General features: G+C 43.5%; 3 protein-coding genes across 6 annotated transcripts; 1 reads left to right on the forward strand and 2 right to left on the reverse strand.

Moving 5' to 3' along the window:
* Window positions 1-17,054: 17,054 nt before the first annotated feature.
* kcnk1b (potassium channel, subfamily K, member 1b) lies at window positions 17,055-24,292 on the reverse strand. The gene is made up of 3 exons (XM_030106166.1): window positions 23,720-24,292; window positions 21,563-21,958; window positions 17,055-19,634 (listed from the first exon to the last, which is right to left on the reverse strand). Exons 1-3 carry the CDS (start codon window positions 24,072-24,074, stop codon window positions 19,378-19,380), a joined length of 1,008 nt encoding a protein of 335 aa, XP_029962026.1. The 5' UTR covers window positions 24,075-24,292; the 3' UTR covers window positions 17,055-19,377.
* An 8,278-nt stretch (window positions 24,293-32,570) lies between these two features.
* map3k4 (mitogen-activated protein kinase kinase kinase 4) lies at window positions 32,571-52,530 on the forward strand. Of its 4 annotated transcripts, none has more exons than XM_030106451.1 (27): window positions 32,571-32,778; window positions 38,779-38,969; window positions 39,876-41,278; window positions 42,635-42,895; window positions 43,183-43,335; window positions 43,428-43,585; window positions 43,703-43,819; window positions 43,977-44,076; window positions 44,209-44,292; window positions 44,375-44,644; window positions 44,766-44,915; window positions 45,295-45,456; window positions 45,630-45,763; window positions 46,188-46,266; window positions 46,358-46,436; window positions 46,942-47,035; window positions 47,336-47,458; window positions 49,264-49,358; window positions 49,438-49,518; window positions 49,603-49,794; window positions 49,887-49,957; window positions 50,053-50,169; window positions 50,262-50,421; window positions 50,515-50,637; window positions 50,915-51,021; window positions 51,186-51,365; window positions 51,764-52,530. In XM_030106451.1, exons 1-27 carry the CDS (start codon window positions 32,747-32,749, stop codon window positions 51,782-51,784), a joined length of 4,737 nt encoding a protein of 1,578 aa, XP_029962311.1. In that variant the 5' UTR covers window positions 32,571-32,746; the 3' UTR covers window positions 51,785-52,530. The 4 variants fall into 4 exon arrangements, with proteins under 4 accessions (XP_029962311.1, XP_029962313.1, XP_029962315.1 ...); XM_030106453.1 differs by having other exon boundaries at window positions 39,879-41,278; XM_030106454.1 differs by lacking the exon at window positions 32,571-32,778 and adding an exon at window positions 32,905-33,047.
* A 2,594-nt stretch (window positions 52,531-55,124) lies between these two features.
* Window positions 55,125-60,525, reverse strand: agpat4 (1-acylglycerol-3-phosphate O-acyltransferase 4 (lysophosphatidic acid acyltransferase, delta)). The gene is made up of 9 exons (XM_030107363.1): window positions 60,285-60,525; window positions 58,979-59,160; window positions 58,654-58,823; window positions 58,365-58,526; window positions 58,098-58,251; window positions 57,902-58,004; window positions 57,701-57,776; window positions 57,055-57,253; window positions 55,125-56,666 (listed from the first exon to the last, which is right to left on the reverse strand). The coding sequence occupies exons 2-9, from the start codon at window positions 59,154-59,156 to the stop codon at window positions 56,575-56,577; spliced, it is 1,134 nt and encodes a 377-aa protein (XP_029963223.1). The 5' UTR covers window positions 59,157-59,160; window positions 60,285-60,525; the 3' UTR covers window positions 55,125-56,574.
* Window positions 60,526-60,948: the final 423 nt, after the last annotated feature.

Genomic DNA, 60,948 nt, shown 5'->3' on the forward strand with positions numbered 1-60,948 from the left:
AAACAAAATCTACTTGCTCGGGGAATAGACAGAGATAGATTTTGTTTCTTGTTTTCAATTTTCTTTACTTTCCCGCTTGATACTAGCATGCGGTGACAGAAATAGACCGTCTTTTTTGAAATATAATTACAATTAATGCCTTATGCAACATTCGAATTAATTAGCAGAGATGGATGTGACTTGCGAATCAGTGGAACAAGCTGTCATCAATGCCCATCTTCCTCCATGAGGTTGCCCAAGTCGGCCTCCTAATGACTTGCACAACCTCATTTACACTTTGCTCCCCCTGCTTCCAAGCGCTGCTCTTCTGCGGCCCGCAAAGACAATGATGTGTTGTGCACGGCCGCAGCAGACAGACCCTGACTTAATTACGACGAGGTTGGAGTCATCGCTTCACATCTTCTAATTAACGGCAGATAAAAGGAGCGAGGAGCCGAGCGGGATGACAGCCGGACAGGATTCGGCATTAACCTGGCAGGATTTCCATTACAAGGCAGACCGAGCACTGGGAAGGCAGCGCTACAGCTGAAATTCAGTTAGAGCTGCTGTGTTCGCTCTCAATCCAGAAAAACGCACGCAATAACAACACTCGCCTGAGCCAAGCGGATCTGCCATTTCTTATATAAACTGAATGGATGTTATAGTAAGAAATGTCCTTTTTTTTGCAAGAAAACAAAATCATTTTTAAAAGAAACACCTGAGCCTGGAGGTAAACTAACTCTTCTCCAGAATACTATTTCAAGTGCTCTCAGCCGGCGGCCTCATTTACTCCTCTGCATTCGCCACTTACTCCACAGTAACGGGCACTTTGGGTGTCGCCGAGCCACTGCGAGAGAGAGAGAGAGAGAGAGAGACGGCTGGAGGTTTTCTTCTTCAAAGTGGCGAAGCTGATCAGCAGCTCCTGCAGTCCGACGAGAGGCTTCAGGAGCAGGTGTGTGATCTCTGCATCCTCCTCAATTATACATGTGGCATTACATAACGGAGACAGCTTTTACTATACCGGAGAGGGCAAAAACCGAAAATACACCTGTTCAAAGGAACCCTGTTGAACAGAAGATGAAAATAAATGGCTGAAATCAAAGACAGAGTGGGTAAATTACTGTGTCTTGCTGTTTTGGGGGCACAAATTGCTGCCACTGCAGTGCCACAACACAGAAACACATTCTGACAGCAATTCTGAAGATATGAAAAGCCTCCAAGCTTATAAAGGTTTAACAATGTGCTCCAACACACGGATGACTCTGTTTTGCTTAAAACGTGTTGAACCGTGCTAAAAATGTTCTTCCAGTAAATTCCCCTCAAACTGGGCCAAGTCGCTTTGCTAAAACTTGCTTTGCATTAAACGAAGAGAAGCTCAAAAGGCTCGTGCGATGAATCGAGCACTTGTTCTCTCCCTTGTTGATTTTCCAGGTCCTTTGGCTGACTGAGAGCTGGAGCAGGATTATTTGCTCCTCGGTGCTTGTGCTCGTGCGAAGGCGATGCCTCGGCTTCTCTGGGGATTGCTGAGACTCCACGTTTATTGATACATAAATACCCACAAGTGGGAAAACAGTGTATAACTGAATAATCTCTCTGTGGAAACGCGTCAGATGTTGTATAGACTTCGTATCCAGCAAAAAAAACTCATAAATATATGTCCCTCTGCCACATAAGCCATTTACATAAAATATTCAATATATCATGATGTCCAAGTCCTTTGGGTTTCTGACTTTTTCAGCACATCTTATGTTATGCATATCACTAAAACATGTAGCAGCGTTTTAAAAATGCATGCTTAAAGAAAGAAGAATGGCCTGGAGACGGAGCTCTGCAAGGTAATGAATTGTTTACCTAAATACCGTGCAGCTGCAGTCTTCACTTGTTTTTTTTTCCCTGTTTTTCACCGTTTCTTGGTGGATGACTGTGCAAATGATCACCTGGATGTTCATGTTCATCACCAATGATCCTTCAGTTGAACAGCAAAACACTTTGATGGTGCTTTTTCACAGGAAACGAACGAAGAAGAAAGATTGAAGCTTGATTATGAGAAGTTAATACCCGACAAGGCAGTAATAACATGAGATGATCGAACCGTTTTCTATCCTGTTTTCTCCACGTCATGAGAGCCAGAACCAAACAAAGAGTGACCGACTGTCACACACACCTGAACAATTTCATCATTTCAACAGCCTCAAAAGTGTGTTTTTCAAGAACAGCCTGACTAGAACTGGGTATACCGTCACAGTGAGGTTAGGGTGCCACACAGTGGTTGCCCTACTATACACTCAGTGCACATATAATCAGATTGTTTCCTCAGATAAAGAGTTTGAACCACCTCGCTCACCTGTGAATGATAGTTTTATGGAAGTTGATGAGATGTTAAACATTGTTGTGAACTGTAAGTCTCTCCTCTGTCTTTAAAGAAAGTTCATGCAGGCCAGGTCTGAGCTGAGCAAGCAAGAGTGTGCATCATAGTAATTATCCTCATCTTTCTCCTCAGCTCCAGCTGAGCTATTCTCACGGTGGGTTCATACCTTGCCCATCCCTTCCAGCTGTCCCCTTCCTGTCAGCGTTGAATATATACACATAGGCCAACCTGCTCCGCTGTTGTGTCTCGCCATGCCTAAACCCTGAGCTCAAAATAGAAGTCCAACCTCATTTCATGCCTCGTGAAGCTCTAAATTTGCACCAGAGGGGATGCTACAAATGTGATAGATAGTACGAGTAAATTAGGGAAAAGACCAGAGTCCGTCAGTCTGACGAATGGGCCGCTTTTCAGTGGAACTTGACGAAACTGAAGAAACAATTTCATGGATGTGAGAAAAAAGTTAAAGAACACCTCTTCAGTGTATGGGGACAAAGCAAAAACAAAAGCCTTTCAATCAACCGTAAAGGAAGCACGTGCTTTCAGAGTATCAAAATAAGCTGCTCTGATTGACAATTCACAAGTTATGGCTGTCAGATATATATCAAGTTTATTCCATCACATTGCGGTTTGTTTTAATTGTAGGCTACATAGAGTGAATACCCAAAAACCTTTTGTCCTAAAAGGTTCTAAGTGGTATCATCTTTGCTAAAACGTTTCCCGTGTTTAATGGACTCCTCCGGCGAAAAGACAAAGTGATGACACTCCCTTTCCATTTTTCTGCATGTTAAAAGAGTTTCTCCGTATCTTTGAGAGTGAACCTGCAGCACTGATATCCGACTCATTTTCTCCTCACTCCTCAGTCCTAATCTGAGAGAACACTCGCTGATGCTTTATTAATCAGGATGTCGATAAGTTTCAGAGGATGAGTTCTTTCTGGAATTCAGCAGAAGTAATTCCCTCCAGTGGAATGAGACAGATATGTCTGAATTTCCTATAGCATAATTATTCCATTTTACTTCAAACCTGATTGAAGTCACAGACCGTCTTTAATCCAAATTGTCAGCAAGCCGCTGCAGTAATTGAAGCTTTAACTGTCTGAAGTTTCTATGCAGGAATAAAACAACAAATGAAAAAATAACAAAATAATGGACTATCAGTTAAGGATATTGTCTCATTATATTTACATTAGCTTTATTAATTTAAATTAGATATTAGCAATACTCACATTATTCTAAATAAGTAGTGTTTTGATTACTTCTAAGTTATATTTTCTGAGTATTTTCAATGAGGTTTCACTCATAGTATGTGTGTAGCTCACACCATGTAGTTTTCATGTCAAATCAAATCTTTATTTCTGCATTATCAAAACCAATAAATAATAAAAGTTTAACAGAGAAAAAGAAAGACTTATATGTACTTATATCTATTGTGGGATTTGTATTTACGTGATTGTTTTTGAAGAAATGTTATTGAAATCTAACGATTTTAAGGAGCTAAATTGAATCTGTCTTTTATTAACAGATTATGAAACTTAGTGTAACTAACACTGTTATATGAAGCTATTTTGTAATTGTTTTACTTTTCCTTGTATTTCCATTCAGTCTTTCATATTTCTTTCTCTGAAATACCACCGAATGTTTTCTATATACTTCAAAGATAGTGTATAACATTTACATATATTAAAACATGTTTTCCAAGCAAAATCTGAGTGTGAAATAATAGAATACAAGAAATAAAACATCATGACTATAAATGGGCGACGTTGCACTGTATAGTAAGCTGAATGCATGCTGGGGCCACTTGTGCTACACAGCCTGGATGCAGAGCCACGTCCTCTTGGGAAAAAAAAACATGCAAGATTAATCATGAATATCTAGCACATCAAAAGTGAGGCTCTGGGACTGATTGATTAATTCTTCTTTGACACTGCATGCTGATCACCAAGAGGAAAGTGACTCCCAGGTAGGCTGGGATAAAGTTGACATGCTGAAATGTCATGTCAGTGGGAGTCGTTTCATCACCCTACATGTGTGTGATCCCTGTGTTCATAAGTTATGCAGGCTATAAAGGAGATCAGCACACAGCCACCTTCCATCCCGACTCACGAGCCGCACTCAGCCCAGCTCTGTTTACTCCTGTGCAAAGAGGCAAATGTACCAGTTTGGAAAAGGGTTAATGGCAAACGAAGCAAACAGGCAGCATTTTGCAGTCCGCTGAGAACTACTCAGCCTCCCACCTCTCTTGAAATTGGCCGCCCAGCCACTTTTTAGCCATTAGCCGTTGTTTTGTAGTTACCGACGAGTCCATAACGCTTTGTGTGTGTGTGTGTGTGTGTGTGTGTGTGTGTGTGTGTGTGTGTGTGTGTGTGTGTGTGTGGCCGTGGGCTCATTCTATTCAACACACGGCATGCAACTGTGTGCAACGTGTGACTAGCGGGACTTCTGTCTCCACGAAACACAGCTGCAACGAGGTGAACCAGACAGCAGCGAAGGCCAGCTCTGTTCTATCTAGACCTTGGCATACATTTGTTTTACTTGAGGTCTGATTTGTTAGAAAACAAGTGAAAGATGAGTGAACACAACACTTCTTGAAATGTTCAATTCATAGACAGTAGTCCCCAAATGGCTTGGCACACCAAAAGATGTGTGACGCAACAACGTAGCAGATCGTGAAACACTTTATATACAGTATTCAATAAAAGGGAGAAAGAAAAAAGAATACAATACAGCTTTCTTTCTCACAGTAGTGTTGGGAAATAAAACCCTGAAGTGTTTTATAAAGTGAAAAGTGTGTCTTAGTTTCATTGACTGCAATAAAAATGCAACAGCTCAAACAACAGAAGTTACGTCTTTTCAGAAACAACTATTATATGTACATTACCATTAACATTAACATTTATATAGATGGCATTGACTTGCTTGGATTATTAAACCATAAAATCCTAAAATTACTTGACTGATTCCACACAGAGGTTCAATTTGTTTTACCCTGAACACACGAGATGGAAAGATTCTTTATTCTTTTACAGAGTATGTGCATTGAATTATCTATTCATACTGTATTTGCATGTCTGCCTCTTTATGTCATTATGTGTTTTCTTTTATTTTACTCATTAAAATTTCAGTGTTTCTTCAAATTGTTTCTTTAAACACCATGTTCAAGTTTAATGAGGCACTACAAGAAACCATTAAATACTAGAAATATTAAGTTATTCTTGGTTGCTCAGGGCTGAGCAGAAAGTTTGGGATTGTTTACAACAGAGATAGGGATATTATGGATCTTTCTCTTAATAAAAGCTGAACAGCCAAACAGACCGGTGTGATTTTCCAGCGGTTGCGAAAAAGGGAAATCTGATTTTCACAGCAGCCGTCCTGTTTATCCTGCAGAGCTCACATGTTCGGTATAGACTTATGAATTTTGAAGAAGCCCCAAAGCTGTTTAATATTGCAGCCTCATATGAAATTTACAAAATTTGCCACCAGTTACCAGCCGGATGGTGTCAGTCAGCAAACTCCCCCCCCTTACTGAATACATTCTGTGTCAGAGCTCTAAAACCAAATGAACATCAGACTGTCACTTGGTTTGTCGTGGCTCCGCCACGGCAGCATCCCGGGTGAAGCATCGGAGCAGGTGAAGCAGCAAGCCTTTAGCTCGATGCATCATGAAGGCAGGATCAGCAGCTCAGGCGTTGCAGGCATGCCCCACACAAAAACACGATGTAAATCGACTCAAGTGATGCAGAGAAGCACAACCGTGAGTGGGAAATAGGAGATGTGTTGACAGCATTTTTTCTTCTTCAAAGAATCGATTGCTCAAAGCAGCGTTCTCACTGACTCCGAGCTCAGCCAGCTCAAGTGAAGCAAGAATTAGCTCCACACTCTCTGCTGCAACTCGCAGCAACACAGCCACTTTGGCAACTAATCGACAGGGTTGGAAATTTGATTCAAGGTGAAAACAACAATAGAGATTATGACTGATATCTTGTCTTCTGATTAGCAGGACTTGTTCCTTTTGTGCGTGAAACTGTACGAAACTTTCATACAGCACATATCTTATGAGCCTGACACTTGCAAACACATCTGCACTGCTGTGATTCAACACGAAATTCCCAGCAGCTTTTGAAAATCAAACAATCAAACGCTGTATCATCCAGAAAGCTGTGTGACTGCTATGAGAGTGTTGCATATTGTTTGAAATGGATTCAGAGCCCTCTGCCTCCACCCACCCACATACAAGGACAATATCATCCAACCATGTCAGCTGGAAAACAAGCACCCATGTTTTATTAAATCATTTATTACCCCTCCTATGTAATCTAATGAACAGCTGCTTCCAGCAATAACTTCCAGCCTGGTTCTTATCACACTGAGATCACCTGGCCTCTCGTGGGCCTCAGCATGAAACCCAGCATGCCCCGCAGTCACAAACAGCAGTGTGTGTCAGTGTGTGTCAGCACACTCACTCTTGTAGCTGGCACTCCATGGCTGGTATCCATAATAGCCGGTGATCCGCAGTATTCGCTCCTCTATGGACGCGCTGTTGATGTCCTCGACCGAGCGGGAGGACTTGAGGTCCTCTTTGATGGCCTCGTCCACCACCAGGTACTTGAGCTGTCTGAGCTGCGGGCTGATGTCCGAAAGCCTTCTGGGGCTCACGTCGGGCGACTTGCGCATCCCGCTGGGGAAAGAGAGGACAAGAGGTGGCGGAGTTACAAGACCCAGCGAGGCCGCTCGGCAAAGGCAAAGAGAGCCTGTGAACCCTGTTTGCCGCTCTGCCTCCTTTGGGAAAGTTGGTGTTGTGTGTGCGTCAGGGGCCCCTGCAGCGCATCTCTCTGCACAGCACAGAAATCCTCATCCCTCAGTGGCCGTGCGTCCGCGCAGCGCCGCGGGGAAAGACACTAAGCTGAAGTGACTGGTCCTGCAATAGTTGTATATACGATGCACTGTGCGACCTCCATTATAGTCTTATAGAAAATCCGAAACTAATGAATCGATCATGAGTGATTTGAAGGGATGGGGGGACAAAACACTTGTGACAGCTCTGAGCGCGCAAAACAGCGCATCAGATCCTCGGTCATTTTCATCATGTGGAGAAGACACACTCAGCAGTGTGTGCAGCAGGTGAAAGGCATTGAAAGGAATGAAAATCGCCCCGGTGGAGCCCTGTTGAGCTGTTTACACCTGGAAAAGTAGCGCAGCGGTGACTTGATCGCCTTTGTAGATGCTGTTTAAAACCACACCGGACAGCATGTGACAGAAAACAGGATTTACCGACCCAAAACAACTGTGTAATATGGGTTTTCTACAATTCTAACTCGAAACTTCTACAATAACTGCAGAAATAAAATCAAATCTTGAGATTAAAACATAAAAAATTCAATTTGTATTATGTTGATAATTAGAATTGATGACAAATCTGCCTGATAAAGACTATCAAAATATTTGTGAAATCAAAAGCTCAACAGGCTGTCCAGTCTCCTGTCGATAGGATATTTGTAAAAGTTTAAATGTCTTACATTGGCATCAAAGTGGTCGGAGGTCCAAGGTAGCACATACAGTCCCGGTGTGGCCGCCCGACACGGTCCCACACCGTGCCCTCCCCATCCCCGTACATCTTCAGTCTGGGCGGCGACAGTCACTCTAGATCCTCATCCAGACGCACTGGAACCACCACCATGGTCCTGCTGCTGCTGCTCCCTCCAAACTCACATATGCTGCCTGCCAGCCACCGGCCACCACAGCTCAGACTGCCTCTCCACTCTCACCGGTGCGCTCCGCTCCGGATGCGCCCGCATCCACCGCAACAGCGCCACCCACCGGATTCACACGCAGAGTCATTATCTGAAGAAACTGTGCCAGATGGGATGTTTTTCATAACTCAGGTCTCATATCACAAAGGCCACAATAATTTATTTTTTTTTTAAATCCACATGCGCATTTCCAGAGGCGGCAACACACCGTTATGCGCTCACCTCTGCAGTGACCCGGGGGCCGCAGGGCAATAGGCAGCTGTGCAAATGAGCTCACTTTCCTGTCAAACTGACACATTCAGACACACAGCAACTCCAGCTCAGCCCCAGACGAACAAAACACCTTTCTCTGAAGTCTGAGGTATTTGATTTATTTATTTTTATATCCTTGTTACAGTTCTTATTATCTGTGCCGAAGAACAGTGTCACCTGCTTTCCAGGGTGTATTTCATCTAAAAATACTATCAATCAAAAAAAGTGACGAGATAGTCTCCACGGGCACCTTGAATCATCTCAGTATTTTGATCATTTGTCAAACAGCAAAACATGTGGGTCATTCTTCTCTTTTGTTTTGGAAGACGTATTTCTGTCAATCACATTTCTGGAACATTTTTGAACATTGAAACAGAGTGCTGAAACAACAACCTGTCTTTTCATGATGTTTTCATTTATGATTTTGGGTGCCAGAGGGGACAGAAGTAACAAATGGAGGATTGGGGATACATTTTCCAAGTGTAATGCACCCCTGCCATGTACACAGTTAAGAACTAAATTATTCTTGTCAGGTGATATCTGTTTTTTGTTTTGTTTTGTTTTGTTTTGCTGCCTTGTTCTTGTTCCTGTCAGTTTGAGAAGAAATCTTGATAAAAAAGAAAAAAAAACTAGCTTTTTTTTTATTGTAAGTGAATTTCAAATGAATTCAAGTATTGCAGTCAGTTTTGTGGAAAATCATAAATGCTGTATGTTATAGATGCCTTGTTCATCACTTATGAAAAAACGCTGCTTCATTCTGTATCAGCTAAGATGACTGTATGATTGGAAAAGAGTACATTTTTTGCCATTTGTTATTGCAACTATCCCAAAAACTGACTGCCCAAATCCAGACAGAAGGGTTCTTCTTTTTTTCCCATAGCAGTGATGAATCATGCTGGAACTTTTACCAGACAACTTTTACCAGCTATTTCTGCTGTGTTTGAGGAGCCTCCGGGGTCCCCTTTGTTCAATTATTCATAGTCTTTCCCTTTTTTTTTAAGCTAAGTTCAGCTGTATTCCAAAGCAAAAGCAAGGTCTGCGTTCAAAGCGTCTCAGTGAACTGCTGTATGAACCGAAGCAGCAGAACTCCAGCTTATTATCAATACAATCACAAACAATTAGAGGGCGGTTGTTGATTACATCCTCTCAGAACTGTCACTTCCAGTAGCCTGACGGGGTAATTATGTTCATGGGTGGTGAGCTGTGCACAGTTGGACACACTTGCAGTAAACTTCAGGATTCAAGGCTTTCATTGGCCACTCAGTTAGAAATACATTTTATTATCACCTGTTGCATCAAAACTCCCAGTTTGCAGGAACAAAAGGTCCAGTTCCACTTTTGTGGCAGGTGAGCTCCTCCACACGGTCAACACTTCTACCGACACGGTCAAAAAAACTTTTGCCTTCCCGCTCTTACACACCTGTAGCTCATCACCTGCATGCTGCCTTTCTGTATTCTGCATCTCATTTCCCTCTTAGTGGTCAAACATAGAACATATGGCTCCAACAATATCTATATCTGTATCTATATCTATATCTATATGTATATTAACTAACATATGCTGTACATACATGCAAATAGATACATTACATAAATCAGCAATGATAGGAATAGAATTTGAAATACGTGCAATTAATAGAAAACACTATTTTGGTGATAAAATTGTCCGATGACGCTTTTAAAACATTTGCAAGAAACATGCATTTGTGGGATGAGCTACAGAGCTGACTGGAAGAGTTGCACACATGACCAATCTGCTAAATCACATTTTCCTCTTTTTTTTCAATGTTTGCATTTTATACTCAGAGATAGGATTTTTTTTTTTACTTTTTTGCTGAACATATACAATAAAGCACAAGCAGTTCGAAGCAAAGAGGAACAGTTCATCTGTACCTTGTATGAATGGTGCCGTGTCGTCCATACATCTCAGGTCTGAGCTCCACTCTCTGCATTGCGTCGGCATGGTGTGAGCCCCTGACTGCAGAGCGTTGTTGGCTATTTTTTGAGGTTTGCATGGATCAATGACCAGCCACACCTCGCACTGCCACAGGAGTTGGAGTAGGTGTTTGTGGAGTGAGGTGGGTGGGGGTGGGGGTGGGGGACCGCTGCTTACTCAAGCAAAAAAAAAAGTAGAGTCCAGTCATCAATAAGAGGGTCAACACCTCGCATTGACAATCTCAGGGAGGAGAGGATCAAGTTCATCTTGCATAATGCACCCTCCAACTTCACAGCTCAGCTTCAGCTCCAGATCAATTCTCAATGCACGACTTTCTTCTTTGCCAAAACTTTTGCGGATGGCTTTCTTTCAGAGGCAGCTCATAAATATCAAAACGGTCGATCTGAAGAGTTTTAAAATATTCAAGTCACCCACTGCTACCCCAGTGAACCATCTTTCAGGTCAGTCGGCTGTTAGGGATCTGATTGTCGTCCCAATCTGCATTGCACTGCACTACTTTAGAAACACACATCTGAGATGAAGCCTTGCAAACACTTATGGCCAAAAAGCAATAAATGTTCACATCTGTACTCACAAACAATGGAACACACTAAATATATAATTATGAGACTATATGCACACATCTACATCTAAATCTATAATCACCATATCCTCGCTTATTTTGAAACTTCAAGGAAAGTACGGAGTTATTAACAGCATTATCAGTGGCTCAGTTCCATGAATCATCCATGTGTCAAGAGAGGGAGCCAACATTCACAGTGTCAAGGCCCCAGTCTCTCTTCACTGGAGGGGAGCCATTTGTAATGTCACATGGCATCTGTTGTTAAAGCCACATGACATGTCAGATTATAGCTAAAGGTGCCAAGAGGGTTTTCTTTTATTTCACAACAAACACACTGACCTGTGCAAGACAACAAGTATTCAGTTCATTTTAACACAATTACAATCAAATGGAAAGTAGATAAACACTAAACATTTACACTGAAAGCCAGAATTGACAGTGGGAGGATGCATGAATGATCAGTTCTTTGCTGTGTAGCCTGAGATCCTGCCAGTGAGAATGTGTGGAGAGAAGATAAAGCGAGAGTAAAGAACACAGACTTCTAGAGAGAAAGCACAGATTAAAAGGAGAAACTACAGACGACATTTATCGTAGGATTATGATCAAGGTACGCTAACTTGTTCATTGCCAGTAGCTCAGATCCTACTGTGCATGTTATCAAAAGCTTCTGCTGCAATAAGAAGGCAGACAGTCGACCTAGACTTCTCTCATGATGATGCAGTAACCTTGAAATATGTATGTAAAACATTTTTTTAATTAATTGTCACTGCTTTTACCTGAAATAAACTTGGAGTTGCTCAAAAGCTATTTCAATTATGAACGTTGCCCCTTTCTTTAATTAGCAGGAGAATAGACAGAATTTGAATAAGCCAAAGGTTTTTCTAGTGCATGAATAATATCACGACGGTGCGACAGTGAACCAGGATGTTTCTACGGCGGGAACCAGAGACTAAAACAGTAACATGACATTCAGCCATCTCTAATTGTATTTCCCGTCGCTTTTCTTTTCCTACTGACACCGGCAGAAAAAGACCTGTTTTTCTTTGCACTCATTTCTCAGTGGATGTTGTGTTCAAATACTGTGAAATGAAGTAAAATTAACCCAAAATGTCAGCGGGCGCTGTCTGAATACCTGATGTTCCTGCTGGCAATATTCAATATATTTCTGCAAACTACAGAGATGGTGGTCATGTCCATAAGGTCTGGTATTCTCTTTTTTGAAATCTTAACAATGATAATGATAAATTTAATAAGCGCTCATCATATATTGTCCTTCAGCTCTTTTCTGCACCTTCCAAAACTGAAGTATTAAGCCAGAAACAAAGCTTGCATGTTCTGGTCTATTTTTACATGTACTTATACTACTGTGTCCAGTTTCATAAGTTTGGGGGAAAAAAAGCATGGTATAAACACTGAGTCTTCTCAACATCAATATTTAATGCCGCTTTCAGCCTGGAAACAGAGCGACGGGCCATTTCTGATTGGTCAGTGCTGGACAAGGGATGAAACTCGGAGCCAGTAGAACGATTACAGCTAGAAATGTGTTTTTAAACGCTTGCAGACCTCATTTAAACTTTAAAGTTTTTCGGTCTTACTTGGTGGTTTATTGCTGCTCTTTGGATTTGCATAAGTCACCATGAGGTAATGTACTGTTGCATCCTACAGAGAGACATCTTTCCCTCTGTTGCTAAAAAGAGCATTGACTGCTGATTGTGATAAAAAAAATAACCTTTATGGAGCGGCAACCTGCAGTCCCAGGGCGGTGTGTGTTGTCTTTAGGGTGTATTTGTTATTCATCTGCCATTATTGGTGAGGCTGACACCCAGCTGGAGAGCAGCGAGCAGAATCTCAGAGGATGAGAGGTCCTGCTGGTGCTGTAATGTGTCAACATCATGAACCAGTTTGCTGCTGAGGCAGACGGGATGAAAAGATTGGCATCCTTCTCTGTTTTTGGCCATCTGTAACTGCCCCGATTTCCATTATTAGCCATTCCCTTTTAAGTTTTTGCTGACAAATGAAAACAAGGCAGAAATCTATGATTACATTTCTGGACGCATCCATTCACACTCCTCTCACTGCTGCGCGGCTACTGAGATGAAAACACAGAGACGCCACTTCAGAGGTGCTTTTCATCCTGCTGCTAAACAATGCTTCATTGAGTGTGTTATGGAAAAATGGTTTTCATTATCGTATCCAGTAGATGGTGAACTCTGCACTCCACAACCCTCAGATTAAAGCCATTAATGGTTGAACGGAGAAGCCTCTCAGATATAAAACATTGGTTTTTGCCATTTGATGTTTGTAGGCGTTCTGTTGTTACAAATCATCCAGTGTCACATATGTGCATTTATACCCCTCATTCATTCTACAACAATAATAACTTAATATGAAAGTAATGCACATTGTTTCAGCTGTGAAAGCACTTTCTCTTTGTGTTGTGTACAAACTGCAATTCATCTGATTCCTGTTGACCAGATCACCAAGGGGATTTACAGTAATTGGTTACCCCTTGTTTGATGGCGAGAAGTCAGCACCAAGCTTCCTCTTCATGTGACATTTGTCACTTGAAACAACTGATAGATTCTTTTTAATACTTACAACCAATTATTTCTGGAGCATGCAGACTTTCTGCAGCTGAAGCCATGTTGAAGTTGTTCTACGGGCACTGTGACAGCCCTCAGAGACTTACATGGAGGTTTGTGAGTTCTTAATTTGGTACTTATTTTGTAGGAAATCGAGCTGAGATGAAGAAGAGTCGGAGAGATGAGATGTATTATATACAGATGTTCATAAAAGCCCCTATGAGTTCAGGAAAGTAATTTTTATGCACGACAGATCAATTCCAAGGCAATAGTTTAATCGCAGTGTTTTTATCCGACTGGGGATCTGCAAGAATCAACCTTAGCATGTAAGCCTATTAATTGTGGCTTTTCTTTACATCTTATCTGCAGTTGTTGGATTTATCTCTCCTGCTGGAGCCAAAGGGGAGAATTTTGGTCACAGCAGAGAAAGCTCAGTGATTCTGTTTCCAGCTTGAATCCCCACCTTTAATAAGAGAGAGGATGAATAATACTGTTGAAAAGGGCATTTTAGTACAAACTGATGAAACTTCCCAGCTGTATAGGGAAATGGAGGAGACTCTGTGCCTCCATTCATACATCGTTAAGCTGCAGGGAAGATGATTCTCAGATTTGATCTCAGTGTGTAATGAAATACACAGAGCTGAGTTGAGCTTCTTTATTTTATCATGGCTGTGATGATTTTTGTCACACAAATCTAAGCCATGCGCGCAAACAGAAAACGCACATATTCTGTTTATAAAGCTGTTTAAGCAATATGAATCAGTGCTCTCACTGCAGCACAGGTTTTTCACTGCAAGATAGTGATAGGAGGGTTAATCCCGGTAGCTTCACCATCCTCTTACTATTTGCTCCTCCCTTTTCTTTTCTTCTCTTCTCTTTGATCCAGTCAGTTCATGCCACCTGCCATATTACCCAGACTCGGTGCATAAATCCTACTGATGGTTGCAGTGTTTGCAGTAGGAAGCGAGAACAGTCACACAGTTGGCAGTGGGGAAATGGCGCATGCGCTCGTATAAAACGATATAAATAGAGTTGCTGGACCATCAGAAAGCACTTCTATAGGGTAGATGTCAGACATCACCTCGGTCCTGCTGAACCCAGCTCCCTGTCCTGGGTGACCCCTGCATGTCAGGTCCTCTGAGTTTCATCTGTCCTCTGTAACCTCACTGACGACGTTTCATAAATGACACAGGAGGCCCCTGGAGGTTGCTTTCTGTTACGGTCATTCATGTTTTATCCGCACCATAACTAAAGGGTCTTCTCGCATGGATGCATCCCAAGTCACTTCAAGTTTGATTGAAGAATATCTCTATCTCCACATCTAAAGCCCTGCTGGTTTCCTATACACATCATAATCAGAAAAGAAAAGAGCAAACAGCAGAGTAAATGACAGGAAGCTGCTGGTGAATTTCAGTCAGGTGTGTCGAGTTGCACCCCGAGAGAATAGTCATGTTCTCCCCCTTTACTCTCTTGACTGACTGCCTGCTTACATCTTTTGACAGGCGCACTGTATGTATGAAGGTACAAATGAAAAGCAAATAAAAGAGACAAAGAGGGAGGCATTGATGCCCTGGAGTGTGGGTGTACTTCAGCTGGCCATCTGCCAAATTTGGAAGGGATTTATTTGTAGTGTCTGGAGTCAGCAAATACTTTCTCGTTCCACTGTAAGCGCAGAGATTTCTCATGAGTATAGCATTTTCTATGGAGATGAATTTGTGGTAAACATCAGATTTGCCTTCTCAATAAAGCTGATACTTTTGTTGCTTCGTCAGGAACATTTTCACTGAACTGAGACAGATTTTAAACAGCAGGGACATCTAAGTCAAAACACTTGATTCACTCCACTCATATTTAATGTCATTAACTGTATGTGTTTCTTCCCTGTAGAGTTTTCTGCAGTGTGCTGCTTAGATTGCTTTCTGATGTGGACTTGTTTGTTTGTCTCTGTTCAATCACTTTACTCTTACTATCCCCAAACCCCAGTGCAGTGGAAAAACCGTCACCTCAGATTCATTAAAATGTTTTTTTTTCCCCCTACTGATGCAAGTGAATGCTTATGTGAGGGAGTTTGATTATCTTATTCACTATTCATTTCACTCGAATCTAAAGTACCATGAATTGGTTACTTTGTAAAAATATATAACCAAACTGAACAATGTTTCTTAAGCATGTCTTCTTATCTTTGAAACACGTAGCAACTAGCAGGAATTGTAACGAGATCCTCTTTTCACTGCTCACAATAAAAGTAAACACTGCACACCTAATTTGAAAGGACTATTTGCAGAGCCGAGGGTAGCCAGTCCCCGTGATATTTATTCCCAGTGGAGTATTACAGTCTGTTTACATTGATTTGTTACATTCACGTTATGTAAAGGAACAAGCACATTTGCGATTCACCACATATTCTGGTGGATTTGCTCTGCATCAAACTGGGTTGCATCCCTGACAGTTAGTTCCAATTACTGTGTGCCCACAGGTTATTCTCTTCTCATAATGTGCATCCAATAAATTCTCTCTGATAGCACAGAGTAGCAAGTTGTGTCTTTTTTTTTCTCTTTCCCTGGTAGTTAAACTTGATAGGTTGAATGTCGGCTCAGTGGCTCCGCAGTGGAAGGTGCCTGCATGTCAGAGCTAATTACACTTACAGGGGTGCAGTTGTTGAATAAAACAGAAGCCATGCACAAATTAAATTTACTTTACTCACAGACAGATGCTCCCCTGTAGATATAAAACACAATATTGTTCTGTAGTACAGGAATTGGACAGGGACTACATTATAACTGCCAGATGAAGGAATAAAACAATTACAGGGACGAGTGTTATTTATGGATTTCTTTAGGGCTGGCGGTTTATGGTTGTTTCAAAACCAATATCGATCTTACAAACTGACATTCATTACATCCTGTTATTCACAGTTCCTCATTTAAAAAAGTTTTCTGTTTTTTTTTTTTATTATTGGCCTGAAATATGCTCATTATCACGAAGCTTGGGGCTTATATCAGTTAGCATTCAGCCTCACAGCTTCCTTTTTTGTGTGGATTTTGTATTTTGTCCAATGTTTTCTGGATACTTCTTTGCTGCCACAGTCCAAAAAGAGATTGACATGTGACGTGAAATTGCTCCAGCTTCCTCACAACCCAGGATGAATGGTATGAAAGATAAATGGATCATCAAAACTCATCTTTATTTCTGTAATGTGGATTCATCTCTAGTTAAACTACAGCGTCTCTGAGCCTTTTGTTCATCTGTGGCAATGATGTGCTGAACATTTACCTCCATTTCAACATCAAAGATTAGATCAAATGAAAAGTTACTGTCATCAGCTACTACAATGGCTTTTTTAGCCTGCATGTATCTGCTGTGTTCAGCTTTTTTTTTTTAAATTCTTTCAAGTGGTTCCACATCCATAAAAGCCTGCTAATTGACTGCAACTTTTCACTTTGCTTTCACTCATTTGATGCAACAATTCATGTTATATAAGCACGTTTTGCTGCGAGCTGACAGACATTTTCCATCAACTCCCCTGGAAGCAGCTCCTGTCAATACCATTTCAGCACTCAGTGCTCCAGTTCAAAGCGGAAGAAAACAAATGAAGAAAAAGTCAGATAATAATAAACAACACTTTATTCAGGACACATCAATATTGTACAGTTCATCAGCTTCATCTTTTGTTGAAATGGACTTAACAGTAAAACCTCGGTATATCTATGACAATATCAGTATTGTGACACCAGAATACTTAGCAGTGCATGTCATTCTACAGTATCCAGCACAACAACCGAAGAGGTACAAAAGACTAGGACTACAAATGTTCCAGATTACGTCAGTTTATTCGGCGTGAATAAATAATGTCAGTGTGCTTCCGCTTGTAATCCTTCACACAATGTTTATTCCCTGAACGAAATTAGAATAACTTTACCTGACAGCCTTCAACCTTCAAGACAAACTCCATGGGATGACAAATACTGCTAAAAATAGTACCGCTGCGGGATAAAAAGCCTTGACATCAATCTACTTAAAGTATCTACAACAGTGGAACGTGTTACAGTAAAACAGAGACATTACAGTTGTCCTTTTTCAGCAGACAGGCTTAACAGTACCATTGTTTCACAGTTCCCACAAAGGCCCAGGCTGGTTTAAAAACAAAGAGAAGAAAGACTGAAGGAGCCATTGATGTACAAAAAGCAACAACAGATCAGTGGATGGCGACACAGTCAAGGTTATTCCAGCAATCATGGCGAACTCAGGCACACTTGGACACACTGTTTTCCAGAGGTGTCACATTCATACTAGAATTAGCATGTGTGTATGTGTGTGTGTGTGTGTGTGTGTGTGTGTGTGTGTGTGTGTGTGTGTATGACTACTCCCACAATCTAACATTATGTTCATGTGTGTATGCGGATTTAGAATTGAAGAGGATATAAAAGCAGATCCGGGGTGTTTTTAGCTGCGCTCCTGCTACTTGAACTGGTTACTTCAAGACTTTCCAGCTGTACCGTTTCTAGTGCAGAATTATTCTGTGAGAATTAAGAGTAAAATTTTGTAAACTGTCCCCATGTCATATTCAAAAATATACATTTCTACATTCAAAATGTGTAACTACAGTAAAATAGTTCAGTTTACTACGAGTCTTTTCCAGCTGAGAGGTATAATCAAGCTTTTACAGGTCACACTTAACAAAAGTCTTCAATAAAAACCATCCACTGTTCTCACAGATTCAATAGTATATCCCCTTTTTTTAAAAGAGAAAAAGGCCAAATCACTTCCATCTGCTTGATCCAGTGCATGTGCAAACTAAGCTCTATTTATTGATAGCAAAATGCAACAGGCCAGCCCTGAGCAGTTCCCTTTAAACTGGGCTAACCTCAATTCCCCTTTTCACACAGGCCAGCACAGACAAGGCCATTCTGACTGATCGATAAATTATAGAGCTTCACACACGGACGACTTCAAAATGACAGTGCAACATGAGAAACTCCACAAACAAAGTCCCTTATAACGAAAAGTGACGAAATGGAGTTAAACAGGAACACTTAGCACCTCGAGTGAGGCGATTCAAGGACAAAAAAAAAAAAAAAAAAAAAAGACTAAAACCTATTCTCACTGGAGGCAAAGCCACCTTCACTCTATCTCTGAATCTGCCTCTTGTCAGTTTTTATTTTCTAAAAGTGTACTCTTCCTTCCATTCCATCTCGACATACATCACAGGAAGAAAAAAACCAAAAACGGGGTCCTTATCGTTTAAAGAAGTTAACAGGAGCCACTTCAGCTGCAAGGTGCAAGGAATGTAATAAAGTGCTGCAGAGCAAACCCAGCAACACGCTCATAACAAGCCCACAAAACACAAACAGACTTGAGGATAAATTACATGTATAGAGAGTTAGTTACTTGTACATATTGGTTTGCTTTGATACACCTTGGCTCATGTTTATTAGGCGTGCTACTTCAAGGTGCCGCTCTACGTTTAAGACATTTACTGGATTATGTACATTTCATACACCGGTCAAGCATTTTCTGAAATATACACTTACTTATGTACTGATTTACAACAGAGAAGAGCTCTGTTTGTCTTCTAAATTTAGGAAGATCAATTACGTTATAATAATGCTAAATATGCAATAAATAATGCAGCTTCTAAAAGTGCTTAGGCTCCCAGTCATAAATACAGCAGACGGCTGTTCCTTTATCAATGATGATGTATCTATAGCCACTGCTAAATAATGAATTTAGTCCCTTTTAAATGTACATAGATTTCCTCTTTGCTGCATAACACTGTACTGACAGTTTAGTGGTTCTGTTAAAGAAGATTTCCTGCTCGGCCTGAGCCAGGTTCATGACTAAGATTTGCAGTGTGGCTTGTTGCAAGGATGTCTATTGTTGAAATTGTGATCTAAGCTTCCTAACCTTTTTAAGTGTTTACGCTGCCGTTTACTGGATCAGGGGATCGTCGTTGGGAGAGCCCAGAGTTTGGACACTGACAAACGTCTGAGTCTTGTCCTCACTGTGTACGGAGGGTCTGTTGGACACTGTAGTGAAGGACAGGTGGTCATGCTCCACGATGGCCAGGCGGTCCTGCGGCTTCTCCTTCTTCAGGTAGAACATTTTCCTCAGCTGCTTCAGCTGCTGCAGCTCGCAGAAGGTTTCCAGCACCACCAGCATTACGATCAGACCCAAGATCAGGTAAACTAGAGAGACAAGCAGACAGGCATTCAAAGCATTATTATTTATCTGCAGTAATGAGCACTTGCATTTTTACATTGTTTTAAGCATTTTCTATATTTCTCATTGAGCAGACTATGTTTTCCATTCATTCATTCAGATTTTCCTGAAGCTGTAGTTTTGCGCATCGACACAAGAGGGCAGCGGTGAACCAATCTGATAAACAAGAACAAAGAAACAAAGAAAAACAGTCTGCCTTTGGGATCATTCTGCATTATTTCAGTATAACAGTCATTTACAGTAATGACTGAATTATCTGAAATCCTTCATGGTCTGGTGTTTCTGGTAATTACTGAACGCGACTGTTTGATATTAATACAGATCATACTGCAAACATGCAGAATAAACAGAACTACATCAAACATGCAAATCACAACAGCGGAGACTGCAAACTCGACAAACATTTTGGACAAAACTATTCACTTGCAGACAGTGGGAAGCAATTTAGTTTCAGATTTTGGTGCAGATAGTAGCAAAGTCACTTCCGACAGTCTTTGCAGAGGAAGTCAAACGTGTGCGTGTGTGTAGGTGGGGGTCATCGTTGCAAACAAGCCCGTTCTGTTACAGCCTTCTCTCCTCGCTCAGAAAGACACATTGTGCCCACTGAATGACGTCTCTCTGCTGGCGTACCACACACCCACATCCCACATGCCGGAGACTTGTTCACTCCAGGAGCTTCCGACATTTGTGCACTCCCACAGCTTGTCAAATCTCCATCCATTTCATAATTAGTTAATTTCATTATTCTCGTCGGTATTATCTATCAGTGCTGAAAGACAGGATGCCGGTCAAATCATCCAGAAGTCGCAGTCAAATGCCTCGCTGTGTTCTATTTCGGTTTGTCAAGCTGACAAAAAAACAGGTGGGAAAGTGTCAAAATGATGCTTTCTCAGCAGCTCACGAATACAAATACATGTATTGGATTTGTTCAAAGAGAAATTTGCTGTGAAGTACAGAGGATGAAAACTCCCGCTTTCACAATTTCCACAAGCCTTCCTAAAAGTAAAGTTTTTCAACTTCAATCACAGTCATAAATAGAAATAAGTGTTTTTTAAGCATTGACATTATCATCATTAATCTTCAGTTTATTCATTGATTCTTTAATGTAAAAATAGTAAAAACATAACTTTGATCTATATACATGATAAATATGAGGTGTCAGTTTATTAAAACTGAAATGAATGTGTGTGTGTGTGTGTGTGTGTGTGTGTGTGTGTGTGTGTGTGTGTGTGTGTGTGTGTGTGTGTGTGTGTGTGTGTGTGTGTGTGTGTGTGTGTGTGAGAGAGTTTCATTTCAATCAGTCAACATTATTTATGGCCTTCCCAGAAATATCGGTCACATACTGGACCCGGCTGCTGGCATCACACCCCGGCAGGTCAAAGTTCAGCACCATAAACCTGCTGCCGCTGATATTCTACACTGAGTAAATCATTACAGCGTCGATCCTGAGATTATTCTGACGAATGCAATCATGTTGCACAATGGTTTCCAATACGTCTGAAGCAGAAGAATGTCAATGACCGTTGAGCTGACACATCTTTGACTGCATCCCCGCCATTGGTCTCTCTCTCTCACTAGTGCTCTCTTTTTTTTTTTAATGGCACATGAGGAGAGAATTAGCGCCATCAAGTGTTGATCTTGTGTCTTATATATGAATGATTGCTTTCTGATGTGCATTTCCTGACTCAAACCTTGAGCTGTAAAGTGGAACACTGCAGCACCACAAAAATCACATTTTAGGCCAGGTCAATAACTAAATATACTGAAATAATCAGAGCATTTTAACAGCTCTGCTCCGCGTTCATTCCAGTGGATGAGTACTGGTGATATCTGGATGAGCGGGAACATCCAGAGATTGAGGACATTTTTCATAGCTACAACCATCCAAACTCACCAGTGATTCCCACTTTGTAAAGCTCTCTGAACTTCTGATTGGCAGCTTCTCCCGGTACGTAGTCTCCCAGCCCGATGGTGCTGAGAGAGATGAAGCAGAAGTAGAAGGACTCGAGGAAGTTCCAGTTCTCCTCCAGCGCCGAGAAGATGGCGGCGGGGATGAGGAAGAAGCAGGAGACGGCCAGCATGGCGAGCAGAGTGGCATGAACAATGGCCACCAGCGGCTTGGACAGGCCCCAGCGTGTGTGGATGTAGTTGATCGGCCTCCGCGTGCTGAAGACCATGATCCTTTGCACCACGGCGGTGAGGAAGAGGAGGGTGAAGGGGATGCCGATCACTGAGTAAATGATGCAGAATGCCTTCCCTCCATCTGAAAGTGGTGCTGTGTGACCATATCCTGAAAAGAGACAAAATGATTCAGCTTTATTAATAAGCAATCACTACACACAATTGGAATTTGTCTAGAGGACAGAGTTTAAATCAATACTGACCCACAAATTTCCAATAATATAGTACATGTTTAAATTAATGAACCTTTATTTTATTGGTGCTGGGTCATTATCTCTCTGCAAACAAAATAAGGAATGTCTTCCTGCTCAGAGCTATCACATTATGACCTATTTGTTCAGCACTTACTGGAATTCAAACACCTGCCTTTAGTTTTGAATGGACTCTGCTGCATTGTGGTTTCACACTTCACATTTTGAGTAAGAGTCGGTTTGTTTCTAGTTACCTTGGTCGCTGTTTCAACTTTTTTAAGATGTGCTGCTGAAACCAAACACAGGCTGAGCTGATTTATTTGCATTGAACTGTCTTTTCAATTAAATTCTTTTTAAATTATGACTTCTAGTCCATGTCCTTTTGTGAACACAATGATTTTGTCCAAACTTTAGTTGTTGAATTATACCATATCATCTCACCCACAAGGTTCTAGAAATCAGTCTGCTTCTGGCCTATTTACACTTTATTGACACACCTTAGGGTGGTGAATCGCTCATGCTCAAGTAGAGTCTTGTTAGCTGTTTCACTGAGAAAAATTAAAAAAAATAAACCGAGGACAGTTATTTATACAGTCATTAGATGGATTATGAGGCTCAACAAAGAGCCGCTTCATTAAAGCAGTTACAGGCAGGTTGAGGATGAAGTTATGCTGTGTTGGTGTGAAGAAGGCTTTCAAACCTTGGTGTGTACTTGTGAAGTGGACTTCACAAGCGTCAAAAATACCACAACCTATTCACATAACCCTGCAAATGAGGAAGTGATGTTTGCATGCTTCCTCAATATGGACACAGAAAACAAATCCCCCAGTGTTCACATTTAGCCTCTGTTATATATTGAAGAAAACATGACTCCTTTTGAATTAAAATTAATACTGTCAGAAACATCAGATCCTGTCTGTACTTTTACATTAGTATCAGTGCATCACATATTTTCAGGAATCAGTTTTGCTTTGAGGTAAACTAGAAAATATGATGCAAGTTTCTGCAAGATTGTGTTGAAACCCCATACATAACTTATGCCATGTGTGTCAGATTAAAGGTCTTAAGTTACTCCTGCTGAGAGAAAGGCCTGCCATCATGCTCTTTTGTGCAATGCTAGATAATGCACACCCTGTTGTGCAAAAGTGCCTGCCTTAGTGAAAAAATAGTCATTGCAATTTGTCTGCATGAGAGACATCATTCATTGCACTCTATGCAATCAACAATCAGGGACTGCAGGTATAAGTGAAGTCATTTGCTATATAATTGTGATTTCATTTTATTCGGCATGGTATATGTGGTTAGATCACAGGTTGGAAACGATGGAAAATTAACTAATGGGATTCAACACAATGAATCACACAGTTTACAGACACACGATTGTAAAGCATCACATACTGTGCAGCACTAACATGTGATGGACAAAACTAACTTGTGGTGGACTGCAATAACCTGTGGCAGACAGTACTAACCTGTGGTGGACTGTACTAACCTATGATGGACAGTACTGTGGTGGACAGTACTAACCTGTGGTGGACAGTTCTAACCTATGGTGGACAGTACTGTGGTGGACAGTACTAACCTGTGGTGGACAGTTCTAACCTATGGTGGACAGTACTAACCTGTGGTGTACTGTGGTGGACAGTGGACAGTGCTAACCTGTGGTGGACAGTACTAACCTGTGGTGGACAGCACTGTACTGGCGAAAAACAGCGCCGAGGTGAAGTCCCAGTTCCAGTTGACCGAGGCGTTGTTGAGAATGGACACTCCGTAGTTGCTGGCCTCCAGCGCCTTCTTCAGAAAGCGCTCCAGGCTCTCCTCGGAGAGACACTTGTTATCCATCAGGAACTGCTTCTTGATGGCCCGCAGGTCCTGGCGCAGAACGTCCTCATACGGCAGCTCGACCGAGGAGAAGACGACAGCCCCGAAGATGAGGTAGAGGAGGTACCCCAGCACCAGAGACACAAAATACCACGTCGATTTGTGGCTCTGTATCAAACGCACGCAGGAATTGCTGGCTAGAGACTGGAGCATTTTAAAGATCTGCTATGCTACGATTCCTACCGTTTGTATGAATATTAAATCACTGAAAATAACTTGACCGCCACGCGTGTTATTTTAACCGGAATGTAAACGACGGAGGAGAGCCGATAGAGACAAAGCTGAAATGAGAGCGCTCGCCCCCATCCGCTAAACCTACCGCGCAGTGAGACGTTCGCGTGCAGCCGGAAAATGTGCGGTCGCTCAAATATAGGAACTGCGCTCTAGCGAGAAAAGCCTATATCCTCAAAAGAGCAGCACGTGTTCTCTCAAAGTGAACCTCCTGAGAATGCATATACCAACATAACAGCAAAGAGGGTGGCTGTGAATTTTAAATTACCGTTGTGGCGCCGCAAAAAAAGCACAGTAATGCTATTTCCGAGTTTCGATAAAATGCGAAGGCATCAAATGATGTGGCGAGGAAAAAGGCCGTGTGACGTAGGACCTTCCCATTTGTGTCCTCTCAGGTAGACAGGCCTGTTTTGTGTTTCAATACTAAACAATGGAAGAATGTCAAAAAGCTGCCCTCAGTCAAAACACACTTCCTCATGAAGGCAACATGAAACTCTCCGATCATGAGACTGAGAACAAAGACACCAGGAGTAGAAAAATGCAGGTGCTTTATTTGCATGACTCTGGCTTATTTTCAGCCTCACCTTCACTGCCCTATTTAATGCATTGGAGGTCAAGCTCCAGGCTATTTATTATTGGAAACACAGAGGTAATGAAATCCTGATGTAGATGACAATATCAGCAAAATGAAAACACATAGTGGCAAGACCAACACCATGCAATTTCTTTCAAGTTACGGATAAAGATACGCAGATTGACACCAAAAGACATAAAAATCGAAGTTGTTAATGATGTTTTTCTGCAATATTTAATGATTTCACTACTGATATGAAACAAACTTGGTATTTCTTCATCTAGCTTTTGTTGGCAAACTTAATTCGGTTTCCTTGTAATAGTGTGCATTTTTTTTTTTTAAAAATTATTATTATTATTGTTATCCCCTTACTTTGGTTGTTCTCTTGAAATTTCCTCTCTCTTTTCCACAGACTCCTTAGGGAGAACACAATTTCATATAGAAAACAAAATACAGAAATACAATATATCATCAAAGTCAAAGAAGTCTACCCATGCTACATGCATGTGTTCTGTATGCAGTGACAATCTTAGAAATACGGTTTCAAGTCCCGTCTCGGAGGAGTGTCATCGCACTTTTTGTTGTTTCTGTGATACGAAAAGCACGTTATAAATAAAGATTGGTTAGATTTGATTTCCAGAAGATGCATGTTCTTCCTTTGGAGTTTTCTATGGACATTCTTGTTTTCTCATACAGTCCAAAAACTTATGTTCAGTGTTAATCAGTGACACAAATTTGATAAGGGACCTAAGTATAGGTCATTTCCTGTATCTCATTGTGTGACCTGTATAAATGTGTAACCAGCTTTAGGATTGGCTTCAGTATCCCGCAACAACAGCCCTGAGTTTGATGAAGCAGGAAAGACAACTGATTGAGGAATAATTAACAACTTTCCCTTTCTGTTGAGATCAATTTAAGGTTGAGTTTTAAATGGATTTCAATGACATACATGTTTACATTGTATGCCACATTCACACACACTGACACACCAGTGGCAAAGGTTGCTATGCCAGGCACTCAGCCAACCTTTGGGAGTAATTTTGGACTCTGTCTATTTCAGTATTTAGATGTGATGAGATGAGTCCTGCAATCTTGGTATAAAGGGGCTTGACAAACAAAGAAATTGAATGTTGGAATATCTAAAGAACCCCAAAAAAGAAAATTAACAAATTCTCCAACAGTGAGAGTCTCTCAATCTCTCACTGAAAGACGATGTTCAAAAAACAGCATCAGGATACATGACAAATATAAAACATATGCATTTAATGAAACAGCTGTTACAAAACATGTTCTGATACATGTAAGGAAGATAACAATGTGTCATCATTATGTATTCATTCAAATTTATTTTAGTTGAACATGAGAAAAATGCACATAAAACTTTAGGCCACACAAATTACATCACACAACAGCAACTGTTAAAACTGGTTTTGATGACATTTGATAGATGGCACTGATTCAGCTAGCTTCATATCTTCACAATGGTTTGTTTCAAAGCCAAAATGATGCAAATGTAGCAGCATGTGGGAGCTGAGACATGCAACCTCTGGAAGATGGTCTTGTTGGTCCACTGTTTCACAGGGACCCAGGTTGTAATTACATCATTATTGAAGGCAGTCACACTCTTAAGATCCTGTTTCTGTATTCTGACTTATTCGTCCATTTTTTTGTCTTGCCTCTCCTCCCACAATTAACCAATTTTAACCATCAGGAGGGGCAGCTTTTTAAGGACATTATTACTATGCTCTAGGTTTCTGGTATATTAAAAAAAAAAAATTAAATATTTAAACTTCATATCCATTAATCAGTAGTTGCTAAACGTAACTCCAGTTCTACGAGTGTGTATGTGCCCACCTATGGGCTTCACTATTGGTACTCCCCTCTGGCTCCAGCCAATCACTGACAAAGATCCGAAAACGACACGCCAATCCCGTACGCGCGCTGGCACACTGCAACGCCCCTCACCAAGGGGATATAATCAGTGTGCGCCCGCTCCACTTCCTTCTTCTGAACAACCAGTAGAAAAGGAAGCAAGTCAGCTGGGCGTGCAGGTAGGTGGGCACGCACACACTCGTAGAACTGGAGTTACGTTGAGTAACTACTAATTCTACTTCGTGTGGTGCTTAGCCCACCCTCGGGCTTCGCTATTGGTACTCACCAAGGTGGAGGCCGTAGGGATAAATGTACTCCCAACTGGCGTGCTGACAGGATTGGTGCGGAAAGGAAGTAGGCAGGCCGTATGCCCAGTACAGCCACACCAAACCTCCAAGACACCAGCGGCAAGCAGCCTCGCACCGAGGCGTCGCCCACAGACGTGTCCAAGCACCGTAACAATGGCACACATACGCTGGCCGAGACACCAAGTCACAATGGCAGGCAGTAGAACCACACACTGCCTGCATCCCCCCAGGGAAGCAGCAGCCGGTCTGGACAAGAACCAACACAGTTAAGTGACAGAACTCCTGTTCTCACTGAAAACTGACGTGGCCACAGAGTCTGTGCACATATCCATCAGATAGGAGCACACAAAGGTGGACGCAGAGGTCCAAGAGGTGGCCTGGCAGATGTTACCCACCGTGACAACTCTGCACAGAGCCGCAGAAGCGGCCATGCTCCGCGTGGAATGAGCGCGAATCACCGCCGGCAGCGGGCGATTCAGCGCCTCGTAGGCAGTTGCAATAGCGCCCCCAACCCAGTGGGCAAGACGCTGGGAGGACAGCGGGGCACCACGCCCCCTGGTCCCAAACCACAGAAACAGCTGGTCCGTAGTGCGAAAGCCAGCTGCGCGCTCAACGTAGAGTCCTGACCGGACACAGCAACCGTAGTCGAGGGTCGTCCCCTGACAAGCCAGACAAGGAGCCAAGTGCCCTGATCCGGATCATTCTCGACCGAAAGTCCAAAGTGATCACCTTGGGATGAAAGGCCGGGTTAGGCCAAAGATACACCAGTCCCCCATCCTGACTGAACACCATGCAGTAGGGATGGACTGACAGGGCGCAGAGATCCCCAACCCTCTTGACGGATGCCAGCGCCAACACAAGGGCAACCTTAAAGGAGAGAAAGCGGTCCTCCTCCTGCTCCTAAAGGCTCGAAGGGGGGGTCACTTCAGACCATCCAACACCGTGTGGAGGTCCCACGGGGAAACCACATGCCTGGGCGTGGCCGCAGCCGACACGCCCCACACAGAAACCGCTTCACCAGCGGGTGACTGCGTGCTGAAAAGTGGCCGAAGCCGTCATGGCCCACCGCAATGGTGGATGCTAACACCACAAAAGTGGATGCAGCGCGACCACTGTCCAGCAGAGTTTTCCTGCACTGTCCTGCGCCAGAGTTGGGCTGCCATCCACGGGGACAGGCCCCACTCGTCGTGGAGTGGGCCTTCCTGGGACATCCTGTCCGTGCTGACATTGAGAGCCCCACGCACGTGTCGTGCTCTCAGAGAGGACAGATTCCGGTCCGCCCACAGCAGGATCTCTGCCGCCTTGCGATGTAGGGGGGGAGATCGCGTTCCCCTCTGCTTGTTCAGGTACGCCACCACCGTGGTCTTGTCTGACCTGACCAGCACATGGCTGCCCCCGCAGCCTGGCTTGGTCGAACAGAGGTCGAACAGGCCCGGTTCGTTGTTGCAATCTGCTCCCGCAGTTGCAGCGCGGCAAAATCGCCGTGGAGGGAGAGCCGGCGTGGAAGTGGGGGGCCCGGCGCTAAGCGCGATGCGTCTTGGCTGGTCAGAGCCCCAGGCGGATGAGGACCGGCGGGCAGCTGAGCGAGCCTGGTCAGGTACCGTGGAATCCCAGAGGGCAGACCTCCATCGCTCTGCAGGATGCCGGTGTGGTGGATTCGGCACACGGCAGGGTTAAAGGTGGGGGGCGAGCTGCTGTGACCCTCGGGCCGCCGCCTCCAGACGTTCGATGATCACCTGGATGTCTGGACCAAAGAGGGAAGAGGTAGAAAGGGGGAGCCCCAGAGTACCCTTCTGGTCCCGTTCCGCGAGGGAGGAGAGGCCAAGCCACAGATGTCTCCTACCAAGCTGGGCGCTGGCCATGGCACAGCCTCCGTTGATGGCGGTGGCACGGCACATGTGCATCAGGACCTCGGCCGTGTTCTGGATCTCCTCGATGTCCTCCGATGATAGCTCTGACCGCTCGTGGCAGAGCTTATCATTGGTGCCAAGGAGCAAGGTCATATTGTAAGCTAAGATGAAACACCTGATTTCCATTAGCATAACCACGATCCAGGAAGCCAGCCATGCGCCTGTCTCTTTCAGACGGCAGCACAGGCTTTCCACTCAGGCGGCTGGCCTTGGAGAATGTGGAGAGGGAATCATCATGCCGTGCAGACTTCTCCGAGCCGGAGGAGCTACAGCAGCTGAGAGGATCCCCGCCCGACTCGGCCCAGTCGGTGAAGGAGACGAAGTCTGCACCGGCGTCACCTGGGGTGGGAGACGGTGAAACAGTGCCCATGAATGCCAGTCGCCGCTCGGACTCTTCGAGCGGGAGCACCACACGAAGTAGAACTGTGATCAAAGCTGCCCAGCCTCAACAATGGTTGTTAAGCATCATTTTCTCTCCTCCAAAATCATCAACAATGATTACAGTTTTGTTCTTTTCAGCTCAACATCCATACTTGTATTTTCTTCGGGAAATGCAAACATTTTAGTACCCATAACTGTCTGTCGCATTTTGAAAAACCTGATGCTAGTGATTTCTGACCATAATGGCAAATAATTTTAGGCAGTCAATGCCACAAACTTAAAAGAAATGTCAGTGTTGCTAATACCTTAAGTCAGTGCCGTTGTGGTATAAAAAGTTACACTTCCATGCTGATGTTGAGCAAGTATTGTTGATTAAACACACGTAAGGGGTACAACAGAGTGTTTATTCACACAAAAATATATACAATATACAACTGTACAACTACTGTGGGGTTGCTGGACTCTGCAGGTATCTGAGGTACTGCTCTAGTAGAGCAATGCACTGAAAAAATGCATCATTAAAATTCAGGCTCTGTGCGAGTTCTCTGGCCAGGTTTGCCCTGTGCTGCCTAACAGACTTCCTCCAGGAATATCTGCATGTGCCGATATTGCAATGGTCAAACCTTACACCATAACTAAATTTTTACTTCATTTTAGAATAATATTGCACATTTTGTTGTTCAAAAAGTCAACAGTTTCAGTGACATAAATCAATTAAAAACATAAATTGCTGAAATAAGCTAAATCATTCAATCCCCCCAATGTAAAATTCATCCTCATGCATCAATAGTTCACATGGTAGAATGGTGTTTAGATTGGTTATTTAGAGCAGACTGTGGACCTTTTCTTGATTGCTTGTTTAAATTACAGTATAGCCATTGTTCATGCCAACCCTTCATAAAGAGACGATGCGATGGTAACTTCCAGCAGGTCAAATCATAGTATTTACTATTTCTTTTATTTTACTGTACCCAGAGAGAAATGACCGTTCCTTTGCTAAATGTGATGGAATGTGGGTATTAGTGGTCAGTTTATGACAGGGAAGGAACAGTACTAAGAGGGCAATGATCTTGTTGCCAGAGCTTTCATTAAGTTATGTGTTTTGCACAAGCACAGGGCGCACATAGAGATCTGCTTGCTGACACAGTTGTGCACATGCTCAGATGTTGTGCACTCCATTCTTGAAGTGAAAATCAGTCTTCAGGATTTAATTATCTTTTCCCTGACTTGATCAGGTTTAATTTTTATGAAGATCCATTGTGGGCCGAAAATGCACAAACATATGTCTTAATTGTTCCCATTCCACTTAATTTAATGTTGAATTAATTTTATTTTAAATCCTCGAAGCAACACATGTTGCATCATGATGATGATGATGATAATGTGTGTGTATGTGTGTGTGTGTGTGTGTGTGTGTGTGTGTGTGTGTGTGTGTGTGTGTGTGTGTGTGTGTGTGTGTGTGTGTGTGTAGTGCAATATTTAGCATTTAACATTTATAGATTTTATGTAAGATGCCGCTGTGGTCAGTGAGCTGCATAACTGACATTTCAAGGTAATGTGAATCAATTGATATTTATTTAACTCTTCTTTGTTGTTGGTGGGACAAATGGTCAATAAACAGAATTCTTTCCTATTAGAACATCTGCTGTAAAGGATAGATTCTCCCAATACAATTCTGTTGTAACCCTAACATGAATATGTTGATGTCAGGACCACATGTCCAGTTCAGGCTGCTGTTCTTCAGGGACAGATAAGGTATCTTGCGCCCGCGTTGTCTGTACTTTGAATACTTTTGTGCACTTTGATTATGGCTGTGCACTGAACACTCATGTTGGTGGTATGTTGTTTTTCTATTTTTATTCTTAGTTAAGCTGGATAGTTTGCCAAATTTAATTTACCCAAGTCAAAATAAATACATTTGTTTGTGTCTTAGTTTAAAATACATATCTAGCATTAGAAACAAGCAATTTTCTTTGTCTTGACACAAAGTTAAACATTGCTCCAAAGTGTAATAATAAATGTCTTTCAGTGTTTTCAATAAAAGTGAAAGAAGTGGGGGGGAAAGTCAGATCCACCCCTGTTATCTGAAGTCCCATTTGCAAATGAATCAATGGTTTCACACTCTTTAGCTCAGGTGAAACTCTCTCTGAAGTCTTTGAAAAAGATGTGGGCTTTCTTACCGAGACCCAGACTCTCAGACTGCTAAAGCTAGATTCAAACACTTAACATTTAACCTGGACTCAGTGTAAAAGACTTTAAACTTGACTTATACTTAATGTTGTTTTTTTTTTTTTTTTTTTTTTTAGACCTGACTATGAATGATCACATAACATTTAACCCGATTTAACCTAGACATTTTACAGGAAGACATAGATTCTTAATAAGATATGGGTCCTTCACTCCGCAATTCTTGAAATAAGAGACTTCACTTGTTAAACACGATCTGATTCATCAAACCAGATCTGGGTTCTTTTAAAGTGATCCAGATATTGGGTCTTTGAATGACTTTGGGTCACTTGACTGGTCTCAATCGAAACTGACTTCTTCAAAATAGATTCTTTCAACAATTACAGAATTCAGATAAAATTTTGTAAAACATATGGACTTATCGAAAAACACGCCTGCACTTTATCCACATCTAGATTTTTTCGTACTTGAGTTGAACTTTAAAGGAACACCGAGACTCATCAAATCAGATGTTCAAGTTAATCCACCAGACTTCAAAATAAACTTGCATTATTTCCATCAGACATTTACCACATACCCTCATTCAGGTGATATGTAGTCATTTCACAGAAGCTACTCAGTTCCCACTTGTCATGTAAAGGGTTTATAAATATATACTGACACAAACTACTAACTTGTATTTTGTGCAACATAAGTATACATGGTTTCTTTGGAATGGTATGTATGGTGGTGAAAAAAAAAACTACACTAAAAGCATTGCATACTACAATTAGATGATTAATGTGGATGTGTGAAAACTATCTGGTGGTGAGACACCTACGGGTGAAACAAGAAAAAAAAAATGAGTATGCGACTGAATTAATTGAAGTAGACTCAGACCGTTAGAAGTGAAACCAGACTGTGGGAAACAGCTACACTGAATCTGCTCTAAAAGGCTGAAATGTGTCACTCTGTTATTTCCAACCACCAAAACTATTGTTGCGTGATATTATCTAATCTGTAATTCATTGCAAATGTTCCCTTTAAGCGTGTAGGGGTTTCTCCTCATGTGCAAACTGACAGAAGAAGGGTGTTTGGTGTGTCTTTGGGCTGAAAACACGTAGTTGCACGGCTTTGACCGAACATGACCTATCCGACTTGCCGTAGTGCTGCAAGGCTGTGGCACTCCTCCTCAATGAACGTTGGAAAGATGGCGACTGCATACGCACAAGCGAGAGTCAACTGTACCGGCGGCTAGAAAGTGCTGAAAAGAGACACAAATCCACGCGCCTTGCAGACATTTAGCGGTGCAACGTGCGTGTGAAGGTACCCAGACATGGTGTAGTCCATGCACGGCTAGGAGACGGCGGCCGCTGCTTTGCTATGGAGCCTCCGGATCGCAACAAGCCCAGCAGGTATGTGAACGCTTCACCATCAGGACCTCGCGAGCTGCCAAATAGGGAGCTGAACATGATACCGCGGGCGGCTGAACGGGGGCGCTTGCGCATCCCGCAGAAACCGTCTTCCTGCCAAATAGTGGCCCGCGTGCAGTCAATGCAGTTGCAACACTGGAGTTGTAAACTTTTTGGAGCTGCACTTTCCGCCGGAGTTTGTGGCAGATGTTCGCTCCTCGGCTGATTCCCGTGTGCTGAAAAGACCGAGAAAATGCTCGCCCGATGCTGAGGTAACACCATGGCCATTTATAACCCCCAGAAACCGTGCAACATGTCAGGGAAGAGCTAGCTAACGTCTTCTTTGAGTTGCGGCTCTTCACTTTATTGTTTTCCAACAAGTTTACGAAGGGGAAAGTCGCGAGGTTAAAGTTGCGTTGGGTTTGCATCGTGGACCCGCGATGTGGACTTGAAAGTACGCCGATGGTTATTCACGATCGCTGGACGATGCATTTGATCCCATCAGCGGAGCAGAAAGTTCGCAGGCTTTTAGCTAGCATGTTGCGCCTCTGTTATTGTTAATCCTGGAACTGGACCCGGCGCGAGTCACAGTCTTGTGCACGAACGTGTTTTGGGTCATTTTCAGTCGGAGCCGGGGTTACAGAACGATGCCTTTCTGCAACCTCCGCAGCAGCATGCATCCACACACACACTCCGGGGTTTAGTTGTATGTGCACATCTTGTAAAGGGAATAGCGCAGTGTTTGCCCCTGACAGACCCCCAGGAATCTGCTGTTGTGTCTTCCCTGTTCTCGGCTGCAGTTGTTTATCACTTTGTGGGCATTTATCGTGTTGGATCAGCTCTCGTCATCTGCGATAATCCTGGTTTCCAGCAAATAACCGTCCTGTTTTTTTGCGCGTCGGCTATTTCAGTAATGACGGAGTATCAACCGGTTGTTATTACCTTGCACTTTTGTGCCCGCTCACTTTAAGTAGATACACAAACAGCTCGCACGGTTGTGCAATAGTGTCCCTGATGTTGTTGCTGCACTCTTTTTCCATGTATCTGACCATGCAACAGTGTGAGCATTGCTCTGTCACATGATAGAGCCTTTATACTGTTATTTCCCTTTTCATAGCCACGGTTAGAATAAGCTCCACTTTGCAGAGTGCAAGGTAACCCAGAGGTCTCAAAGTAATTGTTGAGTTTATTTACCGTTTCACTGATTAGAATATCTTCTGAGTGTGGTTTTGTCTTGACTCCTTGTCATTTATGTAGCAAAGAAATGAGAAGCATAGCGATCATCTAATCAATAGAGATTAAATGGCCAAAGCTGCAGACTCTGCAGAGAGGAGCCTTAAATCCAGCCTGCCTCTGTCATTTGCAACGATCTGCAAATAAATTCAACTTAAATGTTGAAATGCAAAAGTGAGTTTCCTTTTAATCCTCTTATTTGAAATGCGTGAGGTTTCTCCAAACTGATGGGTATTTTTAGTAAGAAGGCTCGATGTGCAATTGAAGGGCTATTACTATCTTTGCAAGCACAGAGGTCCTTTGTCATTAATGTCTCATTCTCGAGACATTGTGGCTCACAGGCATTCCAGGGATTTCAGGATGTGGTGTACTGTGTGCAGTCGATGGCTGCCTGGAGCTCTGGAGGAGCTGCTTGGGTAGAACTCATTAATGCCTGCGCTTGCCAGGCGCACAGGCTGAAGAATACAGATGGACTGTCCTCTAGCGTTTCCTATCTGCATCCTGTCTCGGCCCACACCTGCTTTGCAGAGAGAAACTAAAGCTCTCACATTCTGTCACCTTCATCTGTCATTTCCTTTTTAACAGGAGCATCTCTGTCGCTACAAACTGTTGCAGCTGTTCTTATTGCACTGTGCAGAAGAAGGAAGTGTGTGATTGACTGCTAAATATGGGGGATTTACACATTCTTCTGCTTGATTTCATACTTGCAATGATGTGAAAGTGGGTTTGCTCATTATTGTCCTCAGTTGCTGAATGAATTTCAAAGCAATGTGCTCCCTGCAGTTTGAAACAAGAAGAACAAGAAAAAAGTACAGCTCAGCCCACTGACATTAAACAGTGCCTGTGTTTATATCCATTTGGATGAATTGACTTGCTGTGGTTAATGACGTAAGCTTTCACGCAGTACGGCCTGTGTCTTTTCTTAGACAGGACATTCCCTGTGCCAAGTCAAGTATGAGAGCAGATTGCACACAGAGGTGTTCCTGTGAATGCCAGCCTCATGATTGCGATGACATAAAAGAGCTGCTTGCGTACGGTATCATGTTTAGCAGCAGGAAGCCGTTCCGCCACACATGTACAGTACACTCTGCACGGTGGCGTGCAGGAGAGGCAGGGAGGTCCACTCCGGGTAGTGTCGCACTGTTCCACAGAAGGGTGTGGTCAAGAATGTCGTGCTCATTGTTTCTGAATTCTGTCACTTTATGGCGTTCAAGCCGATTACGTCTGCAGCCCTGCCCTTTTGCCAGGGATCGACTGCATGTCAGCCGTGCACACTGTTGAATGCACGATATGCACGATCTGCACTGTCACTGTGCACATGGAGAAAAGTTATTCAGCCATCCGGCCTCATCAGTTGACTGCAGGCTCAATTCAGGAGCAAGCGGACACATGGTTCGTGCAGGGGGGGTTAATTGAAATCAGCATTTTGCTTACCGTGCATCAGTTGTGCCAGCGTGACCTAATTAAAGCAAAGTGTGCTCTTACAAAATTCAGACCACCTTCTCCTCCTTTCCTCTCTACAAAAAAAAAAAAAAAAAAAGGAAAAAAAATCCTCTTTAGTTCGGGCATTGTGAGCAAGTGTGCTCACTAACCAGCTGTGTGGTATTCAGCTGTGGGCCTCACGGGCCACGTGTCACTACTATACAATAGAGTGCCCCTTGCTGGTACAATAGTGTGGATGGTGGGTGTCAAAGGTCAGCCCCCCCCCCCTGACTCTGGCAGCCCTTGGTATCGTTGCTTCAGTCCCTGTACAGAAAAGACTTTCGATTTTGTGCTGTTTATTATTCACTCTGTGCGTCTGCCTGGGGGCTCGAGCATTCCACCGTCCTTTATTGGAGCCCCAATGAGCCATCAGATGAACCATTGAGAGCAGCCAGACACCATCTGCAGTGATAATTCACTAGTGGCAGCCAGGCAGGGACAGCTTGAGGACCATAGTGTTGCCGTGGTTAACTGCAGGACACACAGGCCAGGAACGTTCTCTATGCAAGTTTGCAAGTAGGCCTATGAAAGAGGGAGAGAGAGAGAGAGAGAGAGAGAGAGAGAGAGAGAGAGAAAAAAATCAGAAGAATTTGCACAGCCTTCACTTCGGCAGCTCAGTCTGTCCTCCGAGTGTCTCATGGCAACGTAACAAACAACCGGCAGTGATGGCGTCATTGGTTCCGCTTTCATTCCTGAGTGATTCACTCATGCTGTTTTGTGTAGAGAAGTGTCTTTTTAGAATCTGGTCGTGTTCCCTCTCACGTATGTGCTATTTTTGTCCTCAGACGTCGCACACCCGTGCACGCTTTGGATTGTTTACAAGTGCACGAACTGTCTGTGACAAACGCAGGTGCAGTCCGGCAGCATAACAAGGTTCTGAAATGCTTTGATGCATTAAAGCAGGAATAGAATCAGCTTGTGCTTTGCCTGCTATCGGTTTCCTGATACCTGCTTGAGCCTGCATCGCAGCACCACAGCGATCTGTCTGTTGGGGTGTGTAAAACCTTTATTGTAGTGCACATAATTGCAGACTGTGACCTCTTGTACATACATACTGAAAAGATCTTTGTTATGTTCTGCTCCTGCAGCACAGCTTCCCATACAGTGCACTCATAATGGATCCAGTGTGCTCCCATGCAAGAGTTTCTTTTTCTCTTTAATTTCAAGACTTGTGTTGATGCTGGTTGGACCATTTTCAGTACACTGGATTGTTTTTTTTTGCGCACACATACTCTTGAGAGACCACTTTAAACGCAAAGACGCCTATTTCCATTCATATCCCCTGATGTTAATTGAACAAAATGATTTAAAATCACCAGATCTTAAAGAAAAATGGTGTCTGATAAAGTTTCTTTTTTTCTAAGGAGGAGCAAACACACAAACTTTACTCTCTGGTAGATCTTTGTGACGTTCCATACCACTGATCTCCTTTCCAATCAGTAATATCACTCGTACTGATATGATGCTGCTACTTTGTGAATCTGAGCTTCAACCGTAAAAGAGAGAAGTGGAATCTTTTTACTTTTATCTGAGCTCCAAATAAGAGTGTTTGTAGTTAGTTACAGAATAGTAGCTAATAACTACTAAGTGAATATTGATGAGAGAATCAGCTCAAAAATAGATTAACAGCTAGTATCTCATTCGCTCTGCACATCACTCATGGGGGTTAGCGTTTACATCAGGATGCTTAAACCACAGGTATGTATGTGTTTGACAGTCCTCTCAACAGGAGCCAGTGGCATTTACATTGGTTTTAGTATCATTTCTTAAAATAAACACACTGTGATATAACAATTTGTACTCGTTAGATGTGTTTCAAGGTCAATTTTAGTGGGAAACCAAATATAAAATAAGATTTATTACTCTAGTTTTGGTTTCGTTTAAAGTCATGCTGGCTCAGTTTGGTAATTTTATCACTTGTATGTCTCCATCTAGATATGCAGGATTTGCAGCAGGTGTTGGACTGCCTTGCATGCGGTGCTACAGCTGCACCCTGTGTGTGCGTTTGCGCGCGTGCACGAACGCGTGCGTGCGGACAGAAACAGACAGATTTCTGTTCAGGGGCAGATGGGCAATAGAAGTCAGGACTCTCCCTCAATTGTGGCTCGCTTTAAGCACAAGATTTCCAGATTAGGGCCCCCTCAGCACCCCACCCCCCCACCCCCCCACCCACCCAGTGAAAGTGATACGGCCCAGTCCCTTTCAACTCCGTCAGCACAGACGCTGAGCGGCACGTGTGGGGGAATGCCTTTCAGGCAGATGATCGATGGCAAGACACATAGCGACCAACGCAGATATCGTCTGTTTTCATTCTGTCGTCTCTCTCTCTCTCTCTCTCTCTCTCTGTCTCTCTCTCTTTCGTCTCTCTCTCTCTCTGTCTCTCTCTCTCTCTTTCGTCTCTCTCTGTGGGTGTGGGGTCAGACCTCCTAACCTTTCTTTCTAATCCTATTAAAAATCCTCAGAAAGGCATTAGGGGAACAAAGCTTTGACATTGTAATTGGGAGAGGCGTGCTGCTTGTTCTCTTGGTTTGTTTCCCCTTCGTCTCACCTTTCTTCTCAGAAAGGAGTACTTGAAGTGATCATAGCTACTGTCTCTATCTCGCTCTCTCTCTCTCTGCAGAAGAAAGTGCAGCTTCTGCTTTGAACACCATGCTGTACTATTATGGAATAACACTCTTTTTTTTTTTTTCTTTTGCATATGACTGAAATTCTCTTAAATTTGCTTCAGAATTTCTGTTTGCACTCACTGGTGAGCAGAGCTGTGCAGTTTGGTTGATAACACTGCAAACAGAGTTTACAGTGCTTGCTTTTCCTCCCTCCCTGTTCGAGCTATTATGTTTATTTAAACCAAACGAAGGTGCCCACAGCTTATTATCCTTCATCTGGACGGCTGCGGTCGTGCACAGAGATCTACTGCCATACAGTGAAAAGGCAGCCAGCCAGACTCCGGAGCACAGACAACTCGTCAGTCTGTTGTTCGCAGCAGCAGACATGCAGTCTCGCTGCACTTTAGCAATCTGTTTGCCGTGGCATTAGAGAGATTTGCTGCACACTCTGTTATTGGTGCAAACAATGCAGCCCTGTTTGACCTTGTGCACACATTTCTTCTTCGGTTTGGGTTTGTGTTATGACTGAAATGGTTTCACGGTGCCAAAGCAATGACTTGCATTTAGCAAATCATCCAGGATAAGAATATTTTTGTATTTGTTTAATTGCATATTCACAACTGCAGTCAGTTGCATTTATGTTTCTCAAGTTTTTCCTTCAAATGTCTTTGAATGTTTGCAGGCAGGCCAAGCCAGTGGAAGATGCATCCCAACAAAATTCTGAGGTGGATGAACCCTGGGAGTCCCCCAGTGAGGAAGAGGAACCTCTCTATGGAACATCGCCTCCCTATACCTCCCGGCAGATGAAGCGCATGTCTGGCAAGCATCAGAGGAACAGCCAAGCCAGGAGTGCAGGTCGTTCTCCAAACAAAGGTGAGTTAAAATGTGGAAAGCAGAAAAAAACGTGTCTGCTGTGACACAGCGGCACATTGTGAAGAGGAATTCAGGAGTTACAGCAGACAATCTCTGAATGACACTCTGTTCAGTAACCTGAAGTGATCACAGTGAAGGGCAGTGTTACTTGTGAAGATCTATACATACTCTGCAAGAACAGGAAGTCCGTCTCCCCCCAGGGTTGGGAGACAAGCAAGATGTGCTGGTTTGTGTTTTTCAGTTCTCACAGACTTCTAGACAGAACTGCTTTCTGACAGCTTGTTTGATTTGTCAGAAATGTCCGTGTGGTTATTGGAGAAAAGCAGAATTGCTCTATTGCAGAAGGTTTTACAGCAGTGGATAGTTGTAACTATATATAACATGTCTTGTAAGGCATATAAAGGCAGAAATGATTAATAATTGGTGTGAAGATGTTACCCAAAGGAGCTCTTTATTTGATTTGTTCTGGAGAGAACCAAGTTCGTTCTTGCTGCCTGGAATGAAAGAACACATTTGCTTGATGCTCAGGTATCTGTTTGTGTGGTTTTTCATAAAATCACCATATTGTGTCATCTTCTGGTCATTTTGACGAATCGGATACAGTGAGCGCTTCATAAATCCAGCCCTCCGGGGAAAATCTGTTTGAGAGAAAGACATGGTTAGTTAGCAGTTTCTTTGACTGCAGCAGCTACAGAAAGCAACTATTACTTCCAGACACTAACATCTTGGTGTCATGCTCAAAATATTTTAATGATATCAAAAAGTTATCATTTTGTGACCCATCCAGAAAATCCTATTGGTTTATGGAAATGTCTTGTGAAACAAATCTGTGAATTTCGTTTGCTCTAATCGCCCTACGTGCATTATGCTGACTGAGAATGTGATTTTTTTTTTTTTTTATGCCAGCAGACATCAGCACGTCTATCCTGAGAGAGAGTCCCAAGCCGGCCGAGCCTCCCGAGGAGCACAGCTACAAGCAGGGCAAGAAGCAGAGGGCCACGCTGCGATCGACCGAGCGAGACCACAAGAAGACCATCGAGGAGTCCTTCATGCTGGATCCACTCTCAAAGTCGAGCCACTTCGGTTCCCTCAACATGGATCCCAGGAAGCATTACCTGAGCTTGGGCTGCAGCAGCTGCAAACTCCCGGTGTCGATGCCTCACATCGCTCGGACTCACCGCCAGTCGTCGAGGACGGACTGTCCCGCCGACCGGCTCAAGTTCTTCGAAACCCTGCGGCTGCTGCTCAAGCTCACGTCTATGTCCTCCAAGAGGAAGGAGAAGGAGCAGCGGGGCCTGGAGAACATGCCCTACATGGGCCACAACAACGAGGTCATCTGGCTGGAGCTGCAGGCGTGGCACGCACGGCGCTCCACCAGCGACCAGGACGTTTTCCTTTTCACCGCCCGCCAAGCTATACCCGACATCATCCACGAGGTGCTGCACTTTAAAGTCAACTATGACAGCCTGAGAGGGGCCCCGTGCTCGGGGGACCGTCAGCGCGTCCCCGATCTGCTCCGCGGGGAGGAGGAGCGCGCCGTAGCAGAGACCAACCACTGTGGAGTCGACCCCTGGGGGTTCAGCGCCTGCCCCTCCCCGGCGCTGAACGCGGCCGAGCCCCTCGGCTCGGGCGCCGACTGCAGGGAGCACCTCCAGCGTCAGCGGCTGGCCTTCGAGCAGGTCAAGCGCGTCATGGAGCTGCTGGAGTCGGTGGAGGCCCTGTACCCGTCGTTACAGGCGCTTCAGAAGGACTACGAGAAGTACGCCGCTCGGGACTTCCAGGGCAGAGTGCAGGCGCTCTGCCTGTGGCTGAACATCACCCAGGACCTCAACCAGAAGCTGCGGGTCATGGCCACCGTGCTGGGCCTCCACGACCTCTCCCGCATCGGGTGGCCCGTCTTCGAAATCCCCTCGCCCCGCTGCTCGCGCGGAAATGAAGAAGAGGAGGCCGAGGAAGACGAGGAGAACGACTCAACGGCCACCTTCACGGCGGAAAGCGACGCCGAGGAAAGGGACGCCGAAGAGGAGGGGGCGATGGAGTGTGTAGCAGGAGAGCTGTCTCCCACCCTGACTCCCAAGTTTGCCCGCTTGCTGTCGGAAGACGAGTTTCTCCCGACGGCCGCGTCAGTGAGCGCCGAGGTCTCGGCCGGAGGAGGCGTGTTCTGCCCCACAGCCATCTACAGACCATTTGTGGATAAAGCTCTGAAACAGATGGGACTGCGTAAACTGATCCTCAGACTGCACAAACTAATGGACCGCTCTCTTCAGAGGTCCCGAGCAGCGCTGCTCTGCCACACTCCTGCACTGGAGGTGAGTTTTCTCTGCGATCAATATTGAATTGTTCTGTACTGAAACTAACCTCACCTTCAGTTCTGTAAGCAGATGAAGCACAGGTATCTGTGGGGATGAACACACTTTGAACACCGTGTTTTGGGGTCTTCCTGTGTGCGGTTTGCATTTTTTTCTGTGTGCATGCTTACGTTTTCTCCCAGTCCGCTGGACTTTGTGTGACCAACGTTAACTGAAGTGTGTCTGTCACTTTATTTATAACATTCGCAGGTAATAAAATAGTCTACTTAAAAATTACTGTTAATATACTGTATGTATTATTGCATATTTTTTTACTTATTTCAATGCACCAGCTGATCAGTGATCAGTGCAACATGCTTCGAGCCCCTGAGCGATATTTTCTATGAAATGATGCGATTTTCTGATCACAGCGCACCGTTTTATACCTTCTCTGCAACAGTCATGTCTGCAGTGGCTGGAATGTGGAGAGTGAGAGCCGCTAATTGCCGTGTCTGCAGAGCAAATGTCAGAAATTTAATTTAGGCACTGAGGGAAGCGGAGGAGGATTTATCGATGGGAGCTCAGGACATAAACTGCTGAAACATTAATGTAATGAAACAGACAAAGAACAGGTGATTGTTGCTGAATTTTAATGAGTGCTTGACTTTGCTTTTTTTGTCTGGATGTTTTTGAACTCTCTGGATTGCTGATTCATTGATGCCTTGGCGAGAGGATATCGTGACCTTGTATCATCACTGCCCACAACAACCTGCTTTACACATTTTGAGCAGTTTATGCTGGGTGGTATGTAAAGTAGAGGAGTAATACTTTCCCTAGAGGTCTCCGTATCGTTTTTCTAGTAAATCTGCTAACTTACAGGAATCATTCATGAAACTCAACTAGATTACCTCTAAACTCACCTGCCACTCATACTTCATTTCATAATAAGTTTAAAATTTGAACTGGACGGTGGATTGACTTTATTTCAACAATAAACAGTGTGACTATTGACTGTTGGGATCTGTATAGATAAAATGGACTGTAGTAAGCCTGTTAGAGGCTTTATATAAAACCCCACAACTCGCTGGCATGTTACACTTGTGCTTACTTTTAGGCTTTATACCAGCTGGGACGCACTTTTATTACATTCAGTTCTAAAGTATGTATTTTGATGTGATTGATGTAAGTTTTAATCAACTTTTTTGTTTCAATCGACCTTAAAAATTCCAAAGAACTGCTCGTTAAATGGTCCTAATGGTCCAAAGGGGAATATTTAATGGATCCATCTATTGTATTTGTATATAATGTATTTGTCCATACATTAATTTAAACGATCTCTGTGCCCTGTATGTTGTGCTTTTCTTGTCCAACTTCCAGTTTGCAGACTTCCCAGACCCCATGCTGTACAGCGACTACCTGCCAGAGCTGTCCCGCCACGTGTTCTGCCGCGAGCCGCCGGACTCCGAGCTGGGCGCGGATCAGGTGTCCTGGAAGGACTTGCTGGACATGGACCTCCCGTCCTTCAGGCCCGCGTTTCTCGTGCTGTGCCGAGTCCTCCTCAACGTCATTCACGAATGCCTTAAACTGCGACTTGAACAGAGGCCCGCCGGGGAGCCCTCGCTGCTCAGCATCAAACAGGCAAGACGCTGCCGCGGCGATGTTACACTTTCAAACGTACTATTTTTACATCTGGCTGTGTCAGTATGAACAGCTGGGCCGTGAATATTTAATGACAATATATGCCAACAACTTGGACAGGCAGAAGGGTTCACATGTGCTTTTGGCCGGTTTAAACATTTATCTCGATCAGTGGTTTCCCAGTTGTGTAAATCAGCATTCGAGTGGTGTCTTAACTTTTTTCCTGGTGACCCCGTTAAGTCCTTCATATGTGTTACATGAGGTTTTGATGTGTTTGTGCTCTGCAGTTGGTGCGCGAATGCAAAGAAGTTCTGAAAGGAGGCCTCCTGATGAAGCAGTATTATCACTTCATGCTGCGGGACGTGGTGACCGACGCTCAGGGCTTGCAAACGAACGCCAACATGGACGAGTTTGAGGAAGACCTTCACAAGATGCTGGTGGTACGACTCCCAACTCTTCTCCGCCGCTCTGACTCTTAATGATCTGCATCCCGGATCACGCAGTTCTCCAACTTTCGCCGCCGGTTCTGCAGGTCTACTTTGACTACATGCACAGTTGGATCCAGATGCTGCAGCAGCTGCCTCAGGCCTCCCACAGCCTGAAGAACCTCTTGGAGGAGGAGTGGAACTTCACTAAAGTCATCACTCCGTACATCCGAGGAGGGGAGGCGCAATCAGGGAAGCTTTTCTGGTAAGTCAGCCCGCTTCATTCACGATGGCTGCTCGCAAGTCGAATAGAGCCGAAGAGTTAAAAGGTTGAAGTTTGTCAGTGGTTTAAATCGGACTAAGGCTTCTCTGCTCTTCACAGCGACATTGCTGGGATGCTGCTCAAATCCACTGGAGAGTTTCTGGATGTTGGTCTGCAGAAGAGCGACAACGAGTTCTGGGAAAGCGCAGACGACAGTACTGCGTCAGATGAGATCAGGTGGAGTGGATGCTCTGTACATTTCAGTTAATGAGACAAGTATATCTTCAATTCTCAATAAATCAGTGGTCATTGTTTCAATGTTTGGTTTCAATGACATGTTTCAGAAAACGATCAATCAATAAATCTTTGTTTAAACCTTTCGGATTTATTTCAGGCGCTCGGTTATCGAGACCAGCCGCTCGCTGAAGGAGCTGTTCCACGAGGCCAGGGAGCGAGCGTCCAAGGCTCTGGGCTTCGCCAAAATGCTTCGCAAGGTGAGAGGCAGCGGTGAAGAATTTTCACCTTCTTGAAACCGAAAGCCGCAGCAGCCTCGGCCCTGCAGTCAGTCTGTGACCTTTCTGAAGGAGTGAGTCTGTGTGATCTGACACACTCTGTTTGCGTCCCAGGATTTGGAAGTAGCTGCAGATTTCAGCATCACTAACGGGGTGAGCTGCCTCCTGGAGGCACTGAAGAAGAGAAACTATGTGAAGGTATGGTTCATTTCACACATCTCATTAAACTTTGTTTCCATCGTCAGGTTGGTTCAACTATTCAACCGTCTTTCTCACCCAGGTCCAGATTCCAGGTTTGGAGGAGCTCCAGGTTTTCGTCCCCTGCGGTCTGAGGGAGCAGCGGCCTCTCATCCTGCAGCTCCTCAACGCCGCTGCGGGCAAAGACTGCTCCAAAGAGCCCGACGAAATCGCCGAAGACGATGCCTACCTGCTCATGAGCAAGCACGGAGCTGGAGACCCCGGCGCCGACGCCGACTGGGCCCGGTGGGACGGAGAGCTGCTCAAACTGGTGCTGCAGATGGAGGCCGTCGACACGTTAAGGGCCATGACAGTAAGCAATATGTCTTACGTCTGTACGTCCTTTAGATCTGTGTGTGTGTATCTGTGTGTGTGTGTGTGTGTGTGTGTGTGTGTGTGAACAAGCCTCACCTCTGGCATCGACGCGCCTCCAGGTGGAAAACATGCTCTTGATCGTGATGCAGTCGGCTCACCTGGTGGCGCAGCGGAAGGCCTTCCAGCAGTCCATGGAGGACGTGCTCACTCTCAGCCGGGAGCAAACGTCGAGCCAGCCCCTCATCGCCGGCGCTCTGGAGGAGCTCAAGGTACTTACATAACGACTTGCAGTGATTTCCAACAGCCTCGCTGCGCTGCCGTGAAGCCAGGTGCATGCTGGCGTCCTACTTTCAGTTGTTTCTGATGCAGCTGTTCATCACTTCCCCTCAATTTCTGCTGTAGAAAATGAAACGTTTCAGAGCAACGACATGAAACACAGTCTGTGTTTAAATGTTCGCTTTTCAGTGAATTTCTGACTGAGAGAGCAGATTATTCCGTTCCCATGAACACTGAGTTAAGTGATCAGATTGACGTGCGGGTTTATTTAGAAGACGGATTTCTCTCGGTTCACTCAGGTGATCAATCCGCATCATGAATGGTTTTACGCCACCGCCTCTATTCTGATTGTATTTTCAATCCCTCTGACAGGATGAGGCTCTGCAGCTATGCATAAAGATCAGCAGGGCCATCGACCGAGTGGAGTACATGTTCACTACAGAGTTCGAGGCGGAGGTGGAGGAGTCGGAGTCGGCCACTCTGCATCAGTACTACAGGGAAGCAATGATACAGGGCTACAACTTTGCCTTCGAGGTAAAAGCCTGCAGGAAACCAAGCGTGTGAAACCATGGATGTCGTTGCATTGAGAACCTGCATCCTTTATCTCTTTTCTTTTCTTTTATTGTGTCATTGTAATATGCTGGACCGGTCCTGATCTGAGGGGAATGGAAGTATTGACTCCATTCTTCCCGGTTTGCTGTTCACAGTACCACAAAGAGGTGGTGCGCCTGATGTCAGGGGAATTTCGGCAGAGAATCGGAGAGCGCTACATCGCCTTTGCTCGCAAATGGATGACCTATGTCCTGACCAAATGCGAGAGTGGCAGAGGCACCAAGCCCAGGTATGTGTTCAGTTCTCTGTTGGGACACTTCTGTTCAGTAAGTCAAAGGTTAAAACCAAGCCTATCCTTCTAATGCAAATACTACATTAAAGATTCAAATGAATGCATCTTCTGTTTGACAAGCACAATCTCCTTTAAATAACTTCCTTTTACTCCACCTTGTGAGCGTTTTATTCTCTTTTAAACAGGCTGCCATGGAAACACTACGCACTGTTATTAGAGGGAAGCCTTTAAGCAGCAGCTTGACATTACAAACAGACGATTTTTCTACTTTATTATCATGAGAAATATGCCAAAAAAAATAGACACTGAGAATGAGCGACTCTGTCGTAGTTACTAATAGTTAACATTTGGCAGGCCTTTCTGAGAATCGCATAGTCAAATTTGTCTTCCAGCACTTAGATTTTGATCTCTCTGTTCGCAGGTGGGCGACTCAGGGTTTTGACTTTCTTCAGGCCATTGAACCTGCCTTCATATCAGCATTACCAGAGGATGACTTTCTGGTAATAAACCTGCCCTGCGATATCAACTTTACAAAATGCAAATGCTCTAATTAAGATGCATTTGTGAAAACATTTCCACTTTTCTCACCAGAGCTTGCAAGCCTTGATGAATGAATGTATCGGGCATGTTATTGGGAAGCCCCACAGCCCCGTGACAGGCCTGTACATCGGTAAGATGGGATTTCATTTTGAATGTTAGATGTATTTCTGCTTATTGATTTTCATAAATCATTCATGTCACTGTCGGTTTTCGTTATTAGATTCAAATTACGATGTGATTTCACCTCAAATTTAGCAAGCCATTAAAAAACAAACTGATAGTGCTGCAGTCTTAATTCATTGAGCATGTAAAAATGTGATCTGATTGTGTATTGGGTTTTTTTCCACTGCTTTGACCCTTAAACTTTTCGGTGGTTATGCAGGGAGGAGATATTCACATAACTCACCACGATTTCACACCATCACTTTTTTTAAAAACATGCTCTATTTATCTTGACCACATCATTAACATATTTACAAAACTTCAGTGTTACGTAGTCTGGCTCAACACGAAAAATAGAAACCGTCGTTTACCTAATAAAGAGTGCAGTGAGAGCATGTGGTTGCGAAAATGTGACTGTTTTGATTGTTTTTGATGTAGGTAATTATAAAAGTGTTGTGCCCTTTTTGTTTCAGCTCCCAGAAACAGTCCTCGCCCTGTAAAGGTGCCTCGTTGCCATAGCGACCCTCCAAACCCCAACTTGTTCATCCCGAATGCTGACGGTTTCAGGTATGGGCCTGCAGTTTGATCCGTTTACTGTCCTCCAGCCTGTAGTATCAGCGCTCTATCCTGCATGGCTTTGCTTTTTGCTCTTTTCTTTAAATTCCGCTCTGCCGTCGTGAAGCCCTTAAGTGTGTGTACATGTGTGTTTCCTGTGATCGAACGTCTTCCTGAGTGTGTGTCATCAGCCACCCAGTCACACACACACACACACACACACATACATCTGAACACGTCCCATTTCAAGCCCGCGCTCGACCGGCCCAGGCGAGCGCCCCGAGTCCTCAGTTTGTTTTTGTCGCCACGCAGCTCTCGGAGCCTCCCCTGCGATCTCCGGAACCAGCTGTTCCCCAACGGCCCTCGGCCCGCTCCTCAGGGCCCGGGGGAGCACAGCCACACCAAGGCACCCGGCAGCACCCCCAATGACGCCAGGTAGCCTTGTCCCCTCCCCCCAAAACGGGAAACTGTTGTCAGAGCGTGTCCCGCAGGACGGAAGCCGCCGCCCGTCTCTCTCATGAAGAAGAAATGCTTCATGCTGCAGTGATGAAAATTTAATTTTAGTAAAATCCTTCAGAAAATGGAAGCTGGCACTAGTCAACCATTAATATTGAACCACTGGACCAATATATTGATTTATTGTTGAATTTAAAAAGACAGGAAGGGATGTTTTACCTATGTTTGCGTTCTTGTAAATAATTATGTCTTCTATCGCTTGAAGCTTTTATTTTGACACATTTCATTCACACATCTCAGCATATTTCCTGCTGTAAGCGATCTGATAATAAACTGTTTTAGATATTTATATTCATATTACTTACATAGAACAAAGTAACTTTCTTTTTATGTAATTTGATCAAGCTTTACTGTCAGTCATCCGGAACATATTTAACATTTTCTATACTTTTCACACACCTTTCATGTGGGTTCACATTTTCCCAACCAGCTGAATTTGCCATTTTGTAAATTATATTACTGGAGCATTTAATCTTCTCTATATTTTTCCTTCGTAACTTCAGACTGAAGTCACAGAAGATGCACTTACAGCATGACATTTGAAATTCAAAGGATGCTTTCATGAGGCTTATTGAATGTGGATAATCTGCATGACACTGACGTTAGAAAAATAGAGTCTGAGCCTAAAAGTACTCAAAATGGACTTCCTAAAATATTTTTTTTCAGCCTTACATGTTTTAATGTTTGCACTATAGATGAAAGGAAGCTTGCAGGAGAGTCTCTCCTGGTCAGGGAATGGTCTGTGGTTGCTGTGCGTGATGGGAAAATGAGCGCTCCCTCAGTGAAAGAAGGGCACATAAAGCTCTGCTTCTTACTGCTGTTAGTATCAGTCTTGCTTTGATGCCGGTGATTAACTGCCTCTGGATTTTCTGGCTTATTAGTATTGACATCAGAGCATTCGCTCTGGAGCTCTGACCTCCAGAAGTGAGTGACTGATGCACGTAGGCCCGAGTAATGGGTTTTCAACGGACATGCCGAACAAGTTCATCTTTGTCTCTCTTGAAGGGTCAAATGGTTTTCTTTTTTTTTTTTTTTTTTTTTTTTTTTATGGAATCTTATTTTTATTTATTTTAAGATACTTAATTACAAACTTGGGAGATTTGTTTTGGATTAGCACATTATGAAGTGAAAATGCGATAATGTTTAGGATTGTGGCGTCGATATGATTTATGAGAAATCCAAACTGAAGTCGAATGTGTTACTGTATTTGCATGTGTGTTTTTCCAGGTGACGGTGTTTGTTCTGAAACATCATTTTTTTTTCAATTATTAATTACACAACTTTTTTAAAAATGAGTCATGATCAATCATGTTTTCCTCCATACTTTAAAGTCATTTTTGACTTTCCAGAGAATTGCTGCACAGTGCATGGAAACATGAATTATTGCACTCCAGTCAGTCTTTGCGGTTTGGGTATTGTTCATTGCAGTAATGTTAAATCTGGTATATAATCCTTCCAGAAGTCAGGTTTTTGCTTCCTTGCTAATCACTGGGTCTCATAGGGTTAAAAATGCTTTTAGGCTCCGGACTGTTGAGGCTCTGCAGTTCTTCCCATTGCAACGTTTCCACTTAGTGCATGAAATTGCTTCTGCGGCACACTTGCTTCAAAAGAATAATAATTCATTGCTTTCTTGGTGGCGGCAATTGAAACGTGCGTTCAGAGTGATTTGAATTTAACTAAACCACAGTGATTTATCAGTGTTGTTGTTTCTTTAATGTGTGCAGAGGATCCAGTTTCCATGAGAATGACCGTCTGTCGTCAGTCGCAGCGGAGTTCAAATCTCTGAGCCGTCATTCCAGCCCCACCGAGGACAGAGAGGGTGGGTGTGGTCACGGACGCGCCGTGCTCCGTCCGAACTCCCTGAGCTCAACTTTCCCCCGTGTGATTCATTCCTCCAGAACCTTCCTACCCTAAAGGCGACCCCAACACTGCCGCACGGAGAAGCTGGGAGCTGCGCACGTTCATCAGCCAGTCGAAAGGTGAGACGTGCTGCGCCAGTGAAACCGCTCGTTACGCTTAAAACAATTTGAAAACAGTCGACTCACTCCGGCCGCTTCCAACAGACACGGCCGCACGGCAGAGTCCCATGGAGGCCGTCCGCCGATCCATCCGCAAGTTCGAGGAGAAGCGCTACGCCATGATGAAGCAGCGCAACATCATCGGCCAGGTGTGCCACACGCCCAAGTCCTACGACAACGTGATGCACGTCGGGCTCAGGAAGGTCACCTTCAAGTGGCAGAGAGGCAACAAGATAGGTACGGCTGCTTCGTGACTGTCCTCGTTGGTTTCCACTCAGACAGACAGTAACGATACGTTTGTGTGTGTGTGTGTGTGTGTGTGTTCACAGGCGAGGGCCAGTACGGGAAGGTTTACACCTGCATTAATGTTGACACTGGAGAGCTCATGGCTATGAAGGAGGTATGTCTTCCTGCCGATTCAAGCAGCTTGAAAAGGGAAAAACCATCCGAATCTCACGTCGTAACCCCCCCCTCCCCCTCCCGTTCCTCATCCAGATCCGGTTTCAGCCAAACGATCACAAGACGATCAAAGAAACGGCAGACGAGCTGAAAATATTTGAAGGCATTAAACACCCGAACCTGGTGCGGTACTTCGGCGTGGAGCTCCATCGGGTAAGAGGCCTACAGAGTCATCCTCCAATGCAGGCAACGCGTTTCTATGAACACAAGCAGTTTGGTTTCAATCTCTGTTTGCTTGCCCGCAGGAGGAAATGTACATTTTCATGGAGTACTGTGACGAGGGCACTCTGGAGGAGGTGTCCCGGCTGGGGCTGCAGGAGCACGTCATCAGACTCTACAGCAAACAGATCACTACGGCCATAAATGTCCTCCATGAGCACGGCATCGTTCACCGCGACATAAAGGGTGAGTGCAAAACACTTGCGCACCTTTCGTAATGGAAATCTGGATTTCTACAGATTAACCGTTCGACTGTTTCCACGGTTGTTGTTGTTTCAGGAGCGAACATATTTCTAACGTCATCGGGCCTAATTAAGCTCGGCGACTTCGGCTGCTCAGTCAAGTTACGGAACAACACTCACACCATGCCGGGGGAGGTCAACAGCACGCTGGGAACAGCAGGTGAGAGATTGAAAACATTGTAAAACTTACCATTTTTGAAGGCTAAATACATCTGAAAATGTTCAACGGTTACAAAAACATGAATGGAAGTCCTTCTTGAAAAAGAGATTCTGAACTCTGTTTTTTGTAACTTGGTTGAATAAATGTGAATATGAGTAGTCTTAAAAATTCAGTGTGATCTCAAACCAAAGATTTAAACGAACTTGCTGGATGATTTTGAAATAAGCTCACTGACCAAGTCTGTGTAAACAGAAATAACTGACTGAATGTCCTTCAGCTTACATGGCCCCGGAAGTCATCACGAGGGCTAAAGGAGAAGGTCACGGGCGAGCAGCAGACATCTGGAGTCTGGGCTGTGTCCTGATTGAAATGGTGACTGGAAAGGTAAAGATCACTTTTCTTTCCTCCAGGATGTGTCAGAGTTGAGTTGGTGCGTCAAAGACCTGACGATTCTTTGTTTTAAATATTGAAGCCTCAAGTCCGAACACAAAATGAAGACGAGGCAGTTGTTGTTCCTGACTCGTGTTCTCGCCCTTTGTTCTCCACAGAGACCCTGGCATGAGTATGAGCACAACTTTCAGATCATGTACAAAGTGGGCATGGGCCACAAGCCGCCCATCCCCGAGAAGCTGAGCACCGAGGGGAAGGACTTCCTGGGTCACTGTCTGGAGAGTGAACCCAAACGGCGCTGGACGGCGAGCATGCTGCTCGATCACCCGTTTGTCAAGGTGAGACACTCCTTTTGAAGGTTTCATTGTTGTTTACTCTCTGATTCACTTGGCGTCAACTTTACTGAAGATTTGGGAGTGTCGAAATGATGCATCATTACAGTTTAGGGAAGTTTTGTCTATGTGTTTACAATAGGGACATGAAATGAAGTTAAAAACTACAGTTTTTATTCATTTATAAACTTGCAAATTTGATTTTCTGAACAAAGTGGGAGAAATTGTCTTTAATTTAGAAAAGATGCTTAATAATCCCCGTTACCTGATCGCACTGCTCTTCCACCCTCCAACGTATCCTAACAGACTGCACATAAAACGCCAGAAAAGCAACAAAGGAGATCATCGAACCTTCTGAACGTGTATTGAATCATCTCTCCCGTCTCGTCTCATTTCTCTCTCAGGTTTGCACTGATGAAGAGTGAATGGAACCTCCTCCCCCCGCGGCTTTAAAGTTTACAAATTAAAGCACTACTGTACACGCTGTTGGCAAAAACAAACTGTGGACAAGGAGAAGAGGGCGCTGCGGCTGAAGGCACATGGAGTTAAACTGAGGAACTAAACAGCATCATTTCAGAGTACAACTGGACATATAGAGTATAGAGTTGTGTTTTTATTTACCTGAGGGACAAGGGGAGGAAATGTACATACTGTAAGAAAAGGATTGGCTTTAATTCATGTATAAACATTATTGTAAAGTTAAACTATTGCCACAACATGTTTGTTATCACTGGTGAAGAGACCTCTGGAAAAGCATGGAGAAACCGCCTACTGTCAGTGTCCGTTTTTCAACAAGTGGGTGGCGGTGGGGGCAAAAATCTATAGCACTTTCAAACTGTTTACCCAAAGGGGCAGTCGAGTATGAGACGCCCCGCGAGGCTGAAAACGTGTCGAGCTTCAGCGAACGGAAGGAGACGCTTGTTTACCTTCAAAAATCAATACCATCCATAGTTTTTTTTTTTTTTTTTTTTAAAGAAATCGGACACAAGGAAGGAGCTCTTGCTTTTTGTATTTCTCTTTACGTTTTGCCGAGGAGAAAGTGTCGAGCTGGAGCAGTTCTCAAGTCTACTGGTCATTGGTGAGGAGCTGTTCTTGTGTCTGGAGCGAAGCCAACTGAAAAAAAAAAAGAGAACTCGGACCTGTGCTCCCTCCCTGCTGCTGAACACACAACAACCAAACAAAGACACTGACACACAAGTCTGGGTCCTCTGCTGCTCTCACAGTGTTTGCTATGTAAAGAAAAAAAACAATAATAAATCAACTGTTTTTTTAATTATTTCATGGTTTTGTCTTCTTTTTTTAACCAATTGTGAATTTCTGTACACACACATGCTGATGGCTGCAGACATTATGGTCATTAAAAAGAAGAAAAAACAGACTTTCACCAACATCAACCGAAAGAGAAACTGTGGTAAACAGGATGTTTGAGTTGCCCAAGAAACTGCAAAGCGACGTGCATTTTACACCTCAGGCCATCTCTAAAAAGAAACATTTTACATTGCATGTGTATCCTGTTACAATGTGTTCGGGTTGTTGTAAAGAGATTCCAAATGAGAAACTGAATTTTTTTAATAGTGTACTCATCCCTCTTTGGCAAAGGTAAAAGGTAAATCTATTTTTAAAATGAGTTTGACACCATTAGTTTAAGAGTCCTGACATGCCACCTGCTGTTCACCTGTCAGCCAGGTGATCGTTCACGCAGATTGAGAATAAAGTTATGCAACTTCTGTTTCAAGAACCAGGTTTAAACTCCTTTGTGACACACCTGAGTTCACGATGGGGTGAGATTGAATAACACCGATCCTCCAAACAGGCCTGTCAGCTTAAGTGTTTTCTCAAGGCGTGACAGCAACCCGGTGACCGATTAGATTAACTCAGGCCTGCGTTAGTTGTTCTGTTAAAAAAGAAAAACAATTATATTTAAGTGCGTTCAAGTGCATGAAGACAGTTTGTTAGATTACGGCAGAAAATCTTCATTGGAAGAGCAGCTGTGAGTCAGAACAGTGGGAGAAGTTGTCCAGCTCACAGTCCAGGTGATAAGGTTCTGGTATCTGAAGTTATTCAGATAACAGACTCAACTGTAAGGACAGTTTTAGTGTTTCATAGGTGTGAAGGTGAAATCACTTTATATCTATGGCTCGAAGTGCTTTCAAAATGACTTCCTCTAGAAATAAAGAATCCCAAATGATCCTGATGCATAGAAAACTATTGATTCAACCTTTTTTTGTAAAATGTCAAATGGCTTCACTGATGGATTTAAGCAATTCCACACAAAATGTTGTGCAACAGTAAACTTAATGAAATACTCTTATGCATTTGTTTGTTTCTGTCAACACGTCTAAGACACAAAACTACTATGCAAAACAATATTTTGAACATTTCTGTAGAATCTGTATCCATGAAAAAGATCAGGTTTTAATGGAGTGCTGCTCACATGGAATTATTCATAAAGTAACAGTAACAGGCGTCTCGAGCTCAGGGGGAAGGCCTTTCCAAGCTCGTTTTTTTCGCCCCTGTCTTTCTTTACAAGAAATTCCAAAAAAAAAAAAAAAAGTTGACATGAACACGTTTAAACGTTTTTTTAAAAAAATATTAGTTTGCTGTAATGATAATGAAGCAAAATTAAGAGAAACGCACATTAACACAATTACAATTAAAAATTGTTGGTGCCCAAAAATGCCCAAAATTCACAGTGGTCAGAGAAATAACTTCAATCTGACAAAAGTAATAATAAAAAAAAAATTCTATGAAATTTAACTAATGACAGTCAGACATTGCTTTTCAACCATGCTTCAACAGAATTATTAAAAAAAAAATAAACTTAAGAAACAGGCCTGGACGAAAATGATGGTACCTCTAGAAAAGACTGAAAATGATGAGACCAAAGAGACATGTCAATCCAAGCTGTGTCCACTAATTAGCATCACAGGTGTCTGCAATCTTGTAATCAGTCAGTGGCTCATATATAAGGCGACAGGTAGTCACATGAGGTGCACCACACTCAACGTGGACCAGAGGAAGCAAAGGAAAGAGTTGTTTCAGGAGATTAGAAAGAAAATTCTATACAAGCATGTTAAAGCTAAAGGCTATAAGACCATCTCTGAGCAGTTTGATGTTCCTGTGACTACAGTTGCACAAATTATTCAGAAATTCAAGATTCATGGGACTGTAGCCAACCTTCCTGGACGTGGTGGAAAATTGATGACAAATCAAAGAGACGGATAATACGAATGGTAACAAAAGAGTATGTATAGAGAATAATTCTGCTGAAGTATGGTTGAAAAGCAATGCCTGACTTTCATTGGTTAAATTTCAAAGAATTTTTTTATTTATTAATACTTTTGTCAGATTCAAGTTGTTTCTCTGACCACTGTGAATTTTTCTTTCATTAAATGAAGGGTACCAACAATTTTGTCCACGTCCGTATATATAGACCTATCTAATTTCTGATAAACGCCTTGAACTAGCAAGACTGAATCCAAACAGTTTAAAATATTTTAGAATATGAAAAACATTTGTAAATCTGACATTTTCTAGTTTATTTGGTATGTTTTGTATCTAATACAAAGTAAAAAAACAATGTTCACACGTGCTTCTAAAATGAAAACATTGGTTATAGTTTCTGGGACAATTATCTCTTATAAAACACTGATTTTAGGATAATAAGAGGTCAACACGGGCTTCAGCATTCTGAATAAAGCAGATCATCACACGATACAAGTCAAAGAAGGCTCCTAATCTTCAGTGATTTGAAAACTTTATGTATTCACTGAACATTGATTTTTTTTTTTTTTTTTTTTTTTACCCCATGGTGCTCTTGTAAGGAGATAATCATATCTCGATCTGATGAGGAAAATCTTCATCTCGCCTTGAAAATCAGCTACAGATAAGTGTAGTTCTATCAATATGGCCATTTTACAGCAACGTTTTCAAAGCTGCAACGTGTGTAGATTTACAATCAGGGTGGCTTTAAATACAAGTCATGATGTCTGAAAAAAAGTGTTTCAAACATTCTGAATTCTTCACTTATACTCTTTAGCTATTCCGGTATATACAAAACTACTGATGTCCAAAGGTGCATGTTTCCCTGCTTGTGATTTTCTAAAGATTAACTATTTCCAAAGTGAATGTCAACAAGCTGTTCTCGACAGGACGGTGTGTGTCCTGTTTGCATGCAGCCAGCAGGTGTCTCTGTGTCTAAATATTCCTCTGTATCTCTTTTTGTCAGTTCATTGTCTCCATCTCTCATTGCTGAAGTCTTCCCAGAAGCCACAGGTGATGCCAATGGACCCTCAGAAGAAATAAATCTGCGCTGTGATAATATAACCACAATGAATGACTTGGAAGGTTCAGATTAGATTTCTTTTTTTCCTTTTCCTGGCTTTAAATGTTTGCTAAGTCACTGCTAGCTCTGTTTATACAGTCAACAAGCCGTGCACAGAGTGTGCCAGTTACCCAACAGTGCAAATAAGAATCTGCAATCTGAGAGAGGGATCTTGATCATTTTTATCTCGAACTGGAGAGATCTGACTTTGCTCGGCCGCTACATTGTGCACAGTCGACTCAAGGTGATCCGCGGTTTGATAAATCATTTATGTGCACAGTACGATACTCACCTTTGCTTTGGCTCAGGGACTGAAGTCAGTTTGATGCCCTCGGGGGCTTTTCAGAGCCGGTGAGGAGATGTTCGTTTTACTGGAGCGTAGCCAGTGGAAAGTTCCTGAGAAACAACACATCCACACAAGAAAACGGGCACAGCGAGCAAACCGCTCCAGCCTCCTCACCACACACACACACAGTGCTGAATATGTCCAAACAGCATGCACCGATATTCATTCATTTTCAAAAGTTGGATGTTTATTAATTCCACAATAGAAATGCCTTTTTTTGCACCTTACATTGCAGTCAGAGAGGTAGTCCATTTATCAGCTGGTCTCGTTTTAATCCAGTTATCTTTTGTGGTTTTAAAAAAAATGCGCACGCCGTGATCCGAGGAGAATGTCGCAAAGCCACATTTCTCTCTCAGTTTTCCTCCACACACTGCTGTCCAGTTTGGAGCCGTTGCAGCATAGCATTAGGATGACACTACCCTGTCTGCACTCTGCCTCTGAGCAGGTCTGGGCTTGTTGGATCAACAGCATTTCTGCCAGAGCGGCGTCAAAGCCTCTGCTGCTGGCAGCGTGCAGTTCAGCTGAACCGAGCGGTTCACAGTTCTTCAGTTGTTGTTCAGAGGAACGGCCTTACTGCCGTAGCTTGAGCCTCTGCTAATCTCAGTCTGGCCAATCATCCAGCGAAATCCCAGAGATGCTGTAAAAAGAAGAGGTGCGGGGGGTTACCCTCCAGTTACACAGAAGTGAGGTATAGGCTTCGTACAGGATGTGGTTACTTCCACTGAGTTCCCTTCTGTCACTTTCTGTCTTGAAATGAACAAAGCTGTCAATCTAAGACACAAAGTGTTCAATCTGCCAACGCCTTAACCTTGAATGATCTTCTTTGACATGCTCCTCATGAACTCATGCCGTTAGACAAATTACGTCTGACAGATCATATTTTTCAAAAAAAAGGAACGACTTACATTGAAGAAGTCAACTCTGCTGCTTTATAAAACATTTGGGCAAAAAGGAGCCGGTCATTTTAAGTGCTGAAGAGTAAAGTAAAGCCCATGTCACAAATCAGTGAGTGCAATTCAACCGACCTGCAGAGAAAAGCGCCACAGCGACGGCGATGGTGAGCGCCGACCCGGAGCTTATGAGCTGAACGAGCAGCAGGCCCAGGGGGTAAAGCAGCAAGCAGACCCAGAACAGCCAGTTGATCAGACACCAGGGCCGGCGGGGAGGGCTCTTTACCGGGCCGGGGAAACGCCCCGTCTGCGCGTATTGCTCCTGAAAGCCATCCTGTGAGCACATTTAGCAAAGTTTCTCAACAACAACTTCCTCACCAGAAATGACAGTTGAGTTCTTTAACTTGCGTCAGCAGATGTTTTCAAAAGAATGGTTTCTAATAACCAAATTAAGCAGGAGGTGCATGAAGCTCAGTTCCTGTTATGCATCATATAATCCCAAGGTCAAGATGAATTTCAAGCAAAATGAAGGGGACACAAGAAAAAAATCCTTGTTGGATGAATCTGTAAAAATACCATTCCCTTCCCTGTTCTTTAATACAATGAGTGTCTTTCAGCTCTTTTTATGCTTTTACCTTAATAAATAGCTTCAATTTCTACTTTTACCAATTAAAATATGCATGACTCTCACAGGAAGGACACCCAACTCAACTTTAATCCAACTCATGCACTTTTCTTAACTATTTCACATGTATCTATCACATCTTCAGCATCGCCTCACCTTTTCCTGGTAAAGCTTGTGGAGCCAAGCCGCACACTCTGCTTCATCTTCTGGGATCAAGTCTAAAGGAATCCTCCTGACAGTCAGGAATTAAAGGGGAGAAGAGGGGCCACACAGATGACGATTCATCACATCACGAAAACGGAAATTCAACAATATGATTGAGACCTACTGCTAAACTGTTTGATTTTTTTTTTATACCTCACGTATAAATCTGCGTGATACTTCTTCCCACTCATGACCCCGAGCAGGGTTGGCGTTTCATTGTTCCTGAAGTTCAGTGTGGCATCATAAACAGCTACGGCTACAAGAGAAACAACACAAAGGTTACTTATGTTGCTATCTGTGGTCTTGTTAATTTTTATAATCAATAATTAAAAAAGAAAAAAAAAATCACCTTTTCCTCTCAAGTTTTGGACCGTTACCCAGAATCCTTTGGTCCTGGGCAGAAGGTGATACTTCAGTTTGGGCAGTCCTTTGCTTTCGGCCACCTTCATGCTGATCTGGTGTTTCTTTCGAGTGAAGCGGGTTCCCTCACAGTAAAGCAAGAACTTGAGCCAGAAAAAGACACAGGCGTGACTTCAGGTTGGTCTAAAACCACTCAACCCGAGATCGCGTCCCATCATTCGGATCTTTATAACAATTTCCAGACGAGCAAACCTACCCAGAAGTTCTCTGGGTAATCGTGGAGATTCTGAAGACTCTGAGCCACCGTCGTTCTGTCCTCCTCCCACTTCCGCTTGCAAAAAACGATCTCAAGAAAATACCACATCCAGCCAATCACAGGAACGTAGGACAGCTCTTTTTTGGCCAATACTTTAGAGCTCTGCAAGTTGAAAGCACGGGAAAGTACTCAAAGATAAGAACAGAATTTTATAATAACAATGAAAAAGAAAAACTCAAGCATATATATCAGGGCAAACATTTGGTTTTGTTGGCCACTTTTCTCTTACCCCAAGAACTCCGAATCTCTCACAGAAAGTCCAGCCGCACAAGAAATCAATGTCATAGCTGTGGTTGAGGACCACAATGGCATTCTCATTTCCATACAGTGGAAAACTCTCTGGGTCGGTGTAAAGAGTGCATTCTGTTTCAGACCACCACTCCAGGGTAGCTACCATTTCTGAGGAATTACAGATCACAATAACGCAGATCGGTCAGACAAGTGTTCCTTCTTCCTGAAAGCTTTGATAATAATTGGACTGCAATAAGTTAGACATTGATCCCTTCAATCATTACAGTATAATACTTGAAGGATGAAGTAAGAGCTTTATTTACGGCTTGAGATGCAGTAGGCAAGCCTGATGTTGATCCTGCGGGCGAGCTGCTTGTTGATCAGCCACACAGGTAACGTACAGAACTGCAGCAGGTTGATTATGAGGCCGCTGACCACGAACACATAGCACATGATCAGGTGGCACAAGACCTGGGATTTCAGCAGCTGCACGAGACCCATGTTTCTGTGAAGGTTCACACACAAGTTTAGAAGTCAAACTCACCTTCAGCGAGACGACATCTTTTTATTTTTCCGGCGTGGCTCTGCTAAACACAGTCATCAGCTCATACGGCCCGGGGTTGTGATGTCAACTGTCCACAGAGCACTCAGCTCCCTCTGGCATAAAGGATGTCATTCACAGGTTTTTTTTTTTTTTTTTCTTGTTTTATCTGGTGAATGAAGCCTTTGAGCTGGACTGCCCGCTCCTGACAGTGCACATGACCTTTTCGGCAACGGGGAAAATGCAAACTGTATCATCGGCAATCAACCGTAACCATGTTTTGGTTTTGGGAGAACACCCTGTTCAAGTGAAAGTTAGGTTTTCAGTTAATTCCCAACATATTCTGTAATTCTGTCTTCACTTTAATCTTCAGTGTTCCATCCATACTGAGCCCACTTCCTGAATGTTTCTCAAAGTACACGTCTTGTTACTGTTGTTGACAGCATTAGCTCACATTGAGACTGTGGGGCAACTGGGCTTGTTAAACTTCATGTGAACATGTGTTAATATGGCCTGGAATTAGTTTGATCACTATTGACCTGAAATAAAGGGAACTGGGCTTGATTCCAAGTTGTGTAGTTAGTGAGTGTGTGTGTGTGTGTGTGTGTGTGTGTGTGTGTGTGTGTGTGTGTGTGTGTGTGTGTGTGTGTGTGTGTGTGTGTTTTATTGCCAGTTGTTTCAACTGGAAAGACAAGCAGCACATTCCCTTCTTGTTACAACTTAACATTGTTGCAATTTGAAGAGCAAAGGAAAGAAACTAAATGAAATGTATTTTTATGTAACATTCAATTTGCACACTTTTAGATACTATTAGACAAATTCATGCTGAATAAAACCTAAAACATGCAGTTCTGCAGACATTTTCTGTTAATGTCACCTTTCATTAGCCATCATTCAGAATTTAAGGAAATTAAATATAAGTGCAAACTTTTTCATTGTTTTAATATTCCAGCCTAACAGGCACAGCCACGTAAATACCTGAATAGACTAAAAACTAAAAACAACAGCATAGTGAGAAGAACACGTCGTATCCATATTGCATGAGGGTGGTGATCGTGTAGTAAAAAGTATGTCAAAGTTGTTCTTACCGGGCAGCTGTGGGTAAAGATCAAGTTGTCACTTCCCTCCGAGGGGCAGAAAGCTCACTCACACCTTCAGCTCATGTGAAACACATGACCGACTAGATCTGCCCGTGAGCTCCAACAGCTTCTCAGAGACTGCAAAGCTCTTCCTGATAGATCTGCACCTGAAGATCGTGTTTTTCTGGTTGAGATCTTGCCCATGACACTTTGAACCAGCGTCTCCCCGCAGAGAAGGAAACTTCCCGGCACAGGGAACCACACCCATCTGAACGCCACGCCTGGACCGGGAGATGAAGACATGCAGACATGTGCGGACTTCCACAAACGCTGCGGAGTCTGCCTCGCTGCAAAGATCGTCTATGCAAAGCAGAGCAAAAGCAGCGTCCTCACTTCCACACGCCTTAACCATCAGAAACATCACATTTCAACACAGTACTGTTATAATATACACACGCATTTTGTTTATATTTGCTTTACTACCCGAAAAACATACAAATCCAACAGTAATTGCACTATTTCTGTTTTCCGCGTACCAAGTGAGACTCTTCTTGTTTTCTTTATCTCGGCTATGAATGACGCAGGCCCTGTAGAAATTCCTGCTTGAAACTGAAACAAAAGTTTGTTGGGAAAATGTGTAGATTGTGCAGCTGAGTTGTTTCTATGTTAGTTC

This window comes from Salarias fasciatus, chromosome 13, assembly GCF_902148845.1.
Source record: "Salarias fasciatus chromosome 13, fSalaFa1.1, whole genome shotgun sequence".
Classification (NCBI taxonomy): Eukaryota; Metazoa; Chordata; class Actinopteri; order Blenniiformes; family Blenniidae; genus Salarias; species Salarias fasciatus.

Coding starts and splice junctions, on each gene's coding strand:
- kcnk1b (XM_030106166.1), bottom strand. CDS start 24,074: ATGCTCCAGTCTCTAGCCAGCAATTCCTGCGTGCGTTTGATACAGAGC. Junction 21,959..23,719: donor TACAGTGCTGTCCACCACAG/GTTAGTACTGTC, acceptor GTCTCTTTTCAG/GATATGGTCACACAGCACCA. Junction 19,635..21,562: donor TTACAAAGTGGGAATCACTG/GTGAGTTTGGAT, acceptor TTGTCTCTCTAG/TTTACCTGATCTTGGGTCTG.
- agpat4 (XM_030107363.1), bottom strand. CDS start 59,156: ATGGGTCTCGTGCAGCTGCTGAAATCCCAGGTCTTGTGCCACCTGATC. Junction 58,824..58,978: donor TGCCTACTGCATCTCAAGCC/GTAAATAAAGCT, acceptor GTAATTCCTCAG/AAATGGTAGCTACCCTGGAG. Junction 56,667..57,054: donor TGTGGCGCTTTTCTCTGCAG/GTCGGTTGAATT, acceptor TTCTTTTTACAG/CATCTCTGGGATTTCGCTGG.
- map3k4 (XM_030106451.1), top strand. CDS start 32,747: ATGGAGCCTCCGGATCGCAACAAGCCCAGCAG. Junction 41,279..42,634: donor GCCACACTCCTGCACTGGAG/GTGAGTTTTCTC, acceptor TCCAACTTCCAG/TTTGCAGACTTCCCAGACCC. Junction 43,820..43,976: donor ACTGCGTCAGATGAGATCAG/GTGGAGTGGATG, acceptor GATTTATTTCAG/GCGCTCGGTTATCGAGACCA.